Source organism: Mixophyes fleayi, chromosome 10 (assembly GCF_038048845.1).
Source record: "Mixophyes fleayi isolate aMixFle1 chromosome 10, aMixFle1.hap1, whole genome shotgun sequence".
Taxonomy (NCBI): Eukaryota; Metazoa; Chordata; class Amphibia; order Anura; family Limnodynastidae; genus Mixophyes; species Mixophyes fleayi.
The window spans coordinates 33,849,256-33,921,344 of NC_134411.1; the positions used below are offsets into that span (position 1 = coordinate 33,849,256).

General features: G+C 41.7%; 1 protein-coding gene and 1 long non-coding RNA gene across 4 annotated transcripts; one reads left to right on the plus strand and one right to left on the minus strand.

Moving 5' to 3' along the window:
* Positions 1 to 18,917: 18,917 nt before the first annotated feature.
* On the minus strand, positions 18,918 to 20,528 carry LOC142103444 (uncharacterized). Its single transcript, XR_012679355.1, has 3 exons — positions 20,382 to 20,528; positions 19,964 to 20,038; positions 18,918 to 19,098 (listed from the first exon to the last, which is right to left on the minus strand). It is a non-coding gene; the product is annotated as an uncharacterized LOC142103444 (long non-coding RNA).
* An 8,353-nt stretch (positions 20,529 to 28,881) lies between these two features.
* Positions 28,882 to 54,500, plus strand: PRDM11 (PR/SET domain 11). 3 transcript variants are annotated; one of them, XM_075188359.1, is made up of 8 exons: positions 28,882 to 29,077; positions 39,796 to 39,917; positions 40,987 to 41,090; positions 41,587 to 41,849; positions 42,849 to 42,916; positions 49,848 to 50,035; positions 51,165 to 51,803; positions 52,203 to 54,500. In XM_075188359.1, the coding sequence occupies exons 2-8, from the start codon at positions 39,802 to 39,804 to the stop codon at positions 54,365 to 54,367; spliced, it is 3,543 nt and encodes a 1,180-aa protein (XP_075044460.1). In that variant the 5' UTR covers positions 28,882 to 29,077; positions 39,796 to 39,801; the 3' UTR covers positions 54,368 to 54,500. The 3 variants fall into 3 exon arrangements, with proteins under 3 accessions (XP_075044460.1, XP_075044462.1, XP_075044461.1); XM_075188360.1 differs by lacking the exon at positions 28,882 to 29,077 and adding an exon at positions 36,087 to 36,384; XM_075188361.1 differs by lacking the exon at positions 51,165 to 51,803 and having other exon boundaries at positions 28,883 to 29,077.
* Positions 54,501 to 72,089: the final 17,589 nt, after the last annotated feature.

A 72,089-nucleotide genomic window follows, 5' to 3' on the forward strand; every position in this document is an offset into this window, starting at 1 on the left:
AAAAACAAGAGGAACCAACAGAACAGCAGAATACTTATACGTTACAACAGAAAATGAATCCGAAAAGCATATTTACTTGTTTTGAAGGCCAGCAATCAAGTTGTCTCTATAGTAGTGACCGGCTGGTGAATAATAGTGGTGTTTTTAAGTTTTAACCAATCTCATTGATCTGATACTTCAGCTTCCACATCCAACTCTCTTAGAAAAGCTTGTGCATCTCCTGCAGTAGCAAAGTCCTTGTATTCTTGACCATCGAAGATCCTCAGGCGTGCCGGGTATAGAAGAGCAAATTTTTTCCCCTTCTTTACTAGTGTAGAGCAAACTGTAGAGAATTCTTTCCGTGCTCTAGTAACTTCTGCTGAGTAATCTTGAAATAACAGCAGGCGATTACCTTCCCAGCTCATCGGTCTTACTGACTTTGAAGCTGACCACAGAGCATTTTTGTGCGTATAATTGAGGCATTTAAATATGACCGTGCGGGGTCGCTCCTTCATGTTTTCTCTTGGTGGTCCCAATCTATGTACACGCTCAATTTCTATATTGGCAAATTCTTCATTTATCCCCAGGATCTGGGGTAGCTCTTTTGAGAATGCCAGTAAAGCTGGGCCTTTGACTGCTTCAGGCAGGCCCACGAGGCTTAAGTTACTTCTCCTAGATCTATTCTCCAGGTCATCTAGCTTGTTCAGCATTTGCTTTTGTGTTTTATATAGTGAAGCTGTGAAAGATTTCTGTTCTTTAATTTCGTGCATGTTTTCTCCAATTCGCAATTCGTTCAACTGGACTTGCTTTGCGGTTTGTGATACTTGATCTTTAAGTTCTTGTATAGCCGCTGTGAGAGTGCTCATCTGTTGTTGCATTAACGGTTCCATAGTCTCTCTTATGGCTCGCACAACGGCTTCATAAGAAAGGGCTGGTGTATCTGTCGCCTTTTGGGTCGATTGTAATGGAGATGGAGGGCTGTTCGCTGCATTAGATGGATTGTCATTGCCATCTTTTTCATTCACCTTGCTGCCCTGACCAGTGTTCCTCGCACCTCCTCTTTTGCGCTCTGACTCTTTGCCACTTGCGTTTGGGTTAACATATCTATCCATTGTTAGTGGTAAAGATCGAATGTCAATGCTTTATGCTAGTGAATTCAGTGTGACCCCAATCGATATCAGACAGAGTGGGTGTTGGTCCCTCCCAATTACATATTAACTTTACATCTCAGGAGTTTACTTTGTGGTAAACGGGGAATTGTTATGTAATTTGTATATGAAATCTTTGTATAAAGGCAAGGGGGTCAAGACAAATCAGTTATCGGTGTTTTTTTTTGTTTTTTGTTTTTTTTTAAACTTTTAGAAGATTTCTTGTCAGTAAAGCACAAGTATAGAATGTGCTGTAGTGATTTCTTACCGCCACTAGATGGAGCACCACTTCTGCCAGTCTGTCTGCCGTTTTTAACAGAACACAGGTTGAATAGCAGACTTTTCAGCAGATTTTTCAGTGTGGGCATGCAACAAGTAATGAACCCCAAACTTTGGGTATGTCACCTTTGCTTCCCTTCTTGTATTGTGCACTTTAATTTTTCTTTACTTTCCCCTTTGCCTTGTTCTCCCCTTTTTTCTTAACTTCCTTTCCCCTATTTCTATTGTGGTGCAGTGTGCTTTTCTTACACAAGTGCCTTTCGCGCCAAATTGGTTTTAACCCTTAGGTTCCCGTTGATGGCAGGCGCTGATTTATTTATTGATCTTATTTTTTCCCACTGTACTGCACCTTCACGGCAGCGCTGGGGATAGGGATAAGCAGTCCTGTTATGCTAGCGTTGTCAGCGCTTATAGATTTAAACGTTTACACACCTGCCGATATGCTGGCTTGAGTTTTTGCAGGCCCCTCAATGGCGCCCTAGCGTGCTCCGGGGGAGAGAGCTGACCGCCGACAGCGAGGAGGCTGATTCTTTCACTTTCGGGTCCTCACGTAAAGCGGACTCGCCGGTGGGTGTTGGGATTCCCCAGTCTTTGCTCAGACCTCTCGGTTTGGGTATTTTTTACTGGTCACCGAACGGAGCTTCTCTCAGATGCGTCCGTCCATGTTGGCTCGTTAGCCACGCCCCCCTACTCTATAACTTTTTAATAGTTTGTTCTTCACCTTTTTTCTCTTCAATAAAGACACATTTATTTTTCAAGTATTTGTTTTTCCTCCAAACACCACAAAATTATTTCATGTAGAACATTATCAAACTATTCCATTGTCACATAGTTTACTCCAGTTAGACCCAACACCACACTTTTGCACTGACCTCAACTTTTTATATTTATTTTCCTTTTGTACTTTAAATGTCTCTTTCTTTAAAATATATGTTCTATATGTATAAGTCAAATTTTTTGTTTTACATTACTGATTTTATATGTATTTAAAATTATTTAAAACCACATATAGCCACTAAAACCCTGAATGAAACTATCAGTACAAAACATATCACTTAAGCCTTAGAAACATCATGACAAGCCAGAATCTAATATCTGTTAGTCTGTAGAGCAGGCCTGGCCAACCTGTGGCTCTCCAGGTGTTGTGAAACTACAAGTCCCAGCATGCTTTGCCAGTTATCGTCTGGTTATGTCCTGGCAAAGCATGCTGGGGCTTGTAGTTTCACTGGAGAGCCACAGGTTTACCAGGCCTGCTGCAGATGTTGAATTATGGATTAAAGACAATCCCACCCAAAGAAGAAAGGGAACGATGGTGGCTTCAATAATGCAAAAAACACCTGATGGTATAAACCAGCAACCAAATCAATATATTATAGTTCTTTAGAAGCATGTAGGTTGTCCATAATCAAAGTCGTCAGTTGTACGTAAAAAAAAACAACTAATTTTAAAACTTTCAATAGTAATGTAATCCCCAGAGAAATTGTTACTCATTTGGTCACCCTTTGTATTTTCATGGCTTTCCTTTCTCTCTTCACTCAGATGTCGCCTTGGCCGAAACAAATAGCTCAGAGGAATCTGCTGCGGAATCTCCGATATCTGAGGAGATGCTGGCTCTTGTGGATGAGTTTGAAAAATCCTGGCCACTTGAAGCCTTCGAGGTTTCTCTGGAACTGAAAGGTCAACATATGAACCTCCAGGGAAACAGAGTGCTAAAGAAGGCAGCTGATCGGTGTATAGCGTGTAGCATGATATATCACTGCACAGATGTGATCTTACACAGCATCAGTAGGCCATAGTCAAAGAATTAACAAAGCATATATTACTCTTGACAACCAAGATGTTTTATTTCTACACATATGCTTCCATTCTTCTTGTCCGTGGATTATCTCTATATATCGTTATATTTATACAAGCCTTTCAAAGGCAGCTGGCTAAATTCTGGATGTAGAGTGCTTTAAAATCAATATGAGACATTACCATTCACATATACTGACTTACCTTTGTCCCATTTATCCTATTTCTTATCTATTTTACTCCCAACACTCGCTCTCCGTGTCCAGGCAAGTTCTCTTACACAGATATATTTCCAGCCTATATTCTTGGTCCATTCGTTAACACTCACAGCATTTATGCTACGCCTAGATAAACATATTCTCTATAATGGACTCACTGGTCCTAACGCTGAGGTGAGTAAGTCGAGGGGAAAGATGATGAAAAAAGGGGGATGGGATGTGGGTGGACACCACCCAGTTGTATATAGGTGAAGAGCAGCATAGTGGGAAGCTCCTCATGACCAGGACCTATTGTCAACGTATTCCACAAGAAGGCCCAGGAAGTCCTGCATGGTAACCAGCTCAGGATGGATGCCATCCAGATATGCCCGTGCTATCTCCTTTCTGCATGAACCACAGATTTCCTCATGTGCTCTGTATGTGGATGAGAAAAGAAAGGGAATATATCAATGTATCAATAATATTTTATTTTCACTAATGAAACATGCCCTAAATAAAGAGTATATCCATCACTGTCAATTATTTGGGTTTGTATATACTTTTGGGTTTTAATTTTGTAATCTATATATATATATATATATATATATATATATATATATATATATATATATATTTTAATATACAGAAGTTTATTAGAGTATAAAATCTTACAGCCTTCTGCAAGAAAGCTCTGGTTTATGGAGCAGGAGGCTCACTGGTCAGTAGTTGCTTGCCTCTTCCTTGCTTCCACTTTTGTGTCTTGTTTATTGCATTACTTTTTACTTTAATTTTGTTACTTACTGTAGTTTTGTGTAACCATACAGCTGACACGTATTCACAATGCTGCTGCCCAATTATTTTCCTACCCCACTATCTCGCTGCCTTCGAACAATCACGCCACAGTGGGTTGCAAACTAGCTTGTGTCTCACTTAATATTGTGCCTAGCTGGTGTTGGGTACAGGGGTTCCTGGATTGATCCCTTGTGAATGGCGGCCGGCTACAGCCTTTAAGCAGCATGCGAGATCTGGGAGGACGTATTGCCACAGAAGAGGTGAGAGACACTCATAGATTCTTTTTTTCATCCCATAAAATCTTTTGTGCCTTGGAAATAAAATATTCCAGAGTTCCTACAAGTACTATTTTTGCTCCTTCATCCTATAGGGGATACTAGAGACATGACCTGAACCATGTGTCCATCATGGATTTAGAGAAAAGGATTTAACGCAAGTACAAAAATACCATTCTAAGTTTATTTAACATTTATATTTTTATCCATTCTGACTTACTTAATATTAATGTTATAAATCACAATACTTTTCGATCCCTTTTTCTTACATATAGAATATTCTTGGTCCAATGGCATCTTTCTATATTATACTGCTTAGACGCTGCCTCCGCAGCCAGCAGCAACAGCAACAAGGAACGCACAGGGAGCGCATATATAGGACACGTGTAAGCCTCTTTGGGATGCCTGACACAGAGGTGAGAAGCCGCTTCAGGCTCCAACCATATATCATCCTGGAAACTCTGAAGATTGTGACCTTGAGCCTATGATCAACATCTGCACAGCAATACCACCACTGACTAAATTGTTTTTTGTGTTACATTTCTATCTGTCTGTCTTATTTCAGACCACAGTAGCTGTGGCAGCAGGAATGTCCCACACTGTCTCTACTAAAGATCATATGGGCATTCCTGTCGCACATCAGACAGTTTATTAAATTGCCATGTAATGGGGAATTCTTTTTGTCTGGTTTATTCCAGACCACAGTAGCTGTGGCAGCAGGAATGTCCCACACTGTCTCTACTAAAGCTAATATGGGCAATTCTGTCGCACATCAGACAGTTTATTAGATTGCCATGTAATGGGGAATTCTTTTTGTCAAAGGAGCAATAGATGATACTCATGTAGCCCTGGTATCAACGGGAAGAAATTAATTTTTCAGAATCGGAAACATTTTCATTCCATCAATATCCAGGCTACATGTGATGCATCTCACTTCATCCACATTGCTGCCAATTTTCCAGGATGTGTTCATGACTCTTTTGTTACAAGGCAATCAGAAATATGACATAGGGTATCTGAGAGACAACATGCCTGTAAGTATTAATGTACATAGAATCAGAATGCAGCTGACAATTTTCTAATCATATTCCTTTTGCAAAATAATGTAGATTATTTTTTACCCTCTAAATCTACACATTTCAGAGACTTTAAAGTGTAAGATACCATTGAATAACCACATAGATTATTACTTCTAAAATGTGTTTGTTCTACTTGCAGGAGACAGCATCTATCCTTTCCGACCATGCCTCATTCGTCTTGTACATCCAGCCACAGAGTAACAAGCTACACAATTCCACACATACCTCCACCAGGTCAGCAACTGGATGAAAATGATCCTTCTCAACTTCATTGTTCATTGCCCTGACTGGTCTGTATGCACCAGATGTTGTGTGTGATATTGTTGGTTTGTGTGCTATATTTCATAACATCACCATTAAGAGAGGTGGAAATTGTATTGGAGGAATCGGGAGATCATGATCTGGAACTTTTGCACAGTGAGGGCAAAAAGACGTTTCAAAATTGTGTTCTTCAACAATACTACAGTTGTAAGTACAAACTAAAAATACATATTGGGACAGATTTTGCTAAATTCTGCAACTGATAATATTTACACTGAGTCACATACTCTTCAAACAAATAAGAAGAAAATGTCATCTATTACTGAAACATATCTAAATACAGATGCCTGCAATAATATTTTGGGAATTTGAACAAACACCTTGGAACACATCCACTACAGCACAACATCTCCGTTATTAATACAAAGAGGACCATGTTTACCTTACTGGCACCTTTCAAAAGGCCCACTTGTTTCCCTGCTCAGACGCAGGCAGTGGTGGGTAGTGAGAGACATATCTGATACACTGCAGGATCATCTATTAGAGTTTTGTTGCTATAGGGTGGTAAAACCTTTTTTTACTTTGCTGCACTATCCCATGTGTAATCCTTCGGTTCTGCTAGATTGGGATTCAATACTATAACTGTACAGCTAAAAAGTCTTTATTTAGGAAAAAAATGAGTGGGAAGAATCGGAGGACGAGTAGCAATGTATGTGGGAAAAAAAGCATTTCATACAAACTATTGAAAAAAAACCAGGCCCTTTGGGTGACCATAGAAATAGGGGACAAGGCTATTCTTCTTACTGGGGTGATCTATAGTCCACCAGGTCAATAAGAGGAACTGTACAGGAACCTATTGCAGGACATCACTAAAATGGCATTAAAGGATAATAATCATGGGAGACTTTAATTTACCGAATGTGAACTGGGAGGGGTCTTTTGCGAGTTCCACTAGAAGTAGGCAGGGCCGGATTAAGGGAATGGAGGCCCCTGGGCTAAGGGGGCCTCCATTCCCACTGTGAGGTCCCCCCTGTTAGCCGCCCAACACCACCCCCCCCCCCTTCCCAAGCGATTACCTTCTCCTGTCACTGTAGTCCTTCCGCAGCGTGCTGTGAGCTCCTTACTGAGGAGATCCAGGGCCGCCGAGAGGGGGGGGAGCGGGTACTAATTACCCGGGCCCGGGCATGTCAGGGGGCCCGGGCATGTCAGGGGGCCCGGGCCCTCGCGCCGACGATTTTTTTTTCATTTACATTTTTTTTTTTCAAAACAATTTTTTTTTCCTTTTTTCTTTTTTTCGGCGGGGGGGGGGCTCAGTCGTTGGTGGGGGGAGCAGGGTAGTAAAAAAACCAAAACCATACTCACGTGATTGTGGCGCCGGCGTCCCTCCTCTATGCTGCTCTGTGCTCTATTGCTCCAGGCTGACTGAATGCCGGGTGTGGCATCATCATGTCATGCCCAGCATTCAGTCAGTCTGGAGCAATGGAACACAGAGCAGCAGAGAAGACAAGAAGGAAGAGAGTAGTAAAGGTAAGTGAAGGGAGGAAAACGGGGGGGTTAAAAAACGGGGGGGGGGGCAGCATGACACAAAGGGGTTAAAGAAAGGAGGGACAATAGCAGTATGACACAGGGGTTAAAAAAAGAGGGACAATAGCAGCATGACACAAAGGGGTTAAAGAAAGGAGGGACAATAGCAGTATGACACAGAGGGGTTAAAAAAAGAGGGACAATAGCAGCATGACACAGAGGAGTTAAAAAAGAGGGACAAAAGCCGCATGGCACAGGGGGTTAAAGAAAAGAGGGACAAGCAGCATGGCACAGGGGGTTAAAGAAAAGGACAAGCAGCATGGCACAGGGGGTTAAAGAAAGGGGCAAAGGCAGCATGGAGGGCGCAGTGTGATCATAAGGGGGCATAGCGTGGTGATGATAACGGGGCACAGTAATGTGTGTGTGATGGCACGGAGCTATTGGCAATGTAGTGTGTGTGAGGTAGATGGTGGCTAATTAATGTCTGCTATTTTGTTTGCGGGGTAATGGGAATACTATTTTAATGTTGGGACTGGAGGAAGGCCTAATTATTAATAATGGATGTTATTGATTTAACGGTGGGGCTGGCTGTAATTTTCTAAATGTAGCCATTTTTTTTCCAAATAGGTCCTCCAACATTCCAGGATCCAGACAAGCCGCAACGAAAGAAATCTGCAGCCACATGTGGTAAAAGTGAGAAGAACAGGTAGGACAGAGCAGCATAGTGTGTGAAATGTTGTGATTCTAGTAGGGACAATGGCAATGTTTGGTGAGTCCAGTGGGCGCAGGCCAAGACTGAACTCTTTGTGTGCACATTGCATTCTTCCTATACTACACAAGGGTGCTAGATGTCCTGAAAGTCAGGAATGCTTGGACAAATGTCATGCCTCGCGGAATTCAGGACCTATTGATTTTATTGTGCTAGCCACTCCCCAACGGCGCATTGCCACGCCCCCAATTGTGCGACCATACACATGAAAAATTTTTTTGCTTGCTCAACTATAAGGGGGGGCCCCATGAATTTGTTGTACCGGGGCCCTGAATTCCTCTTGGCAGCCCTGAGGAGATCTCACGAGATCTTCTCAGTAAGGAGATTACTGAGCGCCGCTGAAGGACTACAGTGACAGGCTCAGCAGCATTGATCAGGCTGGGGGTGCCCCCGCCCCTGCACCAATCAATAATGCTGCTGAGCACTTTCAAGGGCCCCCTGGATGCCCGAGGCCCCTGGGCTGTAGCTCAGTTAGGCCTCGGGCTAATCCAGCCCTGGAAGTAGGGTGTGGCGATTATGTAGTTTATCTAATGACTGATTGTTATTTTCTGTTGAATTTATGTATAACACTGTGAATATTTTATGTAACCTTTCAAAGCGTATTTTGTTAACTGACCTGAGTCTGACCTAGGCCATTGTCAATGGTGTTTTGAAACTAGCCAGGCCCAGAGACAGATCTCTGAGTAGTTTGTGTGTGCAGAGGAGTTAGGCTTAGCCAGACAGAAAGATCAGAGGTGAGTGATTCTCTGAGGTGCCCAAACATATATCTCAGTGATAAATAATTTATTTCAGGGAAAACTCTGTGTCATTTTGGGCATCCATCTAACTTAGGTGAAAAATAAAATCCATAAAGTGGGGGGTGAAGAGCCCAACAAATGGTTTAAAAATCCCTTTTTCAGACATCAAATTGTCCATTCTTTGAGGTAGGTCTACCACGACTGAAATGTGCCATTCTTCTCAATATGTACTCTTCACACGCCAATTCCTGAACTTGTAAGTAAGGATTCTGGTTTTATTTCCTATTTTATTTTCTGAAACTCATTTGTGTAAACCTATTGTATGTCTGTTTATTACCTTTTTGAAAATAAGCCTTGGAAACATTTTTCAGATTAAACATATTTTATCAAGCGTACTCTCCGTGATTCTTTGTGAACTTACCAAGTCCAGGGAGGATCATGCTACATGTGTATGTGATTTAAGTGTTAAACATTATTAAGTGGTTCTGGTGAACGTAAGGACACCATACTAAATATTTTGTAGTGCTAAGTGACTAAGGTGACACCAGTCACGATCAGCTGTTCAGACTGCTGTATGTGGGACAGGCTGGGCATTCGTGACATAAGGACATTCTGAATTCCTTGCAGGGAGCATCCCTCAAGCAAATGGTGAGGGGGCCCACTCACAAAGATGGAATATTAGACTTAATTCTTACAAATAGTGACAAAATATCTGATGTAAATGTGGGTGAGAACCTAGGATCTAGTGATCATCAAGCAGTATGGTTTAGTATATAGACAGAGACCAACTCATACCACACAAAAATAAAAATGCTAGATTTTAAGAAGGCTGATTTTGTAAAGATGGGAAAATTTGCAAGTGACTCTTTGGCAGAGTGGAGGAACTTGAAAGAAGCGCAGGAGAGGTGGGAACAATCAAAGAGTGCAATATTAAAAGAAACTGACCTTTGTAACAAAAGGGTTAGGAAAAGCATAAGGAAAGGGAAGCCAGTGTGCAATGTGTTTGCAAAAGAAGAAGCAAGACGTATTGTGAATGCAAAAATTATGTCCTTTAGGAAATATAAGCAGACTCAGAATAATGAAGACACAGAGATGTATCTTGTTAGACAGAAGGAGACTAAGAATGTAATCAGATGTGCAAAGGCACAAGCTGAAAAGAAAATGGCCCAGTCGGTAGGTAAAGGGGGCAGAACTTTTTTTTAGGTATATAAGTGAAAAACAAAAGGAAGAATAATAAGACTAAAACAGAGAGTGTGAGTCTTGTTGAGGGAGACAAGGTATTAGCAGATCATCTTAATAATTATTTTTTGCTCAGTGTTCACTACAGAAAGAGCAGGGAAGAGGCCACAGTTAAGCTGCAAGTATACTCATAAAAATTAGGTAGATACAAGTACATTTACAGAGGAGAAGGTCCTAACAGAGCTCTCAAAACTGACAGTGGACAGATCAATGGGGTCAGATGGGATACATCCAGGGATACTTAAAGAACTTAAAGGGGTGCTGGTAACACCATTAACAGAAACAGTCGCTAGCTACAGGAGTAATTCCAGAGGACTCTAAATGAGTTGTATTTAGAGGTAATGGGTGAGTTGGAAAGCCAGAGGTTTTAGGCAAAATGTAGTGTGATTGGAACACATGAAATAATGAGGTTACAATGGTAAGTCCAGTTGCTGTGTGCTGTGGTAGGGAAAGGACTGGTGAGTAAGGGTCAGAATGACACCATTGTTAAATCATGTCTCCACAACAGAGTCTGTGCATTGTTCTGTTGCGGAGACAGTCATTGTTATTTTTCATGTGTCACCCTAACCTGCTGTAAGACCCGGCGAGGACATCACATGTTCTGGGGACATGGCAAAACTTTCATATTTTAAATCCAAGTGAATTCTGAGATATTTATTTCCAGCTGCACATTAGTATGTCTTAAAGCTGAAGAGTCTAATTTTTGTTTTATTATTTCTGTCAATGCAGAATTCTTGCATTTTCTTCGGAAGTCGTTAGGTCCTGACACCAGGATCTCAAGCCCAAGAATCATGCTCCAAGCCCAAGGTAATTTATTTTATTCTGAGAAACATATTTGAAGTTTATTTGTTAAACTTCTGAAGTAACCCCTCCCTCCCCCATAACGGGCCTGATTCACTAGGGAACTTAATTGGTTGAGTATAATGCAGACAATTACTCTGCGTATGCTCAGAATGGACCACACGCCTCAGAATGCAGCCACAATAAATTAATCTGCGAGCGCAAAGGACACTTGCTACAGCCTACGATTTCAGGGGCAGAACGTGGGGGGGACCTGGGTGTATGCATGTAGTCAATGAGGTCAGTGAGGGCGTGGCAAGCTACAGCGTGCGCAGCAGCGCCCGATTCAAGCTTTGGGCATCTCTCAGGTACGTGTTTTTCAGTTGTACACCAACTACAGGTCTGGTGTAAGTGCCGATTACTAGTGATGACGGCTGTGTATACATGCTAGAACATGTGTTTGCAATCAGGAGTAACTGTTGCAATTTATTTTATGTACACTAGACATTAATTACACCATAATAAATGTATTTCATGGGGGGCGGGGGTGAAAAACAAAACGTTTTTTTTATTTTTTAATGTTTTGTCTTTAATGATTACATTATTCACAGGTAACATTCTTTAAATAGTTTTTATTTTTTTCTGCGCTCTGTTGTGACTTTATGCTACACATATGTATTAGACTTAGCCTGCAGTGTCCTGTCTATTAAATCAGAGCAACCCTAGACCCGCATTCATCACCAGACGTATCTTCACATCCGCTCCTTGTAGAATTCGGCCGTGCGTATACCCGATTTCCATGCATTTCTTTTTAAAACGCACGCACATTAATCTTGCTTGGTGCTCCTTAATGAATCAGGCCTAACATCTCCTTAATACATCATTACTTGTGTCCAAAGCTGGATTGTGCTGTGTGTATGACAGCAGCTGCTGTGAGGAGGCAATCTATATAATAGCTGAATAGAGGAATGCCAGATTATCAGCAAGCCAACACAGGTGCCAACCTCGGGCCTGAGTTGCCAAATCCTAACTTTATGTTGGGCCCAATTACTATTACCCACTACACAGCTGAAACACAAGACCCGCCAGGAATATGTGCTCCCACCTTTTCTCTCATTTCAATAAATGAACCACAAAATTAAACCTTTTTTCCTCCATTGCACAAATCTAGGAGCAGCGATTTGCTTACTCCGTGCTTAGCTCTGTATTTAGACCTTACTCCACCCATCTCCTCTCAATGTCCTGTGCAAAATTCTGTTCCTCTGCAAACGCTGCCGGTGTCCTCTGGTGGAAATCTAGGCACACCTAAGTAAATAGTTTTGTCTACCTTTTCCCCAGCATTATACACACGCCTGCTTTCATCAAGCGTGTCATCCTTCATTTACCCAGGTGTTTCCATTTGTTTAGCCCATTAATTATATTTGAACTCACTTCATTGACTCAAGCTCAATTACCAAACACACAGCAGTTCCTCAAATGCAGCTAATTCTTTATCAAGCTATGGAGTGTGATCTTATACTATTCACTGAATAATGTATGGAATAGTAGGAGATGTACACCATTATTCCAAGGACTTTCAGGTACAGCTTCAGAGAGAGAGAGATGCAGCAGACGGTGACACAGCTAAGTACATAGACAGTTAAGGTCATAGTCTCCACGGTTAGTGATTCTCTTGTTAAGAACCTTGTACTGATGGCCACCACGTCAGCTGCTACAACCAGTGAACAAGATCCACATCATCTTTGCAGGTCTAAATCAGACAACAGGTGAGTCTTTGAAATCCCAGCATGCTTTGCTGACAGGTGGAAGCAGTCAAGTGTACAACCTGTAGCCAATCAGATTATTAGAATGCTCATCCCAGCACAGTATGGGATATTCTGACCTGGTGGGAAGCAGTGACCTGTGCAATAGTGTGATTATGATAGCAAGGACAAGGCTGCATGTGCCAGGGGCAGTGACATAATATGAGGAGGGGAACGGAGGCAGCAGGAAGTCACAGACTGAGAGTTATATAGTGGAAGGAGCAGGGTCCCCAGCAGCACAGAGTATATCAGGAGATTAGTGATGTGTTAGTGAGGACAGGGCTGAATATGACAGGGGCAGTGACATGATGTGAGGAGGGGAATGGAGGCAGCAGGAAGCCACAGACTGAGAGTTATATAGTGGAAGGAGCAGGGTCCCCAGCAGCACAGAGTATATCAGGAGATTAGTGATGTGTTAGTGAGGACAGGGCTGCGTGTGACAGGGGCAGTGACATGATGTGAGGAGGGGTATGGAGGCAGCAGGAAGCCACAGACTGAGAGTTATATATAGTGGAAGGAGCAGGGTCCCCAGCAGCACAGAGTATATCAGGAGATGAGTGATGTGTCAGTGAGGACAGGACTGCATGTGACAGGGGCAGTGACATGATGTGAGGAGGGGAATGGAGGCAGCACAGACTGAGAGTTATATAATGGAAGCAGCAGGGTCCCCCAACAGCAGAGTAGTAATGTGAGCCTCCTGTGACACTGATCCAGGCATATTGGGGTGTCAAATGTATCTCTATATGAAACAATGTTCATACATGCAACTTGCTTTGTTTTAACCTACTTTTGACTTTTAAGTGCATTAATATGTATCTTTCTGAATGCTAGAATGTGCTTTTGCTAACCTGCAGGTCATTTATAAAGGGTTTACTATTTGGACTGATACAAACTTACCTTAAGAATACTTGAAAATTGCATACTGCAGACAAAATGAGCTAAAATCTATGGGGTATATTTACTAAACTGCGGGTTTGAAAAAGTGGAGATGTTGCCTATAGCAACCAATCAGATTCTAGCTGTCATTTTGTAGAATGTACTAAATAAAGGAAAAATCGAATCTGATTGATTGCTATAGGCAACATCTCCTCTTTTCCAAACCCGCAGTTTAGTAAATATACCTCTAAGACTTCCTTGGACTGGTAGACCAACAGGAGCTTTAAATGTAACGTTATATATAAAGATGATGTGAATGAGTTCTCTGTACAGCGCTGAGGAATTAGTGCCGCTATATAAATAAATGATGATGATGATGATGATAATATCAGATTTATTTTTCATCCAGATGCTGGTATATGTGTGACACTTTCGTGTGAGATAAATTCCCTTATTTCCTGGAATATATTTTTTTAATGCTCTGCTGGTGTTGTAATCTCTCTCAGTGCTGTAAGAACTTACTTCTCTCTCTTCCCCATCATGTACTTCATACATGTACCAGACATGTAGTTTTCCACTGAAATGAGCATGTGTTGATGTCCGTGCTCCTAGTGCAATGAAGTGTTATAACAAGAGAGGAGTGATCAGTAGAAATGGGTGGGGACTCTATAAGCAACTTCTGCTGCTTGTAGTTCAATTTAAACAGATTTTCATGGGGAACAATATAATTTTTGTCTTGTTTTCTGAAAAACTCTATGAAAATTACATTGCAATTGGAGATAACAGATAAATTCACATTTGTGGAATTTTTAAGGGGTTAAATGTGCAGAACAGACCCAAATGGAAACTTGCCATCTCTGGAGGTGATTAAGAATAGCACGTAGGGCAGCGTGATGGCTCAGTGGTCAGCACTTCTGCCTTACAGCACTGGGGTAATGAGTTCAATTCCCGACCATGACCTTATCTGTGTGGAGTTTGTATGTTCTCCCCGTGTTTGCGTGGGTTTCCTCCGGGTGCTTCGGTGTCCTCCCACACTCCAAAAACATACTGGTAGGTTAATTGGCTGCTATCAAATTGACCTTAGTCTGTGTGTGTTTGTGTTAGGGAATTTAGACTGTAAGCTCCAATGGGGCAGGGACTGATGTGTACAGCGCTGCGGAATTAGTGGCGCTATATAAATAAATGATGATGATGATACTTGTGTCCTCCTTCCTGTAGAGCTGCAGTACTCTTAGGCACACCTTGACGCTAAATATGGAAGTAAGCAGTGCTACATATAAGCAGTCTAATGTGTTAGTGACCTATTCAGGCGAGTTATGCCCCCAAAGAGGCATCTATTTTGGCAAATAGCTGATATCACTGGCCCTCAGGAAAATTAATAAAAGGTGACATGAATCCCTAGTACACCACCTGAGCCTAACCAAAGAAATAAAATGTTTGCCGCGTTACAATAGCAAAAAGACCTAAAGAAAATCCACGGAACTTCTCTTACAAAAATTGATATGTTTCCCCTTTCGCTTCTTGATGTTGGTGGCTGGAAGGTCAATTGCTCCATTGTCTACATAACCCAATGGGTTCTGGGAAATCTCCAACCTTCTCAAGTCCTTTCACCTTCCACTTTCTCATCAAGACCCTTGCCCATAGAGATGACATTGGGGCTACGTCAATGGAAAACCTGAAAGCCCCTGAATTGGACTAAGAAAGGGTCAGGATATCCACTTTCTGGAATTTAATTGTGTAAATTCATCTTCTGGCTCTGTCACTTTATTACCAGTAAAATTAAGCTTCTCCAATGGTTGATCAGAGCTTGTTTCCAGAGGATCTGACGTTGATTCTCCTTATTGCGTCTGATGTTTATTGTATTACAGCCCCTGTTTGACCAGGACACTTTGATTTACTGAGTCATACTCCAGTAATTCTCGATAAACTGCCCTGTTCTGTCCAAGAGGAGCTATCCATTCGTTGCACACGGACCAAACCAATTGATAGGTTTATCCAATCGTTTCATAGTTTAATTGTTCCAAAATCTCAGAAACGCTGTTTACATTGCCTTCAATGTTTATCTGATATATTGTGTACACCAATGTAAATCATGTTGCCTTAGAACTGTGTACATGTTACGTGGTGACGCATCTTAAGATATACAAAGGGTTAATATGTATTTTAAAAAGCCCAACTAATTAGGAAATGTGTCTCACTCTTCCTCTAATCTCAAAAAGTCAAAGAATAAATTTAACATGGGAGAAATTTGCTCAGGAATCATCAGTTAGTAAATCCTGGAGAAGCCCCCAGGTCTGTCAGATTTGTACATATGTATATGCTAACTTAAAGTACATATATTTCCTTCACTTGTATAGGGCAGGTATAGCCATGCAGTAATTGTAAAATATATAATACTACCTCCTCCTAACAAATAATATGATTAGCAAAGTTATATTATTAGTATGCATACAAGGTGACCTTCTAGATTAATTTATTTTAGTTTACATTTTATATGTGATTTCTCTATATTCTACTGTTAATGCACTTTCAGAATGTTTTGCTCAGCGCAAGTTTTTACCATTGTTAGGTTCGGGCTTTGGGAGCTACTCTCATAATCAAATTTGTCCCACACCATCATGTCTTAAAACTAATTTTTGCCGGTGATTGTATATTTAGTCAATCCTAAAATTGAGCCCTTAACAAGTACCTTTTCATCCATCTCAGGCTCTACAGGTAGTCCTTACTCTCCCCTTTTTTTTTGATAGGAGGCCTCAACCATCTCAATCAACTTTTTTCCTACTTTTACCTCTACCGCACCTCATCCCCTCCCTGTACAGATATCAGGTTTCCCTGTCCCGTAACTTAAGGACCATACTTATACCATAATAATTTTAAAGCTGAGTGCCTTCTTCCAACATGTCAAAGGGCTGAAGTCACTGCAAGAGATCCAAGGTTCATCTGCAAATTAAAGGAGATCAGCAAGAAGTTCACTTATGCTAACAATCATCCTTCACTGGCCTCTAAAATATATGGTGTATTAGTCATCTAATCACAATGCTGTATGTATCATGTTTAAAGGATCAATTCCCAATGAGATTTCTACTTTTAAGCTGGAAAAGGAGGTACTAAAATAGCTTAACCGAGAGCTCCCTGGTGTCCTAATAACTCAAGTGTTCTCCAAATCAGTTGCTTGACTAAGCTGATTATGTTGACTTTTGGGTCATATGGAAAAAAAAAGCATAGGATCCTGAACCTCCACTGACTAGTCTTTATGTGAATACCTTACACAGCCCACACATTACCTCAAGTTCTAAAACTAACTATGTCTTATCCTAAAAACTAACCTAAGATCTAATTCTAACATCAACTAAAGTCCTAACCCAATCTGTTGTTTGACAAGTGATACAGTATGAAGACTCAATAATGTGGTCTTGGACCCACTACTGTCTTCAGGCAGGACATTAAAGTAGTGACTTCCTTTCTTACACTATTGTTCCGACTCTTTAAAATTGGGCAAAGTACTTTTACAAGGAGGCTTCTCCACTGACTTGCATGCTGAATTTTAAGAACATGGCTTGGAAAAAAGTGATTGGGTGATCCTATTTGTTTGGTTTATACAGTTCTGCTGTAATTTTCAGACAGTTGAGAAGCTGTTTTGTGGGTTTTTTTTATAATTATGTCACAACACAAATAATGACCGGAGAGACTGTCGCCACCCCTGAATTATGGCTGATTGTAAATACAAATTCATCACAGTTTGTTCGGCAAACACAAAAGGTCACAAAGAACCTGTAGACAGAGAATAACAATGTAAAATGACCTTTATTAATCACTGAATTGCACGTTTGGAAAAACATTAATATGTTTCTGTGCCCATGCTTATGTCTAGATTATAAAGTCTTAAAGCTGAAGAATACACTTAATATCAGCTACAATGTAGAAGAAGGGACCCATTATCTTGGGGCCATTAGGAGCGGACCGGTAAACAAGGGCTACAATGAAGAAGAGGTGTCCTAATGTCCTGGCGCACGTAATAGCAGACCAGTTATCATGGACTACAACGAAGATGAGGGGTCAATTATCCTTTTCAAAATAAGAACCGACAAGTTAGCATGGGCTAAAAAAAAGAAAAAAATGGGTCCAATTATCCTTGTCCAAGTAATAGTTAATATGGGCTACAAATAAAGAAGAAAGGTCCAAATATCTTGGTCCAACTAAAAGTGGGTCAGTTAGCAAAGGCTACAATGAAGAAGAGAGGTCCAGTAATTGTGGTCCAAATAAGAGTGGACCAGTAAGTGTAAAAACTATAGAACTTGAATGCACAACTCAAGGTGGCTTCAACTCAGTTTTAATAAGGATCCATATGAATTCTAATCCCACAGCAACAATATAGCTTTTTATACGATAAAAGCAAAATGCAGTACACAATATATATCCAGTTTGTGGAATTGTATTGTATTAAAGCATAAGGTTACAAAAAAGTTTGCAGAGAGAGATTGAGTGTAAATTTGGATTACAATTTGAGTGCAAGCGTGGGTTACAATCAATAAGAGAGGTTAAATTTATGCTTGTCTTAGAGTGGGGTACTGTGAAGAAGATGTAATACTCTAAAGATTTCTGAGCATGGTCGTAAAAAAAACAGGTGTGGTTGAGCAGCGCCGGGATACAGCTTGTGTGCATGGCCTGTTTTGTCCCCATTTTTTTTGCTTTTAGAATGCAGAATGGTGTAAGAGTTCTGCATTTGAAACTTAAAGTGTATTTTATGGATGCAGCAAAACGTCACCTTACAGGGTTGTGTCGAACTGTGTTCAAATAAAAAGTGCTAGTCCTAGTTATAGAGCGACTTGGTGGAGATAGCGTGGGTTATAATAAACGAGGGCAGGATATTGTAAAATTGGAATAATTAACTAATTAGTTAATTAGTTCCTCAAAAGGACTTCTGGTAGACATGGTGCACCATGTTTTTTGCAGCCCACACCATAGCGGTATCTTTTGGTATCTCTGTCATAGTGGAAACCAGGCTAGGCTGTCTAGTGCTGGAACTTGTTTGCTTTTGGACAGGGGGTACCTGCCTTTTAATTATTTATTTTTATTACAAAGTCAAAGTATAGCAAGTGTTTTGTCTCCTAAAAAGTAAAACATGACCCCCGATCTCTGCCAGACTTCAGTTGGTGCTCTTTGTCCTCCCCTAAATAAGACTCGTTCAATATTTTGTACAGTGGCATCAAAATAAATTGTTAAATTTATATAATAATTACACTAGTGTCATTTTATGCAGTACGTCTGATGGAGAAGACAGCATCTGATTCAGTGATCCAAGAAGAATTCACTTACAATATCAAGTGGATATAAACTTCATCAATACACTTTCAAAAAAATTCATGATTTCTAAGTCAATTGATACATAGCTACTCATATTTATACATGCTCCGGTATTCCAAAACCTCATCCACCCAAAGCGTTCCTTTCGAGGTCTGAGAACTTGGATTGTCCCGCAGAACTCAGGACAGTTGTGAGGTATGATATATCCGCATTTATTTCTGTCGTTTTTCATGATAATTTGACCACTAGGGGGCAGCGTTGCTCTGAAATTTACAGGAAAAGTACTTTGCTGGATAAATGACAACAGCAAAACATGCCAATAAGTAAAAATATGCAAGTAAATAAAATTATATGTATTAAATAAAATATGCCCATATAGGTTTCTGAACAACCATGAACAATACAGCGAGATAAACTGTACACGCGGCCTGTGATAGTTTGAGAAATGTTGTTGCTTAGCAACATCTTCTCCATAAAGCGCACACAAAACAGGATTTTTTTACGTCTGGGAACAATTTATTTTTAGACCGCTGGATGTGATCATCTGTTACATATTTTATGGAAAGAGTCTTGAGAACTGTGTTTCTTTTTAGGTGCTCGAGTTGTTTCAAATGTAAAACACACAAGAAGACTTTACATTTACATGTTTTATCTAATCTTAAGAAGGATTCTAAAAATATTATTTTATTTGTCTTTGTACTTTGAGTTTTACTGCTTTGGGGAACTGTCCTGTGTTTAAGTAGGTCAGGTTGAATATAACCCAGTCTAATGTTTGTCGAATGCCATACATGTAATATTTATAATGATCTTACAGCAATTCAAATAAACACTGGCAAAAGAAATACACAAGAGTGGGACTGCATTGGGAGTTGGGTTAGAAACTAGTGCTGTTTCCTATGCCAAGAGTAGGATTATAATTTTATTTTTTATATTTAAGTGCAGTATTTATTTCAGTGCTGTTTTCGCTTGTCATTTAACAGATGCTAATCATCTTAAGGGATAATTCGGCCTTTGTAAGGGTTAAATGAGCACAACAGCGCCAAATGGACTATTTTTCTAATATAAATCCTATCCTGCATCTAACCATTGGTTAGATACACTTTCTAGTGGATTGCATCTAACACCTACCTTACGGATTAGAGTCTTCATATCTGTGGGGGTCTGGGCGAAGGTTCCAAATCTGGCCGATATCAGCAATTTGAACTAAGTAGCGAGAAATTAAAATGTAAGTTGCAGTTTTAACTTATAAATCAGAATTCAGAGGGCTCACTCATAGGGGGTTAATTCTGCAGATTGTAGCTTAAAATGATATCCATGAGTAAATTATAGAAAAATGTAAACATTAAGTGAACATATTTAGATTATAAATAACTGTTTTTTTTTTTGTTTAAGACGAATAATAAACTGTGAGATTGCAAAAAGTCTACAAATTGAACCACATATCTGTAAACAGCTAATGTTTATATATTTGCCTATAAAGTTAATCAGAAAGTTTACATACAATTTCTGTTTTAAACTTGGTACTAGAATGCTAAATGCTACATACTGTATGTTGTGTCTTCCAGCTGGAGATACGACACAGTAATATAGGAAAGGACTCTGAGGACAATATACTTGAACATGACCAGTAGTACTGTGCAACAACAGCAGATCCTGAGATTTACTGTATACCTGTCATACAAAATGAGAGAAGTGGGACAAAAAGAGAATGAGAACAGAAAGTCGATATTGACAACAAAAGAAGTTGTACTTCTTGAACACACTTCAAGTGCATGTAAGTAGTTATAAAAATAAGTCATTGTACCAAACAGACAGTACATATGTGTTTTTATGCCACTTTAAGTTGCAATACAGTGAATTTAAAAAAAAAAAAAAAAAAAAAAAAAAACAGCTTCTATCCCATTTCAGTACATCTGATGTGTCACCACAGTTGGAATCTTACATTCATCGGAGTGGGGGCACATTGTAAATTAAATGAGATGATAACAATAAAAATAACAACAATTAGGTGTTACCATATGTGTCTCCATGTGTCTAACTTGAACTAAATAACAACCTCCTGTTTTGTCAAAGATGTACATTTAAAAAACCGTGCAAGGAGCACACTTGTAAATGCTTATTTAACACATACATACATGTTATGTAGATTAAAAAAACACTTTACATGTGTCAGAGTGTACTTAGCCTTAGGGCAGGAAGCTTTCAAATACACAACTATTTGTACCCCAAAATCAGATTCTAGCTGTCATTTTGTAGAATGTACTAAAGAAATGATAACTAGAATCTGATTGGTTGCTATAGGCAACATCTCCACTCTTTTAAACCTGCAGTTTAGTAAATGTACCTCTAAGGGGCATATTCCATTACAATTCGCGGCCGCGATTACGCGCGGCCGCACGGGTCCCGGTACCGCAAGATCTGTGCGCAACCCAATAGGGGTGCGCACAGAAATCAGCAATATTGCACTACCGTAATGGCGCTTTATATGCGCAGCCACGCGGAATCACGGCCGCGAATCGTAATTTAATATGCCCCTAAGAATTTATTGGCATATAAATCTTTCTAATCCCTTGACCAGCTGTGCATGTATAGAGTGAAATACTCCAAAGTACCACTAGGTGGCAGCCAGCATTGAGTCTAATAATTACCAAGTAAATCTCTGCTATGTAGCGGATACAATGTAAAATATTTATCTTGTTTTAATTTTGTCTAATGGCATTTTTCCTTATCTAAGGTTACACTCTTACTTTTGCTTATTAAGCTGTGATCATTTACTAAATTGATTTGAGGTGTGAAACTTGAAATTCAATTATGTTGGATCTATTGGACATTTTGTAAAAATAGGTCATACACCAAATTCTCCCAAACTACCCCCTTTTTTGTGAGGTCACCTTTTCAGGAGATTTTGACCACCAATACTGTTTGCGGGTGTAAGATCTAAAGTAATATATAAACATTGCAAGATCGCTATTTTATCAGTCTGTAAGTTTTCACAGCCAGAAATGTATCTGGGAGGCCATAAAATAGTGAATTAGCAACTAGAAACAAATGAACCTTTGCCCCCACAAGCCTCTTGGCAGCCAAGAGAGCTGCCTACAATTACTCCTGGCCCTCATCAAACATCTTAGCAAGTCAAATATGGATTAGATTCAGTATTCATGTCTTTTTTCTCTACAAATGTCAGATTAAGAGTTTTATTGGCAGGACCTTAAATGAATTGCTTTGTGCGATTAGCCATTGGACTGACCAGCTTTTTTTTTTTTGTTACTGATAACAGATAAAAATGTCTCACAACATTATACAATTACATACTTGATTTAATCAGACCCATGCCTCCTTCTCCACTCATTTTTCCCTCACATCTCTATGGTAAATGAGGAAAAATGAGAAGAGATTTCCGTCCCAACATCGGCACAAGATTTCTCTGTGGACTGTACTGGAGAAACATTGTGCGAAATTGAATTTCCCCCTAAAAGTCAGTTTTCCATTTGAGTTCTTGATTTATCTGCTTATCACAAATCTTACGATCTCTGGGCCGTCAAGATAAGATTGTACCTTGTACCTCTTCCTATCTGTCCAGGCAATCATTCTGTCACTGAGCACACTGCCCTTCTATTCTTGTGTGTGATGATAGCTCAAGCTACCATCCTTTACTCGTCTCCTGTAGCACTCGGATGTACCTCCAAACATTCCAACTATTGGAATCAGACACTGCAAGAAGATGGCCACCCACCCAGTGATGGGGGCATGTTGTGGTCTTGCCTAACATTTCTCAAGCCTTAAGCTGGGTACACACTACTGAATTTTCCACCAACTTTTTATGCCGATCGATTTTACATGCGATCGATGGTCCGATCGCTCGGTCCATGGACTGCATACACACTAGCTTTGTTTTAGACGATAAAGGGAAGAGCGGACGTCCCTTTAGTGACTTTTTACAGCCATGTTGTCGTGAGCAATGATTGCAATTTAGTACACACTCGCCCCCCAGGTCGAGGAAGTATCGGAGGATTGTCGTGGATTGGTCGAAAGTTTATACACACTACACAACAGAAAGGAGATTGGAACGAAAATATTGAACGGTGCGACCAACCAAATGAGGCGACAATTGTCCATTTGGGCAGACTTTCGACCATCGTGTCACTGCACACAATGACCTGACTTTCAAACTTTCATATGTCGGCTGGTTGAGCCGATTATTGGACAAAAACCCTGTAGTGTGTACCCAGCTTTAGGCTTCCCCAGCCCGTCTTCTCTGAAAACACCTTTGCATTTCCGCATGCACTTATCTCACCCCACATCCCAAAATTCCTGGCAATCTATAGTTCTATCTGTCGGTATAGAATCAGGACTGTATCAATTAAATTGGGAGTTTTTAGAAGTATGCTCTGTAAATGTTAATTCCAACTAGATTATCATCTGTAAGTAGGCGACACCTTACACCAAACATCACTGGACGAGTTCAATATTTCCGACCAGCATTTCAAAATAAATGTACAAACTGAACTTGATAAAATCCAACCTGTGCCATTTGCTTCTAAGTGTGGCTACACACACAGTGATTTTGAATAAGTATTAGAAATTTCATCTATTTTCAGTAATGCTTCTTCTTTAAATGGAAAGTAAAGAACGTGTGTGAGATGAGCAGCACATTGTAGTATATACGTTGTATATACACAGTATACTGTAGTGAACAGATAAGGACACAGCAGGAAAAGAAAAGGGTCTGTATTGGGTAAAACTATAGAGGAAGCAACTAGCAGAAGAGTTCTCATCATCAATTTATATAACGCCACTGATTCCACAGCGCTGTACAGAGAACTCACTCACATCAGTCCCTGCCCCACTGGAGCATACAGTCTAAATTCCCTAACACACACACACACAGACAGCTAAATTTGTTAGCAGACAATTAACCTACTAGTATGTTTTTGGATTGTGGGAGGAAACCCACGCAAACATGGGGAGAACATACAAACTCCACACAGATAAGGCCATGATCGGAAATCGAACTCATGACCCCAGTGCTGGAGCTAAACTAGGATAGTGTCCACTTTGTTGACACTCAGCTTGTTTCATTAGCCGTATAACCAGCTGTTGCCTTAAGGCAAGCTTGGATGTATAGATGGGTTTGGTAACATCACTAAAGTGGCTCTCTTGTGGGTAACCAGGATTTCCTTAAGCATAACGGCACACTCTGTGACTGAGGGCACTGCACTACAGGCAGTAAATGCCCTTAGTCCTGTCCCAATTTTGTTTCCTGAATTTCTCATATTCCTGCACTCTGCACACCTGGAGTCCTACTGGTCTCTGGAGTCTTAGGCTGGGTACATACCACAATAAACGGCCGTTCGACCAATATCGTATTAGAGCGCTCCAACGATGAACGATTATCATTCCACAGCACATTGTATAGTTTTATTTGATTTTTAAACTGGACTAAAAATGACGTTCAACGATGGAACAATGTCATTCCAATTCTGCAGTGTGTATACACTTACTATCGGCAGTGTCCATAGATCTCTATGGAGTGTGTAGAGTCACCATCTTTTCAGCTGATGGTTATGACAGCTGAAGAGCACAGATCCGACGGTAAATCTTGTAAAACGTGTATAGTGTGTACACATGAATCGGCTGCTGAATGGGCCTTATTTTTTTCACCCCGTCATTGGTAAAATAATTAATATCTGATCGGGAGAAAGTTTCTGTAGTGTGTACCCAGCTTCTCTGGAATGTTGTGTGTTCTGTAGAATTCTACGTTCCACTCTAGTTTCAGTTCTCCCTCTGTGTCTGGAATTGTTTATCCCTCTAGGCTCTGGAGTTCTGATTTTACCTCTGCGACTGCTATTATGTGCATCTCTCTAATCTCTGCATTTTGCTTGCACCTCTGGTTTCTAGAATTATGCCTGTCCTTCGATGTCGGAAATACTGCTTGTACATCTAGTCTCTGAAATTGTTTGTTCCTGTCTAGCATTCTGCTTGTGTCTCTGTCTCGTATTCTGTGTGTCCTTCTACTATTTGGGATTCTATTTGCCCTTCTGACTTCTGAAATTCTGCTTGACCTATGTCTGGAATCAGGTGGTTCATCTAGTCTCTGAAATTCTGTTGTCCCTCTAATCTCTGAATTATATTTGTCCTTCTGGGAAACTGCTTGACCCCAAAGCTTCTTATCCCTCTGGTCTATACGTTGGCAGAGCCCTCTGTGTTTGGCAGTCAGTGAGACTCGCTGGTGTGTGGAATTTGGTGCCTTCTTTAGGTCATGCTAGGCTCCAAAATGATGTGATAATCTGGAATTATGTATCCTGCTCGTCTCCGGAATCCTGTGCCTGTTGGGGTTGTCTATAATTCCATTTGATCCTTATCCTAACCTAAGCATCTTTTAATCACTTCATATCTTATTTAACAATTGTTATTAAAACATCTAAGGATTTGGTTAATAATATGGTGTAATATGCATTAACAAGCTGTTACCCATGTCAGCCAATCAGATTGTAGCATTTTACTAACAGATTTGACAGGTAGAATTGTGTGCTGTGGGTTACAGTATGTGTCTGGAATACAGCACTATGATATTAAATAAGATCCATAGTGGCGCTGTCCAAAGATCTTATGTTTTTGGAGTGAGGTCCAAACCTTGAATGAGCAGATTTAGGACACCAGGTTTTCGACTAAAACCTGGTTAATTATTTCCATGGAACAAATCGCTTATCAACTTCAGGAAAAAGTAGATACACATGATCCTATCTGGGAACCTTGGTTCACGTTTTCCTCCCACCCAGTAACTACCAATCTTTATCCCTCAGCTTGACCTGTCACATGACAATCACATGGCGATAACCTTAGCAATACTCTTTATGCTCTTACTAATCCCAGCAATCAATACTCCAAGCGGACCTATATAGGGGTCTATTTATCAAGGATTTTTCCTGTGTTAAACACCCGAAAACAACAGTTTTCAGGTGTTTACCGTGAAATTGCTATGTATTATTGAAGCATCGCAGCAGATATCTGCTGCTTTGCATTTGCTATCGTTTTTCTGAGCACTCCTCATAACAGTCTATGGGAAGTGCTCAGAACCGCTATGTATTAAAGTCTAACTAGAGAAAATTTTCTCTTTTTCTACATGTTAATGTACACCATCTGAAGCTGGCGCCATCTGAAGCTGGCGTACATTAACGTATCTGAAAACTTTCGCGCTGTCCAGCTGTTCTGAAGAGCAGAGCTGGACAGCGCATGTGTGGAGGGATCATGTGATCCCTCCCTGTCACTCATCCTACAGTTTGCCGTACAGTATGCTAGTGCGCATGCACCAACTTTTCAGTCGGTACATGCGCACTAACAAAAAAGGAAAAAAAAAAGAAGAAAAAAAAAAAAGAGAAGATCACCGCAGCCTTTAAACTTGAGAAAAGACTGCGATGATCAGGTGAGTCACTTCTCAGGGACAGCAGTCTATCGGCACTGCTATCCCTGAAGTTTTTTAATACATAGCCGTTACTTTTCAATCCTTAGGAGATAAGGATTGAAAAGTATCAAGTGAAAAAAACGAAGGGTCATAAATAGACCCCCATAGTGACACACCTAAATGACTCGTAGTTCTACATGTGGTTTTTCCTCACACCTGGAAAACAGCTCTGCTTCCATTCAAAGTAATTTGTAGTAGAGCGTCTTTAAACTTAAGGCTTGTTCACACCCAATTTTTGCAATATGCTTTAAATTTGCTATTTAATACTTGAAATCTGCATGACATTTAACATACATGATTCTTTAATGAGTTCGCACACACATCTGCATTGGAGCACAAGACCACTACATGCTGCAGTTTTCATTTTTAAATGTGTGCAATCCCATTGGTACAATTAAAATGTATCCACCTAAATGCATCAAAAATGCTCTTTAGATGACTTTTATTGAAAACCCCAAATGCATTGATGTGTGTAAGCCCTTACACAGCATACAGTAAGAACAGACAGTAAGGGGTATATTTACTAAACTGCGGGTTTGAAAAAGTGGAGATGTTGCCTGTAGCAACCAATCAGATTCTAGCTATCATTTACTTAGTACATTCTACAAAATGACAGCTAGAATCTGATTGGTTGCTATAGGCAACATCTCCACTTTTTCAAACCCGCAGTTTAGTAAATATACCCCCAAGAATGGTGTCTAGAAAAAACAATCGTGGCCATTGAACAATGCACCACACAGAGAATGGTGTCTAGAAAAAACAATCGTGGCCATTGAACAATGCACCACACAGAGATAAAGCGGGGTATGGTCATACATGAGCTAATATGAAGTTCTTCCCTGCTCTGTTCGTGGCAGCTTATAGTGTAATGCTGTCCACACATACACAGAAATCCAAATGGTCATGAAGCGTTTATAAAGATGTAATGCACATTATAAAACCATGTAGCATTTTCTCCATCCAGCACTGCGAAGGTTAATGATCACAGGCTATGCATATATACAATAATCTCCATGTTATTTATAATTTAAAAAAAGTTTTAAAACTCGCACCCAAGTCCATGTAAAATGAATTCCAACTTTAAAAGGTTTTTTCTACTAGAACACAACCAATTTCCTTTTAATACAGCAAGAGTTAATGACCTGACAACCCCGCTGGTTAACATTTGGGCACATTGACCTACTATCTAGCATGGCAAAAGATTATTGGTTAATAATCTAATTTATGTGTCATCTCAGGTCACACTCGCCCTCCTTTGGCAGTACTGAAGTTAATATTAGAATGTTATCCAAAATGAAAAAAAATGACATTAACTATTAGGTTACAGCAGCGCTCACTCCCAATCTAAATGGTCAATGTGGGTAGCATCATTTTAAACAACGTTCTCTGTCCTGCAGCAGTAATGTTACAACCTCTAACTAGCCTTCAGGATTACTGGGGTAACAGTATAACACTCTCCACTTCTAGTCTGGATTTCAGACCTCCTCGTTCCCCACTACCTGGCATTTTGAGAAGACCTTTCAGATTGTGCAGCATTACCGAGGTTAATCGGGTGACAGTCCTTATTAGCTAACATTTTGAGAGGTGCTCTCAGACTATTCAGAACTGCAGGAGTTAATGAGGTGACTGTCCCTTCCAGCTGACATTATGGACAGAGCTTTCAGACAATTCAGCAAAACAGGGGTAACAAAACGACAGTCCCTAGTTGTTAACATTTTGGGTAGAGTTCTCAAAACTGTCCAGTTGTGTATGGCTTAATGAGGTAGTAAGCCTTATTAGTTGGATCACTGGTCAGACCATTCAGCATTGCACAGGTTAATGAGGTGACAAGCCCCCCTTCCTGTACTGGAGTTTCTGTGTAGAGTGCTCTGACCATTCAGCATTGAAGGGGTTACATAGACCATATACATAAATTGACATGTTGGCCACATATTTGAACACACCAGGAGTTAATAATGCCAAAGCCCCTTCTTAGCTGACATTTCCAATAGAACTTTTTGACAGTTCAGCTTCACATGGGTTAATGAGGCTACAAATTCCTTTAACTAAGACTTTAGACCAAGCACTGGCCGTCCAGCATTGCAGAGATTTACATGTAAAACACTTTTAAAACATAGATCTCAGACTTATAGGGGTTAATAAAACCATACCCCCCTCATTAATTGATGCTAAAGCTCAGCACCCTAACCACTCAATATTAAGATTAATAAGTCAGTCCACATTAGCTGACGATTGAGAGCTCTTCAGCCCATTCAGCACTGCAGGGGTTAATAAAGTGACAGCTCTCCCTCCCCATTCATTGTCACCCTGTGAAGCAGAGACCGGAGATTTGGACATTTAAATGACTCTGTGACTACCTGTCCTGCAGGGTACGAGGGGGCTAGTAGCCACCCAGCAGCACTTAGTGCCCAGCAGGGGTTAACAGCGAGCTGTCCTGGCAGCAGGTAATGCCCCAGCAGGGGGTTAATAGGCAGGAGGCTCTGGGGTACTACAACTCCCAGCGGCCGGGGGCGGAGGCTGGGTGTTGTGGGCCGGGAGCAGCACGCTGGGGGTTAAGCAGCCGGTGCTCGGGGGTCCGGCTCTGCCCCGCACGCCGGTTCTTCCGTCCCCCGTCATTTCCTGTGGAAGAAGATGGTGGTCACAGCTGGCAGCAGCAGCAGCAGCGGCGGCAGCAGCGGAGGGGAGAGGAGGAGGAGCCGGCAGCGCTAAGAGCAGTGTCCCCGCTGACCACCTGGAGGGACCCCCGCGGTCAGCAGCGCCCCCTCCCCCCGCCCGGAGAGGTGAGTCACACATACTAGCCAATGTGGCGAGTGACCCGGCGGGCGGCTGGGCGGCGGAGACCGGGGCTCAGCGGTGTTGGAGGGCGCAGTGTGGGTGTTGGGCAGTGTCCGGGGGGTGTCGGGGGGGTCTCCCGGGTCTGGGGGGGGACATGGGTGCAGGTATAGGCGGGAGCGCGCGTCGCCTCTGAGAATTGCGCGCTCCCGTCACTGTTTCTCGCTTGTTACACTCGCTACATTGTAGCCCTCGCCGGGCCCGCCTACTTCTGGTGAGTGACGGGCGAGACGGCCAATGGGGCGCACAGGGGCGAGGCCGTGTCTGTAGTACTATCAGCGGGGATGGGAGGGGCTGCAGGGGGCAGGCGGAAGGAAAGGGCGGGGCCAGAGACCAGGTGGGCTCAGGGTGCAGCTGGAGAGAGGCCCTGTGAGGTCAGGGTGTCATATTCCTGCTGTGTGTGCAACATCCGGCCCAGGCAACACACACCCTATGTAGTGTTACATGTACCAGAGACACTTATGTGTATTACTGTATATACCACACACCCAATGTAGTGTTACATGTACCAGACACACTGACATGTGTATTACTGTATATACCACACACCCTATGTAGTGTTACATGTACCAGACACACTGACATGTGTATTACTGTATATACCACACACCCTATGTAGTGTTACATGTACCAGACACACTGACATGTGTATTACTGTATATACCAGACACCCTATGTAGTAGTACATGTACCAGACACTGACGTGTGTATTACTGTATATACCAGAGACACTTACATGTGTGTATTACTGTATATACCAGAGACACTGGCTTATATGTATTACTTTATATACCAGACACAGACATGTGTATTGCTGTATATACCAGAGGCACTAACATGTGTGTGTTATTCCATATACCAGAGATACTGACATACCGTATATATATATATATATATATATATATATATATATATATATATATATTACTGTATATACCGGAGACACTGACATATGGGTATTACTGTATATACCAGAGGCACTGACATATGTGTATTACTGTATATACCAGAGGCACTGACATATGTGTATTACTGTATATACCAGAGACACTGACATGTGTATTACTGTATATACCAGAGACACTCACATATGTGTTTTACTGTGTATACCAAAGACACTCATGTGTATTATGCTATATGCCAGAGACACACACATATGTGCTCCATATACCAGAGACACTTACATATGTGCACTACTGTATTTTCCAGAGATACTGACACGGGTACTATATATACCAGAGATACTCGCATACATGCACTATCCTATAAACCAGTGATACTGATGTGCACTACTGTATATATCTGAGAAGTGAATAACATTGATTATCTTGTTACAGTGGCACCTGTCAAGGGGTGGGATATATTAGGCAGCAAGTGAATAGTCAGTTCTTAAAGTTAATGTTTTGGAAGCAGGAAAAATGGGCAAGTGTAAGGATCTGAGCGACTTTTTTACAAGGGCCAATATGTGATGAACAGACGGCTGGGTCAGAGGATCTCCAATACAGCAGGTGTGGGGTGTTCCCGGTAATCAGTGGTTAGTACCTAACCAAAGTGGTCCAAGGAAGGACAACTGGTGACAGGGTAATGGGCGCCCAAGGCTCATTGAGGTGTGTGGGGAGAGAAGGCTAGAGTTTCTGGTCCAGTACCACAGAAGAGCTACTGTAGCACAAATTGCTGAAAAGTTAATACTGGCTATAATATAAAGGTGTCAGAACACACAGTGCATCACATCTTTCTGCATAGCAGCAGATCGGTCAGAGTCCCCAGGCTGACTCCTGTCCACCGTGAAAGTGACTACAATGGGCACGTGACCACCAAAACTGGACTATAGAGCATCATGTGAACGTCGGTGCGTGTGCGTCATTTACCTGGGGAACAGATGGCACCAGGATGCACTATGGAAAGAAGGCAATACGGCAGAGGCAGTGAGATGCTCAGGAAAATCTTGGGTCCTGACATTCATGTGGATGTTACTATGACACATACCATCTACCTAAACATTGTTGCAGACCAAGTACACCTCTTCATGGCAACGGTATTCCCTGATGTCAGTGGCCCCTTTCAGCAGGATAATGCTTCCTGCCACACTGCAAAAATTATTCAGGAATGGTTCGAGGAACATGACAAAGAGTTCAAGGTGTTGACTTGACCTCCAAATTCCCCAGATCTCAATCCGATCGAACGTCTGTGGGATGTGCTGGATAAACAAGTCCAAGTCATGGAGGCCTCACCTCACATCTTACAGAGGATCTGCTGCTAACGTCTTGGTGCCAGATACCACAGGACACCTTCACAGGTCTTGTGGAGTCCATGCCTCAACGGGTCAGAGCTGTGTTTTGCAGCATGAGGGGGACCTACACAATATAAGGCAGGTTGTTGTCATGATGGTTGATTGGTGCGAGTACAGGTGTGTGTGTGTGTGTGTATGTATATATATATATATATATATATATATATATATATATATATATATATATATATATAAAATTCACATTCATTACAGTCATACACAATAACTCACACTCCATTTCTCATACACACTCACACTCTGCAACTCACCCCTCCCTGTGCTGTCTCCAGCCTCCTCCATGGCTCAGGCAGTGTAGTTAGGGGGTGTGTCTGTGCTCAGTTATTGGCTGAGCAACAGTGTGATATCACTCGGCCAATCGGAGCACAGCAGCGGCTGCTGACGAGTGATAGCTTGTGGAGCCCCTTGTTGTGTGTCTGCCCTGGGGTAATCATCCCGCTGACTCTCCCATAATCTGCTATTAACTCTATATACCACATATGTGCCCTACTGTGCCTCAGAGACACCCACATTCTGTGTACTACTCTATGTCTCAGAGATACATGTGTTCCCTACTATACATAAGAGATATCTAATATATAAATGTCTAGTGGCGTGTGTTAGTCTGTCTGTCTGTGTGTGTGTGGAAAAAATAAAACCAAGCTGCTGCGCCACCTGCTGGGCGGAGTTATACACTGACCTACTAAATTCTTAGTGTGTGTGGGGAAAAAAAATCAGAAAGGGCTGAAGTTTGGTATACTAAGATGTTTTTAATTTGTTAATTTAATTTGTTAATTGTTAAAAGTGTTTATAAAGATTTTTAAAAAAAATATATATTTCTTGAAGGAGAAGTGACAGTTGGGAGTGGTTGTTGGTTGCCGGGGGTGACAGTGGGGAGTGGTTGGTGGTTGCCGGGGGTGACAGTGGGGAGTGGTTGGTGGTTGAGGCCTGGGCTATGGCCCAAATGCATGACAAGAATCTTTTTAACACCTTAAGTAGCTTGATTTGACTAGAATGCATGAGTATCATGCACGGGTTAACTTGTATTCACATATGTGCCTTACTGGAGATAATAGAGAGGTTTACATATGTGCCCTGCTGTATATGCCACAGACACTCGCATTCTCTGTATTGTGTACATATGGGAGATACTAAACTATGTGCACTACGATATATAGATACTGACAATCTATGCCTGGTCGTATATACACACTTTATATAGTAATGTATATCTAGATGCTCACATCCTGTCTGTACTACATATACAGACACCTCCTGCAGTGCACGTATCTTACATATTTTTTCCTGGAAACTTGCAATCCCTGTTTACAACAGAGAATAAGATTTTTAAGTCAATGTTGACAGAATTATTGTAGACGACCAGTAATCATTGACGACTGGCTAAGGTGGAATCTTTTTGTGCACACAACAAAATAGTGAGAGTATAATTACAGTTATGTTTTGTCCAATGCTTCACCCAAATAATTCTTATTGGGGTGCCGTTCTTTGATTTATTTATTTTTTTTGTTTTTTTTATGGCACTTGTGGGGCTTGGGACATCGGCAGGTAAATCTAGGCTTTCCTTGGCTTTGAATGCCTTTGTACAGGGGAAATCACTTTGTTAGAGGCTGGAGATTATATTCTCATCATTACTAAGTGCATGTGCCCAGCCTCGCCCTCTTTTCCCTCTCAGCGTGGTTATCTTACACACGGCCGTCTCTACTTTTTACCTCACAAAAAACCTGCCGCACAGTCTCGTACCTTTTTATATCCCAAACTATAAAAAAAAATACATAATATGCCAACACACAACAACCTTGCCCACTTCCAGCTAACATCCCTAAGAGTTCACACAAGCCAGACAGTATGCAGACTTGAGTTATGTTATATTCATGTTTTTCTATTGTTTTCGTTGACCAACAGCATTCACTGTTTATAGAGCACTATGTTGCCTATTTTCTAACTATATTTATCTGCTTTTCTTCATCAGTGTATTATTATTCTTGCCCTTCTGATAGTGGTGAGAAAGCAAACTTTGAATGTCGGACTTCTGCTGTATTTTTCAATTAAGTTATCTATATGTTCTTGCTATGTGTTGCAAAATAATTGCATTAGAGGATTGTTGTCAGTCAGTACACTAGGGGAGAGGGGTGTAGCTGTGTGTTCTCGTCAAAATTAAATTTAGATGCTGTTGACCCGACGAGGCATGGACTCCACAAGATCTCTGAAGGTGTCCTGTGGTATCTGGCACCAAGGCATTAGGCAAACCGTGGAAGTCCTGTGAGTTGTGGGGCCTCCGTGGCTCGGATTTGTTTTTCCAGCACTGGTCCCGTTCTGGCGCTCACATGCTCATTGGCGGTGGACAATGAGCATGTGAGCTTTCGGCAGTGGACGGGGTCAACGTGGGCACTCTGACCAGTCTGTGGCTACACAGCCCCATTCACAGCAAGTTGTGATGCACTGTGTGTTCTGACACCTTTCTATCATAGCCCGTATTAACTTTTTTTCAATTTGTGCTACAGTAGCTCTTCTGTGGGATTGGACAAGATAGACTAATCTTCGCTCCCCACGTGCATCAGTGAGCCTTGGGCAACCATGACCCAGTTAACAGTTCACCGGTTGCCCTTCCTTGGACCACTTTTGGTAGGTACTAACCACTGCATGCCGGGAACACCTCACAAGACCTGCCGGTTTGGAGACCCAGTCATCTAGCCATCACAATTTGGCCCTTGTCAGAGTCGCTCAGATCCTTACACTTGTCCATTTTCCTGCTTCCAACACATCAACTTCAAGAACTGACTGTTCACTTGCTGCCTAATATATCCCACCCCTTGACAGGCGCCATTGTAACAAGATAATCAATGTTACCTCCTCACAAATCTCTGAATAAGGGGTCACAATCCCCACCAGGTCATCCTGAAATGGGGAGAGCTGGGTGTTTGCAGCGGAGGTGTGCAGCCTGGAATGGGAGTAGATATATATTACAAGCGGTCATCTTTTTTTGGGCGTGCGCTCTGCCAGGGCAATTAATGGTTTTTCCACTTCCAGCTTAATTTCTCGAGCTTTGAAATATTCCTGTGAGAATTTGCTTCTCATAATTTTTCCCTTCCCACTATTTTCATGGAAAGTGGACATGTCCCTTAACTGTTATGCACAATAATGGTAATATAATCTTATATACTTCAGTATCAACAGATACTGAGCAGCGGGGTGGCTTAATGGTTAGCACTTCTACCTAACAGAGCTGGGGTTGTGAGTTCAATTCACGACTCAATGGGGCATGGACTGTGAGTGATAAATAGTCTCTGTACAGCGCTGCACAATTGGCGGCGCTATATAAATAAATGATGATGATACGTGTAGCATACACAGAGCCCTAATCACCCAGCTGTTCCTCTTACATTAAACTGTTTAATAAGACAGAAATGCCAAGGGTAGTGTGAAGGAGAGGGGTATTTTGTTTTGACTAGCTGTGATTTTTAACCATGTATCTATATTATCAGGCGGAATGTTTTTGGTTGTGTATTACGACCTCAGGTACATTATGACAACAGCACAGAAGGAATCCAGAATAATAAAGGGATGTATTAGGTGAAGGAAGCAGGAGTACATACACAAGTTATCTGAAGGTGAAAACTTGTTTAAAGGGCAACTATCATGAACTTCACATAATATGAGCAAATAGAAGTTACCGCAGTAAAAGCGAATGTCTGGTATTGTCCGTTATCCTAGAATATTCAATGTGCAGAATAGTAGCACATAGATCAGGGCAGTTACCAGGCAGTAAAATTAGGGAGCGCAGATGAATTATTTAAAAAAAAAGTTTTAATTTACATACAAACTACACACAGATAGTGTCTTGGACATCATCATCATCACCATTTAATTATATAGCGCCACTAATTCCGCAGCGCTGTACAGAGAACTCGCTCACATCACTCACTCACTCACTTGGTCGTAATTCCATATATCCTTTTGAGCAGGATGCCCATGTTGTGTAAATGTTAATTTTGCAATTGGTATAACTGGCTGTATGTATGTGCTATTTACTTGCATTGTGCTTCTGATGTTGGAGCTTTGTATAAGGGATTTTGCATCCCCTACTGTAAATTATAAAGCTATAAGAGGTCACTCAGGCGTTCCATAATCCTATCACAGTTTGTTGTTTCTACATATATTAGTAGCCCTTGTGAATACTAAATCTGTAATAGGACCACAGAATCCTATTCTAAATTCCTCTTTTTATCAGGCAATACAATATGCCTGGGCTCTCTAAGTGTCCGTGCACTCGGGCATCTATCACGCGTTCTTTCTCTCTGAGCTGCATTCCGTTGAACCGCTTTAGAAGAGAGCACAAAGCCGCTTGCACGGAACCTTAAAAAGGGATCGTTCATCCCTATGCCGACCACGAGAGCTATTTACACTTTTATTTGTTCAATACTTTGTGAATGGTCAACAGAACATAGACAAAAGAAGCAATGTACACTACATCGATGCCTGGCCGGGCATCCGCTCTGCGTTGCCCCGGAGTGGCTGTGTAAATGGCCCTACCCATCCTCATAGGCATTAATGATTTGTTTTTTGGTCCAGTTTGAGCTGGAAATATAAAATATTGTGCTAAGGATAGGACGAAGATAAGCGCTGCGTGCGGCGTTGGTCCATGGTGAGCCTTAAACTAATTATTTTTAACCTTTTAGGCTGGTATTGTGACTTTTTGTTTTTCTATGTAACCTCCCGGATAGGTAAAGTGGGTTTAAATGAAAGTTTATGTAGTGAAGCAATATAGAGGAAGGGAAGGGGTATTTGCTAACATGTTATCACAGGAAGATCAGCGCACAAGCCTCGAACAAGCTTCTTGTGGTAAACCCTGCACCAGTGAGAGGCGGAAGCAGGTTACAGAGTGCTAGAACAGGAAAACCTGTGTGGAGGGTTTCAGATGTCAACCAACAAAGCCATATGAAGTAGAAGGTTTGTCTTTTTAACTCTTTCCTCACTGCTAGCCGCCTCTTCACCTTCTGTCAGATTCCATGTCGTCTTACAGAACGTAGCTGGGTGCTTTGCAGAAATGGCGGCTGAGTATCCTGTTAATACGCCGGTGTGGGAACTAGGCCGCCAGTGACACTCTGGTGTCTCCGCGGTGCCCGGGAACCTTTTGGATTGGGTTCTTCGTACTCAGGCGATAAAACGCATCGCTGTGTTTTCCAATATGGAAGTACTGATCCTGCTTTGGGTTGAATGTAAATTAGATGATGGCACAAGACCTCCTCTCTGAGAAGTTGGCTAAATTAGACAATTTATATATATTTTTTTTATTTCTCCAGCGGTAGATCACCGTTGATAATGATCTAACTTGCATAGCGCGCCTGCGTTCATACAGCAATGCGTAAATGTAATGCAGAATATCTTGTGGGCAGCATAGTGGCTCAGTGGTTAGCACTTCTGCCTCTCAGCACTGGGGTCATGAGTTCAATTCTTGACTATGGCCTTATCTGTGAGGAGTTTGTATGTTCTCCCCATGTTTGCGTGGGTTTCCTCCGGGTGCTCCAGTTTCCTCCCACACTCCAAAAACATACTGGTAGGTTAATTGGCTGCTATCAAAATTAACCCTAGTCTATGTCTGTCTGTGTGTGTATGTTAGGGAATTTAGACTGTAAGCCCCAATGGGGCAGGGACTGATGTGAGTGAGTTTTCTGTACAGCGCTGCGGAATTAGTGGCGCTATATAAATAAATAATGATGAAATTGTGCTGGTATCTTAACCCACAATTAAATCTGAAATGATCACTTTTGATATCAGGCTCTAGAACTAAAACAGACCTTGAATAAAGTATACATAGTAAGTCTTACCTGTTCCAACCATCTAAAACCCATTTGGGTAGACCAAGAAATTTGTAGTCATTCAGATCAGTTTCTGCCTTATTGGTGCTTACAGTCTAATTTCCCTGTATGATTAGGGAAGATCCTTATATTGAGGGACTTCTAGTGGAGACGTAGTTGATAAACTTGCATTATACACAGACGATGTGTATAATGTGGATTTCAGGGAGTATGAGAGATTATGGACCTCTTCACCTGACCTCAGGAATGGAATCCTTTAAAAACAAGATTCACACCGGGGAACGACTACCTCTCTTGATGACTGGCCAAACTTCTCTGTCCTTCAAACATGTTTTAATATACATCCCAGGGAATGTCTGAAATTTGCCAATAGCTGGGAGAGCTAGGGTCAAATTGAGAAGCCAATACGGAACTAAAGATTCCAAATCGCAAGTCATGTGGTGCGTCCCTATTCCGTACTCTGTTTTACGAACGACTATTTGGTTAGACAGACAGTAAAGCCCCTGGCAGCTCTGTGGACTCATGTCATGGGACCAGCTTACCACACCTTAGCCAGTCCAAAAGAATAGTGTATAGCATTTCGGGGGACAAGGTTATTGACCCAGTCACTCTTGTAGGATAGTTTCGGCTTCTTAGAGCAGATTAATCTACAGCGGGTGAGTAGCTGGACACTCGGGTGTTACAACACCCTGGCAGATATATGAGAATGAACATATGAGACCATTTTAACGACTTAGAAATTAATTAGGAATACCCTGGTGTCTGCTTTTCTGGGTACTGCAGCTTTGGGTATGTCCTAGTGAGGAATCCATTAATACTCGCGCCCCTGTAAAGAATCTCCTACAGAAAGTTGGGTAATATAATTGAATATCCTCCTTATATGTGTGCTTGTTGGGAGGGAGGTTAATGCTTTGCCTAATATGGGGTAAAATTATGGATAATGAATTGTCCTTTATTATGGACTAAGCACGAGAGGCTACAACATGCACTAAGCACAATTACATATTGTAGGGTGTCTATTACTCCCCTTTGGTTAGCAAAATTTGATAATGAAATGTCCAAGTGCAGAATGGGAACAGATTCTCTCTATGGCTTTGAGTACTTACGTTCTGACTGAATGTAATATACTTTGTACAAAATACAGGTGTCTTTATCCCTCTTTTCCGCCCTAGGGTTTGGCCGAAATAAAGATTTAGAGCTGTTATATTATTAATCTGCTCGCTTTGTCCAAGGGAATCATTGTAAGGTTCTGAAGGACCTGGTACAGCCCCAAGCTTAGTGCATGGAAGGCTTTGAGAATGACGCAATAACACGTGAGCCACATGGGTATATAAACCAGTAGGGTATTTGAGCAAATAAGGTCCAGATCGCCAAATTCAGAAAACGTCTTTTAGGGTTAATTAACAAAGAAAACTTCAGGCTCAGAGAAACAATACTTTCCATTATTTTCTATCCTGATTTGTCCTGTCTACAATGGTCTAGCAAACCAGTAAGCAGGTATCATGTAATATGCTTTGGATATGATTCAAATGATTATATACTACTGTTTCCTGTTTTTACTCAATACATTGTTGCAACAGGATGTGTTCTATGAAGTACCTCAATGTTAGAATGTAAATTACCTGTGCAACTGCGGAAATTCGAACAAACAAGCTTGGTTTAAAAACAAAATAAATCTGTGATTTAGGCATGTGTGACATGTATAGGGAAATATGGCAGTGTTAATTGAGCAACATCAGAATGACATTCTGATTTTAAAAGAACGTAATGGCAGTGACAGAGGAGGGGGCAGGGAACCTAAACTCATAAACACAATGGCTGCCTCCTTTGTGATCAATTTGGAGTAACTTGCTAGCATCACGTGTCATGGTCTTGTTCAAAGATATGGCCTTGAGCAGCCCCTACTTATTATGTTCTATGTGCAGTATGTGTCATTTCATTCCAATCTTGCATTCATGTTTCTTGAATATGCCGAATTTTTGCTCTTATAGTGGTTGCCTCTGAATAACTGTTGATAATATTTTTATGTTCATATAATTAATACCTGCAGGTTCTTCTGCTTATCTTTCATAAGTCTTGGGAGATTCCCCTGTAATAATCTAAACAAGAGTTAACTCCTTCAAGCAGAGGGGGGTCACTCAGTGCCAATGTGGAGAAGGAAGGGGGGGGGGTGCAGTTAGAGCTCCAGCGAGGCAAGTTCAGAACTGTCTTGAAGGTAGAGTTCATGTAAGAAGCCGCATTCCTGGGCTTTGTGGAAAGCGAGTAAGACTGCGCTGCTACTTGTCAAATACCAAACTATAGCGGTAACCTCTCTCCATGTCTGTCTCCATGACCATATACAAAGTCTGTGCTTCAAAACCAATCCATGCCGCTGCCTTAAGATGTTGTGTCAAAGTAATGTTGTGACCAGTGAAAATAATACCTGGTTTTATTATTATGTTTATATGACCTGCGCCCTCTGAGCTTACACTCTAATACTTTTAAAGGTGCTCACAAAATGAGCAGGATTAGTGTTGACTTCCTTGTGTCTCTTTTCTTCCAGGGCATCATGAGTGAAAGTGGCAAGGAGTGCCGGGTAGCGTACAGCCCCAGTCTTGGCGACATCGTCAGGGTGAAGGCAGAAGTGGGGTCCCCAGTCGACAAGCGGACTTACAGCCAGCAATGGTGAGTCTGCCCGCTTAAACTTGCCGTTTAGTGGGGAAATGCACCATAATGTATTTTTAAATGTTTTGAAGAATGCAGCAAAATAATGTTCCTGAAAGCACGTCATCAAGGCCTCAATATGTAACGTATTCTCTACTAGATGGAGGTCTGTTTGCATGTAAGCTACTGACATCTCTCTACAATGATATCCATAGTCTGCAGTGGAACAGTGCCACCTATGGGTCACATCATAAAATGCCAGCAATGCATTTACCAGACCATCATTATAATAGAGGCAGGCTTCTGCATAGCTACAAGTCTAAGCTTGCCGTGCTAGTTTTTCTAGTTCCACAGCCGGTTGCCGGCTTAGATTCTGTAGTACCAGGTCATAAATAGAAATTGTGCTGATGTGTCCAGGGGTGTATTCTTGTATGCGGTGGAAGCCTCATTCGGCTCCCCTGAGTCTTCTAGCGCCTTGTTACACCCTTCTAATGTCCTCTCAGTGTTACATCGTAACTTTAATTTGTTTGCAGTTGTTGAATTGAATTGTTATTGACTCAAACTTGAAATCCGGTCTAGTTATTATAATATAAAATGCTCCAGTTATTAAGGAGTTAAACAGCAAACAAAGAATAGGAACATTTTAAAGAAAAAAAACCTGCAGGTGACCCAGCCCAAGGGAGTCCACTATGGGACCGACACTGGGAGCAGATACCCCCTGCTCCCCCAGTTCAGCTCGCCCCTGATTGGCATACAGACCAGTTTTAAAAGTCTTGACTTACGTCAAACTGAGATGAACTATTTAATCTGTAAGGTACAGTGATTGCTGAGTAGGAATTTCTTTTATAACATGCAATGAATGATGCAAAGAGAGGATGGGAAGGGGGGGAGGTTTATAGTAGATGTTCCCTCTGTTCTGTTAACCTCAGACCTCCTGGGTGGAGCTCAGTCTCTGCTTATCTTGTCACCAAACAGAAGAGGGGAAGAGGAGCGTTGTAGAGTGAATAACAAGACCATACAGTGTGATGGTACCAGGCCGTCCACGTGTAATGACATGACGCTAGCCTCTAATGTTTCATGGTGTGTTCAGCTCTGCAGGCTCCAACTTGCGCTGCATGGACCTGGAACCCAAAAGGCTGAAAGAGAAGAGGGAGGTTGCAATGTCTAAGAGTCTCCAGCAGGTGGACTTTTGGTGTAAGTTGAACTTTGGCTAAGGAACAATGCAATTATTACTATTATTATTATTATTTATTTATATACACCACAAAGGGTACACTGCACTCTACAATGGGGAGGGGGAGAAAACAACATCAAATTACACAAGTGGCGTACATAGTATATATGTAGTAAAAGGCATCTATCTTGTTTCTGTAAGCAATTGGCACAATAAAAATCTAGGGAAAAGTTATAAAGCAAATCCTGAAATGAATCTGTGGAGTGTATATAGCCGGAAGCCCCTTCCTGACTGGGACACACTGTAGTAAAGAAGGGGGTGGAGTCGACAACTGAGCCTCGGAGACTGTTGTCAGTGGGTCACTGAGCTGGAAGAGAACTTTGCAGGGATTTTTAGGATGCTCCTATTTGTTAAGACGTTCTATGTAACAATGTTCTGGCTGGGTGGAAACTGCGATTTTACGCCGGGTGGATATAACTTTATTGTACTGATTCCTACCTCTCTCTGTCCCTTCAGTCTGTGAGACGTGCCAGGAATACTTTGTAGATGAATGTCCGAGCCATGGCCCCCCCATCCTGGTGCCAGATACGCAAGTTCCCGTCGGCATGCACGATCGGGCGGCACTGACAGCACCATGCGGGATCGAGGTGGTGAAGGACAGCAGCGGAGAGAGCGAAGTGCGCTGCGTCAATGAGGTCGTACCGAAAGGTCACATCTTTGGACCGTACGAGGGGCAGATCTCTACACAGGACAAATCATCCGGCTTCTTCTCCTGGCTGGTGCGTTCTTGCTGACGTCTTTGAAGTTGGCCTCTTTCTTGTAGACAACGGACTGCCAAATTCACAAAAACATATTGACGTCTTCTATGTCTGCCGAATGCTGCAGTTATTGTTGAAGTGTGATTAGGAATGACATTTGCTGTATTTTACATGGTTGGGAGGATTTCATAAGGGAGTTTCTAAAAGATAAAGAAAATACTTGTCAGTGGGCGCTACCGTTTATACCCTGGGTGCTCTTTGTTAAGGTGATCCTGGGTGTATGGATGGAGGGGGAAACTAAAAATAAACATACAATTCTTGTGACCGGTGCAATTACATGCATAATTTGTCATTGTACCAATGTCTTCATCATTGGGTATATTTTTATTTGAATAATATGTTTACAAAATTAGGTTTACAGCACCTAAATTCCAGTTGGCCTATCTAGTCTGATCACTTTGTCTTAACCCATCAATGGTTAACGCCCAGCATTTGCTCTAAAGCGATTGTCATTCCTGATTTAAAATATGATTTGATCCTGTAAAATTGTCAGGCAGAATCCCGGACAACCATATCTGTGCAATCTCGCGTGTACAGCCAAGTTACTCCCTAATCCTTCTAGTGGCGATGCTGAATGGTCAAATCACAGTTAGAACTTTGGTGATGGCTGCAACAGAGGGAGATTGAAGAAGTTTGGCGTTGTATGCATGGTTATTAACGAGCTGACTGAAAGCCAAGGAGGGGCGTTATCGGCTGTGTAAGCCTCTGAAGGTCTTAACAATAGACTAAAGGACAGGAAGTGTTGTGTACATAGGACCCCCTGCCCTCCACATGACCAATCCCTAGTCAGAATCATCTTTATTTATCCTGAAACTGAGCTGTTTTCTTTACTGCTGTTCAAAACTGAAGCTCTAAAGTGTATTCCCGCGGCTGCCCCTCCTATAACGCCCCAAACTTTTTGGCCACCACGTTCCAGTAACTAAAAAACATATTTATATTTTGTTTTGGTTCTGTTTGCAGATAGTGGATAATGACAACCGGTATAAATCCATTGATGGAACTGATGAAACAAACGCCAACTGGATGAGGTGAGTGTTTATTGCTGCACTGTATCACCAACATCTAACACAGGACAATGCTCCTTACTCACATATATGCTTCTTTGTGTTAATATGTATTTACATAGCAGCACGGTGGCTCAGTGGTTAGCACTTCTGCCTCACAGCACCGGGGTCATGAGTTTGATTCCTGACCATGGCCTTATCTGTGTGCCTGATTGCAATGAAATAGTTCTTAGTGATCCAGTCACATAGCAAGGTTGGTTTGGAGGGGGGAAACATTTATAATGTATTATGCAGATGACCTGTCTTTTTATAACTTTGCTTATGGTTTGCGTTATCAAGAACTTATGTATGAAAATGTGTACCAGATAATTTGTATAAAAATTTGTATAATATTTTTTTTTAACACATACATTTAAGGAAACTAAATTGATGTTTTTTGTTTTTTTTTGTACTTTTCCTGTTTGTGTGTAAATTGTTGCTGACTAGATCGTCCACATTGTAGCTTATTGCTGCTATAAAGCCTCCTCTAGATCTGCATTTGTTATGTTCATAGTCTGTGTCACCGTGTGATGCGCTGCCACATGTGACATGAACTTATAGCCCAGTGGTTCCCAAACTTTTGCAGTTCGCGGCACCCTTAGAGTCTCCAAATTTTTTCAAGGCACCCCTCCAAAATAATTATTGAGCAGTCCTGTTTTAGAAGTAGTTCGGTCAAAAAATTGTAATAAGTATTTAGGTCAGGACAGAAATACTTATTTAGTTGTATGCCAAAATGCCCCCTCTGCATCCAGACACTCTGCCCTCAAGCACTCTACCCCCTCTGCATCCAGACACACTGCCCCCTCTGCATCCAGACACACTGCCCTCTCTCACACTGCCCCCTCTGCCCTCTGTCCCCCTCCTCTGCTCTGTCACGTTGTCCCCCCTCCTTTGCCCTCTCTCACAATGTCCCCCCTCCTTTGCCCTCTCTCACAATGTCCCCCCCTCCTTTGCCCTCTATCACAATGTCCCCCTCCTTTGCCCTCTCTCACAATGTCCCCCTCCACTGCCCCCTCTCACGCTGTGTCCCCCTCCACTGCCCCCTCTCACGCTGTGTCCCCCTCCACTGCCCCCTCTCACGCTGTGTCCCCCTCCACTGCCCCTCTCACGCTGTGTCCCCCTCCTCTGCCCCGCTGTGTCCCCCTCCTCTGCCCCGCTGTGTCCCCCTCCTCTGCCCCGCTGTGTCCCCCTCCTCTGCCCCGCTGTGTCCCCCTCCTCTGCCCCGCTGTGTCCCCCTCCTCTGCCCCGCTGTGTCCCCCTCCTCTGCCCCGCTGTGTCCCCCTCCTCTGCCCCGCTGTGTCCCCCTCCTCTGCCCCGCTGTGTCCCCCTCCTCTGCCCCGCTGTGTCCCCCTCCTCTGCCCCGCTGTGTCCCCCTCCTCTGCCCCGCTGTGTCCCCCTCCTCTGCCCCGCTGTGCCCCTCATCTGCTCTCTGTCCCCCTTCTCTGCCCCGCTGTCCCCATCCTCTGCTCTCTGTCCCCATCCTCTGCCCCTCTGTCCCCATCCTCTGCCCCTCTGTCCCCATCCTCTGCCCCTCTGTCCCCATCCTCTGCCCCTCTGTCCCCATCCTCTGCCCCTCTGTCCCCCTCCTCTGCCCTGCTGTCACCATCCTCTGCTCTCTGTCCCCCTCCTCTGCCCCGCTGTCACCATCCTCTGTCCCCCTCCTCTGCCCCGCTGTCACCATCCTCTGCTCTCCTCCTCTGTCCCGCTGTCACCATCCTCTGTCCCCCTCCTCTGTCCCGCTGTCACCATCCTGTCCCCCTCCTCTGTCCCGCTGTCACCATCCTCTGCTCTCCTCCTCTGTCCCGCTGTCACCATCCTCTGTCCCCCTCCTCTGTCCCGCTGTCACCATCCTCTGTCCCCCTCCTCTGGCACGATCCCTCTCACTCTGCCCCGTGCCAGGCGCCAGCCATAAAAAAAAAAAAAACACAGAATCTTACCAATCCATCGGGCGCCAGGACCCAGCAGCCTCCTCTCTCCTGCAGCTTGTTACTGACGTCGATATTCAGTGACAGCTGCAGGAGAGAGGAGGCTGCTGGGTCCCGGCGCCCGACAGATTAGTAAGTTTCTGTGGTTTTTTTGGGGTTTTTTTATGTCTGGCCCGCGGCACCCCAGTGACAGCGCCGCGGCCCCCCCTGGGAGCCGCGGCGCACAGTTTGGGAACCGCCGTAATATAGACAATAACCTGTAAGACCTATACTGGGGGAGAGTGACGGACTCACTTATATTTGTAGTAATGTCACATCGTCAAAATAGAGCTTAGAATTGGAGAGTAATAATGTGATATGGAACCTTTTATATTGTTCTGTGATGAGCTGTATAACTGAAGGTAAATTGAGGATCACCGTATACCTGCCACTCGCTTTGTTTCCAATTGAACCTTGTGTATTATATGTATTGCTATGCCCCTCCGCCCCTACTCTAAAATCTAAAAGAAAAATAGAAAGTAGACTTGTTATCTGTATAAATGATTTAATATCCCCACTGAGCTGCTCAGTCTTTTATTATTGTTATATTTTACAGTAGGGGATACATAATTCCAACAATTTTTAGCACTAATTAGCTGTTTTCATTAGTTCAGAGCGCCCACGTCATCATCAGTGGATAGAGGGTTCCTGATAAATCTGTCATTTATATAACTGTACTATAGTGTTTAATGTGCTGTGGTTTGCGGTTACTGTTCATCGCAGTTCTTGTACAATTTGTATGACCACATTCTGGACCCGCTCAACCAATAGAAGACTAGGGGATTGGCCACATAACAATGTAATTCATGCAGCGCAGTATTAATGGCGCCCTTAAAGGATTATGGGGGGTTCCTGTTCTTGTGATGTTACAGTTCAGACCACCGGGGTCAACTGATAACTATTTTTTTATTCTGTTTCAAATAGTAAATTTTTAAACGTTGATGTGTAAATGCAGGAATAAAGATGGTTATAAAATAGTGCATTGCATTCTATTGGGTTCAAATTAAGAAAAATAATTAATACATATTTTTGTGGTTTGTCTGTGTCGGTGTATAGTACAGAGCCAGCACAAAATATCAGTATAAAACACTGACACAACACAGTACATCATTCCCCATACACACAAATATCACAATAGAACACTGAGTCAGCATTTAGAACACAGAGGCACAGTAAAGACTATAGGGGGTATATTTACTAAACTACTTTGAAAAGTAGAGATGTTGCCTATAGCAACCAATCAGATTCTACCTGTAATTTTGTAGCATGTACTAAATAAGCTATAACTAGAATCTCATTGGTTGCTACAGGCAACTTCTCCACTTTTTCAACTCCGCAGTTTGGTAAATATACCGTTGGGTTCTACATCGAAGACTAGAACAACAAGCTACAGAAAGTATCAACATCCAGAACCCTTAGTTCACACTATTTATGGGAAAAGGATCTACCTTCAGTTGTGCTAGGTATTAAGACTCCCTTTTACTAATGATAATAGAACGGCAACAAACCATTTTGGAGGGCACATGCTTCTTTTCCCAATTAGGAAAATATATGGGGGTTATCACAAAGAACATGGCACAGACAGTCAGTGCTCTCCGAAGAGTATGGAATATTTATTTTTGCTGAGTTGAGTAGCAAGGAGGCCATGCTTGTGGGGAAAGAAACTGTCAGAACTTATCTTGTAGTCTTGATCGAAATCTAGAAGGACGTAGATGCACATCTCATGTTATCAGAGCCCTGCACTAGACCACTCACACTGCACATCTTCCTCCACTGACTAGTCTGAAGTCAACCAGATGAGGTCAGAGCGTCACTATCTGTAAAAAGTAAAGGCTTAAAACTGAGGTCCTTATATCTCTGACTTGAATTTCTTCCAACACGATGAGCAGAATAACCAACCATACGGTTTCCTTGTGTCACTCTATGCTGAGATTGCAGTAAGCCTACAGGGCAGCACAGTGGCCTAGTGGTTAGCACTTCTGCCTCACAGCACTGGGGTCATGAGTTCGATTCCCAACCATGGCCTTATCTGTGTGGAGTTTGTATGTTCTCCCTGTGTTTGAGTGGGTTTCCTCCGGGTGCTCCGGTTTCCTCCCACACTCCAAAAAACATACTGTTTGGTTAATTGGCTGCTATCAAAATTGACCCTAGTCTCTCTGTGTGTGTGTGTGTCTATGTGTGAGTGTGTGTCTATATTAGGGAATTTAGACTGTAAGCTCCAATGGGGCAGGGACTGATGTGAGTGAGTTCTCTGTACAGCGCTGCGGAATTAGTGGCGCTATATAAATAAATGGTGATGATGATGACTAAGCCGACTAGCCCAATGACCCAGATACGCCAGCGGTTCAATTATTTACGTGATCAACTCAACATTTTATTGAAACTACTCACAGCCAAAGGCCAAGGTTACTGTGATAAGTGATACAGATACACAATCCTGTACTCAAAACATAATAATTGAGTGGGCGCTGAGACCGTAGAGCACCCCGCTAACTAATCCTCCCGCCACTGCCAGTCTCTCCCTAGCCGCTAACTTACCGACCGGTGCTCAAGCGTCCCGTAGGGCGCGTCTACTGTCGCCGCCGCAATGGCTTCTGAAGTGTGGAGGCTGGTTGCACGCTGCGGAAAACAGGATGTCACCCACCCGACCCAATAAGTTTCTGTCTTAGAAACTGGCCAAATAAAATCCCAGGGAGGTAACTGATAACTTGGCCTACTAGATGCAGGACTTACAACAGGAGCTGCAAGATTTACAAGACTCCCATGAAGATCTGAAAAAAAAATTGATCCCTTAGGAATAAACTACATTACTGGGACACCTGATGAGTTTTTGTGGTGCTTTTGTTCTTTCTTACAATACACCAATTTTTGTCTAAGGATATCAAGAAAAAAATATCTCTAACTCCCTCGTATGTTGAGTCACTTCCTCAGACATCTCCCCAAACACGAGTTATTTCAAGACTATCAGTCAACGTCCAACACTTCACGTCATCTTAACAAACCTAGATATTTACATCCATACAGAAATGGAAGTTGTATTTTCTCCATGTCTAAGTGAGAGGAGGACTTACAGGTAACCGAACAAAATGCATAGCCAATTACGGTAGCCTTGGTGTCCTCCATTTGTTCTTCTACAGAGCAGCAACCCAACAAAATTCACATTTGTTGGTAGCATAACTCTGAACGCGTTAATAAGTGGGTCTCAGATTGCTGAGAAATTGGATCTTTTTTCACATGTAATAGAACTGTCCAGAAGCCAACTGGATCGCGGTCGCTGGATTATTATCATCACTATTCAATTCAGAGTCCTAAACATCCCTCCTTGGCCTCCGCATTAGAGACTTGCTGTTAAACAGAGGACCCCGGCTCCGCACGTTCTAGTAGCTGTCAGATTGAACTTTTTGGGAGCATGGAAATCGTTCTCTTTTAATAGAAATATTTAATATTTTCAAGTGATGGAGAAGATTACATTGTTTGAGATAAGTAAACAATATGATTTTGCTCTTGACCTTAGGATGACCACAACTCTCCTCCCTGAATTGTCCTCATATTGTCCAGAGTGACAGTCTTGTTTTGACTGATTTATAAAATGTTTTTTACCGGGTTTTTTTTTGTTTTTTTAAATTATTTTTGTTCTTTTCACTGTTTGAAAATTGACAGCGCGTTCCGTCTACTGCAGTACTTCCAAAGCTTCAAATGCATTCACATTGGTAATGTAATCATTTTAATAAAAAATTTACTATTTATCCAAAGTGCCAGACAACACCGATAAATGATTCTATGCTATTAACCTGGAGAGAAACGGCTCATCTCATTAGAAGTGTCTACTACTGTGAAGTCCTAATGAGAGAACATGTACGTTATCTATTTTGCTGTTAACCTACAGGAGCTCGGGGGTATTATAACACTTGTAGTTGCTTTAGTATTAGGGTTATTTATGAAGCGGCTTATTGCAATTGCTTAGTGATGTACTATCTGCTTTTTCGTGTACCACAGATGAGGTTTAATGGACCGAATGTGGATAAATGAGGCCATTCAACCTTATACTCTCTTTAAACAGTACAGATTACTCTACCTCCCCCAGCTTTTTATATACTGTGCATGCAGAGACTACACCAAATTATTTAGTTTTGTTTGTAGTGCTACATCTGTTGCAGTGGTGATATTCAGGAGGGGTCGTGCAGGGGAAATAACGTCACCATTCTAGGGAGTCTCTTCAGAGTGAGATTATTAATGTTTAAACTCTGTACCTTATTTTTATTATTGGAATTTCAACACAAACATTTGCAGATTATTCATAATGCATATAAGCTCAGCCTAGTGGCCTTTACCAGCAAACATGGCTTTCATCCTGCTGCAAAGACCAGCACATCGGAATAAAAGCAGTCACCTGTAAGAAGGAATAAATGGTTTCTGCACTTTTCAGCGCTGCAGAGCAAGTTATTAAATGACCGTCGTTATTTCTTTATCCTTACACGTCAGCTATCACGGCTTATTCTCTCGTGGGTGCATTATTAGCATATAGATTATTTCCATATTTTTTGTTTGTGTTTTTTTGCCATTCCTTGGTCGTCCTTTCCAGATTTAACATGAAGCCGAATAATTGCCCCTTGCAACCAAAATTATCAGACATAGCCAAGTAAAAACGGTAAAGGAATGATAGACGGGTGTATAATTTACATGTGGATATTTATAGCCGATCGAGTGACTGCACAAACCGCTTCTAATAGGTAGTCTTGGTACCGTGTGACTAGATTTGTTGACCGGAAGTCTGATGTGCCTTGGAAAAAATATCTTCCCCATGAGCTTAGCCTTAATTGAATATTTAAAGTTCTAATAAGCTCCTGATACTTCTACATATAAATTTATGAATGTTATTTATTTATAGTTATTTATTATATAATCCAATGTGTATTTGTGCTTCAAATAATGAGCGCTCCTCTGATTCTCAGGTACGTGGTGATATCGCGGGAGGAACAGGAGCAGAATCTGATGGCTTTTCAGCACAGTGAGAAGATCTATTTCCGTGCATGTCGGGATATCAAGCCCGGAGAGAAGCTGCGAGTGTGGTACAGCGACGACTACATGAAGAGGCTCCATAGCATGTCTCAGGAGACCATCATCCGTAACCTCACCAGAGGTAGGAGCCGCGGCTTAGTACATTTTCCTCCTGTTGTGTCTTTCTCTGCACATCTCTTTTCTTTCATTCTTTCTTCTTTTTTTTTTCCCCCCTTTTTCTCTCTTCTGTTTTATCTTAACCTGCGTTATTTGCAGGAGTTGTAATGACATACAAGCGATGGGGCAACTGCTTACCCCATTGTAAAACAAATCTAACAAAGATGTGTTTCAATCAGTTGTAACATAAGATGCGAACATTAAGAAACGATTAAATACGGGACAGTCCGTGGCTGTTTTTATTGTGATAGGACTGTGGCAGATTTTAGATGTTCTTTAGATGTTCCTCTGAGACAATTGGATGAAATGCAAAATGTCCTTCCTGTCGGCTTTATTTAATAACGTGGGCAGTCCGAAGGCCCTGTAATATAATACTAACGGTCAGAATAAGGACGGGTTACGATTGGGGCTCTGCGTAAATGGACAAAAGGAAATCTTTTTTTTTTTAATCTTTAAAGTGTGTGTGTATTTTACCAAGCTAAACAATAGCACAGGTGGTAAAGGAAATAGATAAAGATTGCCTTAAGTTTGATCGTTTTGATACAATTTACTGTGTTTTTGCTTTTCTTTCTTTTTTTTTTTAACTTTTGCTCCATTACTAATTTAAGGTTTATGCACCATGTGTCCCTAGCACTCTTAATTTTTACATACTGGGATTTGTATTCATTAGGGAGATTCTTTGTTTTCCATTTTCTCAATATCAGGATGTTCTGGGGGGCAAAGGGCTTCTAATAAATTGTCTGAAATGTCTATATACCCTTTTTAAATGAGAACTCGCAGCGATTTGTGTTTATACATTTTTGAAAGCTAAACCAGAGACGTTTATTATAACCTTATTATTGAGCAAGTATTTAATCTTGCGGAATGTGATGACCCCTCTTGGGCAGCGGCTCATGCCTCCGTGAGGTCACTAATTCCTAGAGCATTGATAGGCTGCATTCTCCTGAATATTGGTCCGGCCATTACAATGGCCGCCTCCAGCTTATGGAGGTGGCAGGTGCACTTTAAAGAAGCCTTCAAAATGTGATTTGTTCCTAATGTTTTGATTAAGGAACATTTGCCAAACTGGTAACACACCTAATTTTCCTTTCTAGGAGAAAGAGGTTTGTTAAGGGAAAACAATGACAGACTTTTGGAAAACCAAGAAGATGGGAAAGGTCCATTTCCGCTCACAGCTTTTAAGCAAGGGAAGAGCCTCTACAAGCGAAGCTGTGAGGAGGGGGACTTCAATTCTCATACCAAAAAGAAAAAAATAGATTTAATCTTCAAAGATGTCCTAGAGGCTTCTCTGGAGTCCGCCAAAATGGAAGAGCGTCCCCTGGTGACAAGTAGCCCTATAGTGGGGAAAAAGGTTCCCAAATATCTATTTGAGGACCACGGAGATAGATGCAAAGCCAACCAAAAGTCCTCTCCTGCCCCAAACCAAACAAGAACCCTGAAGGAGTGGAAGGTCCCCCATGCCTCCACTCAAGGTCTAGACAGAGAGACCAATCTGCCCGAGGACGAGAGGGAAGATCACTCGTCTATAAAAGTAGAGAGCCCCGATGAGTTCTCCACCCTTGGTGACACGGATGAGATTCCCACCACTTCTTTCTGTCCCAACTGTATCAGGCTAAAGAAGAAGATCCGAGAACTTCAGGCAGAGGTGGAAATGCTAAGATCGGCAAAGGTCCTTGAAGTACCCCACTTACTTCCTCAGAAAACTGAGGTGCCAGAGTTTTCGGATACTTCAGGTAAGAGAGCAACAATGAAAATGGCACTTGTCTACAAGATGCTTTCTGTACAGCTTAGTGGTCCTCAGGGTAGCCAGTAGGTCTTCGTTAGCCAGTAGACCTCCACAATAGGTAGACCTGTAAAATTTACAGAACTGATATTATTTAATAACAGATTGTGTATATATCTGGGTCGGGTTGATTTAGTTTGAGTTGCAGTATATGTTTTTGTAGTTACCATTTATTTTCTTAATATTTCACCCAATATAAAGAGTTTGTTTTACTTCTCTAGGGTCACATGGTGCATAATAAAAAGGATTCTTCTTCATCCCTTCACTCTCTTTCCCTTGACTGTTTGATGACTTTGTTGTGACATTAAGGACGGCCTTTTGATTTGACATGTCCTTTTTCATTCTTCAGCCCCAGAAAGCATGTCCATTGCTCCCACCATGATGGAAGATGATGACCAGGAAGTGGACTCTGCTGATGAATCTGTCTCCAACGAGATGTTGGCCGCCATCGATGAGCCGTCAAAGATTTCCGCCGCCTCTGGTAGAAGGATACGCCGTTTCAAGCAGGAATGGCTGAAAAAGTTCTGGTTCTTGAGGTACTCCTCTACGTTAAATGAAATGTGGTGTCACGTTTGCAGGCAGTATACTGTGCAGTCCTCCAGAACTTCTGCTTTTATTATTGGTTCCAAACAGTTCAAGATTCATACTATAAAGCTCCACAGCCAAAGTAACCTCCATAAGAAGTGCTTGCAGCTCTATAAGCTCAGGATGCACCCGGAGAAGACAGAGGAGATGTGCAGGAACATGACTCTGCTTTTCAACACAGCATACCACTTGGCTATGGAAGGCAGGCCATACTATGACTTCCGACCTCTAGCAGAACTACTGAGAAAGTGTGAACTCCGAGTAGTTGACCAGTACATGAATGAAGGAGATTGTCAGATTTTGATCCACCACATTTCCAGAGCACTTCGAGAAGACTTGGTAGAGCGTATACGACAATCTCCTTTCCTAAGCATTATTTTGGATGGGCAAAGTGAAGACCTTCTCGCTGATACAGTGGCTGTCTATGTACAATATACTAGTAATGATGGGCCACCTGCAACAGAGTTTCTCTCTCTTCAAGAGCTGGGCTTACCTACGACTGAGAGTTATCTCCAAGGAATCGACAGGGCTTTCTCAGCTCTTGGGATCCGTCTGCAGGACGAGAGGCCAACTGTAGGGTTGGGTATCGATGGAGCCAACATAACTGCTGGACTAAGAGCAAATATGTATATGACAATCAGAAAAACCTTGCCTTGGCTACTGTGTTTACCCTTTATGGTACACAGGCCCCACTTAGAAATTTTGGATGCAATTAGTGGGAAAGAACTTCCATGTCTGGAAGAATTAGAAAACAACCTAAAGCAGTTACTTAGCTTCTACCGGTATTCTCCCCGTCTGATGTGCGAGCTTCGACTTACTGCTGCCACTCTTTGTGAGGAAACCGAATTCCTGGGTGACATTCGGGGAGTGAAGTGGATTATCGGCGAGCAGAACGTGCTAAATGCTCTGATTAAGGACTACCTAGAAGTGGTTGCCCATTTGAAAGATGTCAGCGGTCAGACTCAAAGGGCTGATGCCTCCGCTATAGCATTGGCCCTCCTTCAATTTCTCATGGATTATCAGTCGATTAAGCTCATCTACTTCCTGTTGGATGTGATTGCAGTGTTGTCGCGCCTAGCCTACGTCTTCCAGGGCGAGTATCTCTTAGTGTGCCAGGTGGACGAGAAAGTAGAAGAAGCAATTCAAGAAATTAGCCGGTTGATAGATTCTCCTGGCGAATACCTTCAGGAATTCGAGGAAAACTTCCGGGAAAGCTTTAACGGGATTTCCTTGAAAAACTTGCGTGTGGCGGAGGCAAAGTTCCAGTCAATCCGTGAGAAAATTTGCCAGAAGACCCAACTCACCTTGGCCCAACGGTTCGATTCCCGTAGCCGGATATTCGTGAAAGCTTGCCAGGTTTTCGATTTGTCCACGTGGCCCAGGAGCACAGAGGAGCTCATAAGCTATGGCGAGGAGGAAATGCTGCAAATCTACGAACATCTGAATGGCATTCCTTCCTTCCTTTCTGATATATGCAGGGAGGGCTCTGACACTAGGGGCAGTTTGCTGATGGAATGGAGAGAGCTCAAGGCAGACTACTGTACCAAAAACGGTTTCAAGGATTTGATCGGCCACATCTGTAAGTACAAGCAAAGGTTTCTCCTCTTAAACAAGCTAGTGCAGATCCTAAAAGTCCTTCCTACTTCAACGGCCTGTTGCGAGAAGGGACGCAATGCTCTTCAAAGGCTACGGAAAAACAACCGCTCTCGACTGACGTTAGACCAGCTGAGCGACCTCTTGACCATAGCGGTGAATGGTCCGCCCATCACCAATTTTGATGCCAAGAGAGCTTTGGACAGCTGGTTTGAGGAGAAATCGGGGAATAGCTATTCATTGTCTGCTGAAATGCTCAGCAAGATGTCCTCTCTTGACCAGAAACCCATGCTCCACTCTATGGAACTCGGCTCAGAGTATTACCAAGACATTTAGGAGGATGCTACAACCCTGGAACTGTCAGAAATGTTTTTTCTATCTATACTCTTAAGTTTTGGTATATTATGAAAAAATTATAACAAAAATAAATATATATATTATATATATTAATAGAAAAAATCCCACTAAATATTTACAAATGGCAAAGCCTTTTTTTTTTGTTTTTTTGTTTTTGTTTTTGTTGGAAAACTCACAAAAGCTATCTAATGTATCTTACGGCAGCTGGAATTAAGGAGCATGGTTTTCTTTTGGCCCGAACAGGACAGAGCTCACGATCTCCAAACCCCCCCCCCCCCCCCCCCCCTTCCCAAACCCAAAGCACAGTATGACTCAAACAGGTACTTTTTTGTTTTGAACACACCCCTCGTCGCCTTTTTTTTTTCCTTCTGTGTTTATAACCCAGAGCAAAAGTATATTTTGGGACCCAGAAAAGTTCTTGGAATCCCAGCAACCTGTGAGAATTATTTTATTTTTTTTGTTTGTTTGGGTTTTTTTTTTTTTTATTTAATCTATATTTTAATCTAATTATACTATATAGCTTAAATTGTTTTACTATGTTCAGGAAAAAAAATGTATCTGCAATATAATTTTAAAGATAAACATCACTGAATGGGTTAACTTTTTTTTTTTTTCACTGCCTCTACCTAGGGTACAAATGGGTGTCCTTTTGGGTCCAACGCAGGCTAGTGGCACCTGGCGGGCAAGTTCGGTTTTACTTGCGGAAACCCAGGACATACACTGTAGAGTTGTCCCATGTTTGTAGCTAAATCACATCCAACACCTGTCTATAGTAATCACACGTAATGTATATTTTATTGTTTTAGAGGGATTTGTCTTAATAGATTTTATGTTACAGAAAATTGCTAGTTATATAGGGTCTTGGTTTTTTTTGGGGGGGGGGGGGGGGGTTTGTTTGTTTCACTGAGATGGAAAAAAGCAACTTTTTTTCCTGTATTTTAATGCAAAAGATAATTATTTTTCTGAAAATAATAAGCTAGTAAATAATGTGTTCTTAGTGGTGCCACTTGGCCAAACAGCATATTGGCATTTTCTCATCCCAGAATGTTTATCGTTGCATAGTACCAAAGCAGCTAATTCACGTTCTGTATTGTAAGAATGCAGCTTCACTCTATATCTACTGATACTGGGTCATGCAGACAATCTATTTTTATTTTTTTATTTTTTTTATTTAATCTGAAAAATATTAATTGCAAAATTAGTAACCTAGGGACAGATTCCTTTATTCTGGTACTTCATCCCCAGGCAGGGGTATAAAGAAAGTGTGCATATTGGAATATAAAGCACACTCACATGCCTTTGATTGTTTGATAATCTTGCTACTTCAATCAGATTTTCAATAGATACCTGCGCCCAGTGCATCTTGGCGCCTCCTACTGACTGGTGCAAGTAGTACATCAATCTAGAAACTGCTCCCCCTAGGGGATGGATTTCAAATTTATGTTTTCTTATCAGGGCTCCCTAGAATACTCCCAGCGTTTAGATCATATTTTGGTTTGTTCTTCGTTCTATTGAGTAGTTAAAGCTCTCAATGTAAGCTATAATTTACGAGTCTATGTCTTAAAGTGACCCATAGCTGGGGGAAGACCCTGTGTGAGTTGAAGTAATACTGAAATGATAATGGCATCTAGTACACAGTGACATCCCTGAGCCACAGGCCACTGCTTATGGTCCCTCGTGGGCGGGATTCACTGCAAGCTCATGACTGCCTCTACTGGGCATATGCAGCAGTGCCTCAGCCTCTGCCTAGTTCCTAGTGAACTAGCTGCATTCTCATGACTATTGATTCAGCTCATTAAATGCCTCCACGATGCGTAGGTGACGGGTCTAGTTTAATGCATTCATTATAAGTGTTTATGCAGTTTCTGATGAAATTTAAAGCCCTGTGATTTAAAAACAAATGCACATAAAATTTGGGAAATTAAAATTATGTTGAGATGATGAAAATGAAAGGAGATCCCTTTTTAATAGACCGGTTTAAAATCATAGTTTTTATTTATATTACCGCCACTCTATGATTCGGGTTAGGCACCATATGAGCGTTCTGGAATTAAAAGGGCTTCACTGGCAACACCGGGGCCACCCATAACCGTCACCCCAGCTATATGTCCTCCCTGATTACACTAAAATTCAGCGTTGAACCTTCTTTCCTGCAGGAAGGCTTTATTCCCTCTGGCGTCATTTTTTTTTTTATTTTTTTTTTTACTTTCTAGCGCTAGTACAACTCGACAAAAAATTGTCTGAAAATGGAAACCATTGTGTAAAGTTACCACATACCCACTCGCGATGTTACTCACGTTTTAGAACTTTAGTGTTATCCGGAATGCAAGTGGAACGCCGGTGTTTATATGGCCCTTAGGCTAAATATAAAGTTATTTCTTCAGTGTGCAGTACAATCAGTTATTCGCAAATCATCCTAAATAAAATGTGGGCGTTTTCTAAAGTATATATTTTTATTAGCTAAGTCCCACTGCGAGTAATTATTATTAAGTAAGCCCTACCATCATAAAAATATAGAATTTAATGGCAGGAACAAACGTATCTTGTTTGTTGTATTCTCACTTTTTCCCATAATAATTTTTATTTTGCCATATGCTTGTCCCATGCGTTCTTGAATTATTTTACTGTTTGAGTCCCTACAACAACTTATCCATGGATCCTTCACCCTTCTGTGTCCAACGTCTGCCTTATGACACCGATCAGTCTTCCTCCAGTTTTAGGATCTACACTGATTACCGGCCCTTCGTCTGAGCTTACAGCATTGACTACAATACTTTATCTCCTTTCCTTCACTATCTATAAGTGAAATTCAAGGATTTCCCATTTCTTAATTAATGTATTATGGGAGACTTTCTAAAGTGCAGTGTAAGTTTACACTCGGCACACCCAATAGCATTTATCTGTATGCGAATGTCTGTAGTTATATTATCTGTACTTGGTTCTCATCTACACCTAGAATGCTTTGGGTGAAATTAAGTAAGATAAAATAAAATAATGAATCTTACCTGCTCTCCGGTCACACTCTGGTTTGGTGACTTCCTGATGTCTGTAACGGTTCAGTTAGAACCTACTACTACTACTTGGATAGCCTTTTTCAAATTAATGGTTGGGTTATTTTTTTTTTAGGGTTGTGGAGAGTGTGGGAATAGACAGGAAGGATTGGGGATTTTCCCAAACACAATAGCAGAGAGCCACAACCTAAAAGCACGATTTTAGTAAATAAGAAACATTTTTAATTTATATTTAGAAATCAAATATATGTCACCTTCTCCTGAATCAAGAGAATGTTTGACCTTACACAGTTAGTTATCCCTGTCGTCTCTTAAAGTCGTACCAGGGCTGGCACACGACCCCTGAGGAACTTAGGTGCCACCCCCTTCCCGTTTAGTTCTAACCCCACCTCCTAGGTTCACCTAGGAGTAGCACCAGCACCGAGACTTTCAGAGTCCTCTTATTGTATCAGATATGTATATTTCTTTATACAGGGACATTCGTCAGACCCAGTCATAATGGATTCCATTAACCCTTCCTCACTTATTTTTTTGGGCCCTTGTTTTGGAGATAGGATATCTTATTGCTTTTTAACCTGGCCCTGAGGTCAGTATTCTTTATCGCTCCTGGGCCCTGGTGCTACGAATACAATCATTTAATGCTGCTAGACAATAGCTTTGATTAAAATAAATCTATATATATATATAAATCTACATATATTATTATTATTATTATTATTATTTTTATTATTGTATATTCTTTGTTTCACTGCTATTTTGTGTGTATTGATGTTTATGGGTACAAGTCCACGTCTCAAATACTTTGAAGCAGCCATATTGTCATAGACACAGATAAATCTTAGCTAAGAAGAAATCTGTCTCCTTTACTGCTATCTTAATAAGTGCACATAATTATGTGCTTATAGTCCTGGAAGATACAGGTTTTGTGAAGTACTGGTTGACGGGTTGGTGATTTGTGTTTTGGTTTGGGTGCGATTTGGAATCTTGAGATCACTCGTAGCCACTTAATAATTCCGCCAGAGACCTCCATTATTTAAATGAAGTGCCTTTTAGCAATGTGAGTTTATGCAATCTGTTTACCCAGGCTGTTAAAATAATGAATCTAATTTCTTTCGGCACAAACTCTTTATGAACCTCCACACTAGGAGAATAAGCAGCGGTCTATGTACACAAATCTCATATTTGGCCTTTCTAAAGTCAAATCTTGTGTAGCTTTTTTTTTTTTTTTGTAAACCAATATTATTGAGATGCTTAATTACCCCTTGTCCCATTTTAAGATGGGCAAATTTGTGTTTGAGTGGTCTTCACATCTATACTGTTGTTAAAAGCGCAGTGGCCAGAGAGAATGGATCAGGATTGGTTATTGATGATCATGTGATCTGCTCGCAGCCTTGCAGACAATCTCGATAAATATTGCGTTACAGCCAAAGGTTTGACAAGCGCACAGGTGTCCTCCATAGTTAGTATGAGCGTAGGGACTAGCCACCTAACTGAGACCAGAGACTCTTTATCCTTGTGCAGACTGATCTTAAATATAACAGGCAAAACTTAAACTTTGTATTGAGGTTTTTTTTTTTAAATTGAAACTGGAGAAAATAAAGTTAACTAGCAACAAACAATTGGATCTGGTTATATTTGTTTAAAAAACATCCAGCCTACATGACAGAACATACATTTTAAATACCACAGCATAGAGCTTATCTACCAGTATCAAATCTCCATTTGGATCAGTCAAGGACAAAACAGGCAAATGAACAGAGGACACCCAATTGGTTTCTATTCATTATCAATAAAAGAAATGTTGATTCTTGTTACCCACATTTTCAGAAGCCTTTATGTTCGTACATAGAGGTCTTGGTCCATTCATATCAGTGTAAGATATTTTGTTCTGCAATCTGTAATGTACTGATTGGTAATAGATTTTGTCTTGCAAAAAATCAGAAGTGTAACACTATTTATTAACCACTAGATGGTGCACTTACTTTTTAAACATGATACCTCGAATGCAACCATTTAATGGCATTGTGATTGTCATGTATTCACCCTCTGTATCTGTAGTGAACCCCTCCCAACAGGTAATTTTCTGCATAGAAGCGATTCAGATTAGAGTTTTACATCACAGCTAAACAAAATGTGCAAGTGGTAACATTTATATACTGTTTTCAAGAAAGCGGCACATTTCTGATAAGCGCGTTAGACAACCTTTTCTTCCAATGTGTGCAAATGTTTATATTGCTAAAGGGCTGTACACATGTGTGCGTTTCGCAGCGCAGTTTCTCTCCTGTCCCTCGGATTAATAATGCTCGTTTGTTTGTTTTTCTTCATCCTGTTACGAGCAAAGTAAATAGGATGTAATTATCATCTGATCACTGGAGACATTAGCTTGGTTTATTTAATATAATCTCACAGACATCCTTCTGCATCATCCTTACCTCACCGCACCGTAACACCAGTCATTCATTTTCAGGTGTTTTAAGTCACGAGGGGGTGAATTGTGATCTGCGAGTGACAGAACAGTCTCTCTCTGGCTCAAGAAATCCAGCAGTACTTAATGACGGTAGTCGGTGCCACTTGCTTATCTTGTTAAAAAAAAACAGTCTACCGACATCTTGTTTTTTGTTCATAGCGCTGGCGTGAGAGGGGCACAGCACTTATCGATATGCTGCATGCATTATAAAAGCACTTTCTATCTTTCACCAGCGGGCGAGAGGTGATTTTAATTTTCCTTTGCTACAAGGTTTAATTTGAACATGCTGACTCAGGAATGTCCGCAGTTCTGAATGGTGGGAGAATTGTGCTGGGACGAGGGAACAATGACATGTCTCAAATCATCATGCCTACCTGCCGATGGGCATCCATGGGGGTTCGGCCACCTCCCAGAAGACAGGGCTACAAAGACAAGTATGCTCTCTATATATATATACTTAAAAAATAACATGTCACAGAGGCAACCCCGCACACTTCAATATAAAATGTACCTAAATTAAATAAAGTTGATTGGTGATGATCAATTCAGGGGCAAACGCAGGATTTTTAAGGCCCACCCCCCCCCCCAAAAAAAAAAAAAAATAGAGAGAGAGAGAACTGATGCGGATGCGCATGCGCAGCAGCTCCATTTTGGCAAAGCTGTACTGTACAGCAGCCGCAGCGCTGTCAAAGAAGCCTCCGCGGCAGTGTTGTATTGTAGTACAATACAGAACCGCCGCGGACGCTTCTGTGACAGCGCCGCTATACAGTAGAGTGCTGCTGTGTAGGGGCAATCTTTAGTGCCCGTTTGTTCGCGGAGGAGAGGGGTTTCTGGAGAACCAGAGACCCCCCCCTTCCTGCATGCACCCCTGCAATTGAAAGGCTGGGCCAACCTGTGGCTCTCCAGGTGTTGTTAAACTACTAGCCCCAGTATGCTGGTAATTGTAGATTAATTAAACTCTAGAGAGCCACTGCGATTTAGACCTTAAATAGCAGTAGAAAAATAAATGTCAGAAATATGAGGTACCAGTGACAATCATTGAGCTTTGTTTTGATTGGTCAACTGCAAGTTAGGCTAATGTAAGTTACAACTAGTCGGTTGCATTTATGCTAATTTCACGACTGTATTAATAAGCTTTCCTATGTATGATTATATTGCCAGCAAGCTAATTCCTACACTTAATTTTGACTGTGCCCCTTTCGCAGGCTTCGTGCCGGCTATTATATTTCAGCGACGGCTGTACAGGAAACTATCAATGTGTAAATGACACATATCGGGAGATCTTTTTGAAGACGGGTGCAAAGGAAACACACGGCGTTGACTTTATCAGACAACCGCGTTCTGGCGTTCAACCTGTAGCACTTAGAAAAGGAAAGTAAATATCTGATTTTGTTGTGATGAGGAGCGTCAAATTTTGCACCAACTTCAGTAAATGCAAAACCGTATCTCACGTGTCGGCAACCTGCACAAATTGTTTCGATAGCAACTCCTTGTTAATTTATGTTTTCCAATTAAGGCTGTGGCTGACATTTTTAATATAGTTCGCAGCATTGATTTATATCTAATTCCTTGTGTTATTCATACTTGTGGGCCATCTTATAGTGTTGTACAGCTATTATATGCTGGCTTATGCTTTTAGACCGTCCTAATGAACACCGTCTGTTATCTTACACTTTTATGCTTTTGTTATTGTCTTTTTTATTTCCTCTACATTTTAGTTGTGATTTAGCTATTCGTAGGATCCGTCTTTTGTGTTAAGGGATAACATGATTTGTCCCTGTAACTGTACAGGCTCCTGAATTCTGCTTTTGTCTGACTGGAAAAGTGCGTCACTCAAACTCTTTGTAGCAACAGTTCTTTCTGGTCTTAGATAGTGGCTACTGTCTGCATAATATACTTTAATTGATCATTGTGCACATATTGGCTTTTCTGACTCCTTTTTTTTCTTTTTGGTCTAAATGTTCCACTAGTCGTGAAATAATGACTTCTAGTATGGATTGCTGAGATTTCTTGGAGCAGTAATCTACCACAGATTTATAAGTTTTGCTCATTAAATAAAAACTAATTTACTATACTGTGCTCTCATGAAAGGAAATACTTTACAATATATCCCAAAAAGAAACCACTAAAATTGTTTCTATAAAATTGCAAACCTGCTATATTACCGCTATTTCTGTCCGTGGTCCTTAAGCTCTGCGGCAGGAGAGAGTGGTGGGAATTGCGCCTGGGTGCTCTTTCGGCACCGTTTGCAAAATTTATGTTTCTTTTTCTGTTCATCTTTAATTTAATTTAAACGCTGTAATTTGCATTGGAAATATTTACACTGAGCCAGAGTCTTACCTAAGGTAACAGTCAGGGCAGGTGAAATTTGTCCTCACAAGACTAGCTTGGTGAATGGATTGCGTTTTCATAAACATTGAACCACCCCAAAATGGCTGCCTCCACTGTATGGAGACGTCGGGAACACTTTGTACAGGGCATGTTAGCGGTATACTTATAATTTTGTGCCAAATGTAACCACTTCCCATTATGGGAGACTCAGGGGGGAAACATCAACCTTGTTTCCCCCCTAGAGACAAAGTTTACAATACGCGCATTGTTGCTTTAACTATAGCTGGGCGGGCAGGAATTGTTTGGCTTGCGAAAAGACTATGAAAAATGAATTTCATAACAATAAAAGACTGCAATATGTTTATTTAATTGTTTTACTGCATGAGCCTCTAAACCTGATGTATAAATTGTCTTATAAAACAAAGTGGGTAACAATTACAGACATAAGTACAGGTTACTGTGCACAATAGATTGCCTCCTAAAATGGCTGCCAGTCATCTTAAAGGAAAACTCGGCTCCATCAGTGTGTCTGATCTCTGCTGACCACAGCATTTGTAGGCAGTAACAGCAAATGTCTGGTTGGTGCAGTTTTAGTGCAGATTTGCGTCTTCGCTAACCAGACGCGTCAGGTCTCAGCTGATTGGTCAAGCTGTGGTCACATGACATTTCTTTACTTGGAATGTTCTCCAACTTTATTTAGACTACAGCTTATTCTATGGTACACAATTTCTTTTCATTATGTTTAGTGGCCAAGACGCAGGAAAACAGGAGATTCTGTACTGTATTGGCCGCAATGTGCGCAGTCCGGCAGGACCTCGCCGCTAATTGAATTCCTTTCTTAATATACATTAAGGGCATAATTGAACCTTGAAATGTATTTCTTTCCAAAAAAAAATTATAGCAACCAATCAGAATCTAGCTGTCATTTTGTAGAATGCACTAAATAAATGATAACTAGAATCTGATTGGTTGCTACAGGCAACATCTCCACTTTTCCAAACCCGCAGTTTAGTAAATATACCCCTTAGTCTTTGATTAAGGTTCTTTAAGGACCCAAACCTACTAAAGTACAGTAATTTCAGCAAATATAATCAACACTAGGTCAGTGTTTGTTAATTAAATTGCAGTGTACAACAGTAAATAATTTTTCACCTCATATTAAAATATCTTTGTAATTACTCTCATTTACAGTTTTTTTTATTTAATTCTTTATATACCGTGGACTTCAGTTCAATTTAGAATCTGGTGGCAAAATCCCTTTACAACCTGTAGGTGGTGCTGTTGCTGTCTATTGAGATGTCCTAAAAAGGTTTCAAACGAACAAACCTCTTACAATCATATTTACTATAGACTGTAATCAAGATGGAATTGTTTTAATATAGTGAAAAATAAATATTATTGAGCTTCGCTAAGTATGTTACTGGAAAGAGTAAACAGATTTTTTTTTATATATATATTTGGTGTTATTTTTTGATAACACAAATATTTGCTATACAAGGTTTTTTTGTTTTGTTGTTTCAGACCCTGCATGTGTCACTACTGTTACACATTGTATATGAGGAGGCTTCATCTAAACTAAGCTCTTCTACTAAAATACTAAGCAGCGCTCAGTTATATATTATAAGTTGATATATTATATCGACATTTTGTTTTTATTTCCGTGCGTACCTGCCAATGCAATACTCCAGTCGCTGACACGTAATATAGGCAGACATTTTGTGGGTTGAATCGCTGACCATTCACTAGGAACCATGGTCATCACTGAGGCACAAATGCATAGGCTGCATTTTCATAAATGGCTGTGTAAAGGGCTACGTCGTGCTCACAAGTCTTATTTTTTTTTATTTTAAATTAAAGCTAAAAATGTGTCGCACCTATACTATTCACCTGAATCCCCAGCAGCTGCTTGTAGAATTTACCCAATGCAACATATTGCTCCCACGTTCTGACCTTGGTTCAGCAAATCGGATGCTCAAGGTTTCCTCAGAATATTGGTGACATTTCCAACGCCAGAGCCCAGCCTGACCTATGAGCCTGTTACCCTGCCTGACACTGAGTACTATGACGTATGTATTATATCTCTCGCTCTGACACTTTTTGTACGGTTTATTGCCATTTTCATTGCAGACAATGCTTTTGTGTTCCTGTGTGATCTCACTAGTACACTGGGTACAAACAAAGCTGTTTTGGTATTATAGTATGTACACCAAAATCATCTTCCTTTTTCTTTTATTTTCTTTTATTTTTTTACCTCTTTTTTGTTATGATTTCCCTGTAATGGAAATAAAATCATTGTTAATAAAAACAAAAAGAAAGACATTTCAGTTTACTGAGCACGTCCGTGTGGATTTTTCACAATGCCGTCCTTTGTGTGCCCAAGCGACACATTGTGGGGTGATTTGGGGGGGGGGGGGGGGGTAGATGTACTAAAATTTCTAAGAAGGAAGAGTGGAGGTGTTGCCCATAGCAACCAATCAGTATCTAGCTACTATTTTGCAGAGCGTACTAGGTAAATGATGGCTAGAATCTGATTGGTTGCTATGGGCAACACCTCCAATTTTCCTTTTTTTAGAGGTTTCAGTAAATGTACCCCGCGTTGTCATAGGCTGTGGGGCTACTAGGCGGCAGGAGATGGTTGCCTTTGCAGCTCGTATAGAGTCGTCAACAGAAAATGGAGAAAGATGGACTTTTAGAGGAATCCGTGGTGGAGCCGGCTTTTTTTAAATATTAGTAATGGTGTTAATGTTCATACATTTGTGTTTAGTATTAAATTCCATTTGCTAATTTGCACAGAGTGCCTACTTCCCCTATAAAACTATTTTTGCAACTCCCTTCCATGCAGTTGAGACCTGCAAAAACCCCTCTATAATGTAAACAATGTAGTTTTATCCTTTCTGTTATTTAGCCTTCTGCAGTAATATTTAGGGGCTGCTTTGGGAGCCCCGACAAAGACTCCCCTCCTCTGCGAAGATTTCTTACTACTCCCCGGCACTCTAACCAATGCAGGAAGTGCTATGCGCGTTTCGCTGTCACCTGGATCCCATTGAAAAAGACCAGTAACGCCATCCTGCAAAGCTGTTCGCGGCTTAATAAATTTACTAATACTACTGCCCCATAGAGATCTAAGATTTCTTCCACGTTAACCGTACCCAGCACTTAGGCTTCACCTCTTCTTAATTAGACCCCTAAGATTGAATAATATTTACTAATTACTGGCCAGTGCATTACCTATGTTAGGCCCTTGAATTCAAAATGTCTGGGAATTTGCTACATGTCTGCTAGGATTGGAAAATACCTGTTGTACATATGTGGTGTCTTTTAAGAAGACAATAGAGATTGAAGTTCCTTTTTAACTTGGCAGGAAGTGAAGAGTACAAGAGACAATTCCCATCTCCGTTGTAAAGCTACCTACAAATGTTAGTATTTTTGTAAACCTATCTCTGCTTTCAATAGTCTCGTATGTCTTGCAATATCCACACCCAGTGTACAATGAATATTTTATGAGATCCGATCAGAAATTAAATGGATTACATTAAAAAAAAAAATAATAATAATTCAATAGGCCATAACACACAATTACAATTGCTGTTCGGACAACTATCGTCTTAAATTGTTTAGATTTTATTTCCCCAGCCCTATAGGTGGTATAAAGTACATCTGAGTAGGCGGTAAAATATCCTTACGTAACAAGCTGAAATGAGATTATTTTTAGTACACTGTAAAGAACATTACATTACTGCATTTCACGAAATTCAACAGAACCCAGCACTGTGCTTGAGTTATTCCTCTTTGCCAAAAGAAAAGTAGATTTAAGGGAAGAGCATTCTCCTAAAGGTTGGCACACAGGTGACATTTGTTCTGTTTATTTTGAATAAGTATGTGTGTTTGCTGCCGTAACTGAAAGCTGAAGATAGCTTAGGACAATTGAAATCCGTATGGACTTTAGTACATTTTTTATCATAAATAGAGTTGACCATTGGCTGCTGTTGGAGTGTGTGTGCCCTCATCACCTGCGTGTCCCCAAACTGGGTGGATATACAACCCCGTTTCCCGATCCAGTTCAACGGCCGGATTTTAATAGTTTTGCCCATTTAAATACGTATTTAAATTCCTGGTCTGGAGCTGTATTTTCAAATTACCCACAGCTAGAAATTCTGTATGAAAATGTAACTATTGCATGGGTGGCGATGGCTCGTGTGTGTTCATTTATTTTCATACATCCGTGTAATGCCTGCAGCAGACCTGCATTTATTGTCATCTAATTTGGTTGGTCAATGCACAGCGTGTGGCCTCATCTGGCTTTTGCAGCCTGGTCGGATCTACAAGCAATTTAGGGGCATATTTAACAAATCACGGTAGTGCACTATTGTGCACTTACCGTGGAATTAAAGTCCCGATGTGCCCTCCGCAAATTTATTAAAGGTGCATCGCAGCAGATATCATGGATATCTGCTGCTTTGCACTCCTGATCGTTTTTGCGAGCAGTCACCATTCAACAGAATGGTGACTGCTCTGGCCGCAATCTAACAAGTCCCGAAATTAATTTTTTTTCGGGAACTTGTCTTGATAATGTACGCCAGCACATCATCCAAATTGAAGACATCCACTGCTGTTAGCTCTTCTACGAAGAGCAGAGCTGGACAGCGCATGTGTGGAGGGATCACATGATCCCTCCCTGTCACTCAGCGCGCTCTCTCTGCAACGATAGTTGCAGAGACAGAGTGGGGACTTTGTGCGCATGTGCACTGCACATGCGCAATTGAAGGAAGAAGAGGAACGAAGAGGAGATCCCGAGACAGCGCATCCGAAGAGGGGGGTAAGTATGATTTTTTTCTATCACAGAAACAGCAGTTTTTCGGAACTGCTGTTTCTGTGTTCCCTTTTTAATAAATGTGAGAAATAGTTCAATCCTTATCCTTGCGATAAGGATTGATAACTATTTCTCACTTTTGCCGATTAATGATAAATGTGCCCCTTAGGTAGATGATTAAATCGCTCGCTGATACTCACTGCTACTGGATTCCACACATCAGAATGGATAGCGCTGATCCAGGCAGATCAGATTGCGATGGTGCATACATACATAAATGCTACCCTCCCACTTAAGGACGGGTCCTACATGTTAATTGGGGTCATCCTTCATACTGATGATTGATTTTAAAGAGACGGAGCCGATGTTGGGATGTCCACTTTGCCGCTTATCACGGTAAGAGGAATATCTCTCATTTTTCTCTGGGGCGCAAACAAAAAAATGAGCGGAGGTTTCAGCCTCAACATTGTCTCGATGTGTCTTTGCGGACATTGCGCTGAATTGACCCCCCCCCCTTGTCTTTGTACAATACCATGCTTATAGTTTCTAATAGACTACAGCATATCAAAGCACTTTATTCCCCCCCACATATGCTCTTTCTATAATGTCCCCTGATTGTCATATTTTTGTTGTGAGCTGAAAGTCGGTTGCCAGCAAACAAGCTCCACTGATTAGAATATTGTAGTTATCAGATGGGCATAAGAAGTGTCTTATTTCATACATATATTTTAGAAGTCAGCTGCCCTGCCTCTATAGCTATCATGGGACTACTATTCCCAACAAGCAGGCTGAGACCTGTAGTTCCGCAACAGCTGAAGTGTCCCTCTAGCTGGTAGCACCAGTAAGCAAAATTTGGTATTGCTTGCAAATAAATTGCTGCAGGTTCACTCATCTGTGTTCAAGCAGCGATACTTTAACCGTGGCCTGTTTTCAAGCAGGGTATGTGAGGCAGATCCGTATTCACCCGCAGTGTCATTGTAGTTTTTCAATTGTTGTCGAGTACGCAGACCCCATCACAAATACCAGATCTTACCCTGGAGCTTATAACATGAGGGTTAAATTATCCAGTCTCGGCGATGCGAATAGTGACAAGATGGAAAAAAAATAATTAACAGACTTCGCTTCACGACCCCAGTTTAATTGGCCCGGTTTTGAAAAACACGTATTTAAAATTCATGTCAGTGCGTCGCTGCTCGCGGTAGAAATGACTGCGCCAATCACAGCAGCAGCTCTAATGAATCCCCTCGCTCAGGGGGCACAGTCACATTGCTGTCGTCTCGTGTTGGGCCTGGATGCCTAATGACTTGCTGCTTCCATCATGGTTCCCAAGGCAACACATCCTAGTCCTAGCAAGCCATCATGTCTTCATTTCCAGCACAATTTGCCTCTCTGTAGGAGTAAATACCTCTGCACGGTGTTACAGGATAGAACGTAGGTACTCGGGTATAAATTACACCAGAAATAACCCACATCATCATCATCATCACCAGTTATTTATATAGCGCCACTAAGTCCGCAAGCGCTGTACAGAGAACTCACATCAGTCCCTGCCCCATTGGAGCTTACAGTCTAAACTCCCTAACATACACACACAGACACACAGACTAGGGTCAAATTGTTAGCAGCCAATTAACCTACTAGTATGTTTTTGGAGTGTAAGAGGAAACCGGAGCACCCGGAGGAAACCCACACAAACACGGGAGAACATACAAACTCCACACAGATAAGGCCACAGTCAGGAATTGAATTCATGACCCCAGTGCTGTAAGACAGTAGTGCTAACCACTGAGCCACCGAGCTGCCCACCAATGCTGCCCACCTGTCTTTGCAGGCATATTACGGGTTGAACCAGTTAATCTATGAGAATCCAGGATACATAACCACCAGGAAAATGAATATTAAGTATTATAATAAATACATTGTTAATTATTGAAATGTGCTGCATTGTCATTGACTATTGGATCGACCCACAAAATATCTGCTGTCTTTGAATGTAGGCAACAGATAATCTTTACACGTGGACTAAAACGCTGAGTGAGGGAGTTTTAAACCTAGATCTGTTCATATATGTGTAGGCTGTACAGTACATCACCCAATCTATGCTTTAACCAAGGGATGGCTGGCTAGGTTGACATCTTGCAGAATGGGTTTTAAGTTGATTTAGCCCAGATAGTGACATTGGACACATATCACAGGTGTGGGCTGAAAACATCCAGGATCAATAATAATAATAATATAGATACTCTTCAAATCGCACGGCAGGAAATAATAAAATCGGGAGATCTTAAAACTTACGTTGGAGATTGGCGCAAAGGCCTGAACGCTGGATTTTGTTAAATTTGGTTGCCCACATCTGTGGCTAAATTGACCCATGACCGTGGTTATTAGGCCATGGTTACTACAGAAACCAGTTGGGCCGACTCAGCAGCCATGGGGTGCCGTACCAGCTTCACACTCTGTTTATGGGCTTACTATCAGCAATTACGATAATACAAACTTTTTTATTTTTTGCTTGCACCAATGATGTGCGAGCCGAAATTAGCGTAGATCCCTACCTATAACATACAGAATCTTGATTCGGCCTCATAGTGTTTAAGGTAGAGCCTCCAGACACCTTTAGAGCAAATGTATGGAACTTTCTTGGAGAGATGGAAATCCTATTGTTTTACAATAAATTCCGTCCGTGCTTTATTGGTGGTGGCAGCAAACTGCTCTCTCTGCACCAGCAGGGCAATATTGTGTGTTAACACAGCCAGCAGAGAGAGGCAGTGTGATACTCTGGGAAACATTGGATCCAGGAGCGCACGCAGGTGGGGGTCTCTGGTTCTCCAGAAACCCCTCCCCTCGCAAACGAACGGGCGCTAAACACTGCCCCTACCAGCAGCACTGTACAGTACAGCAGTGTATTACAATACAGCACTGCCGCGGACGCTTTTTTGACAGCGCCGCGGCTGCTATACAGTACAGCATCGCCAAAATAGAGCTGCTATGCATGTGCGGCCGCATGCGCAGCAGCTCTCTATTTTTTTTGGGGGGGAGAGGAAACCCCCCCTTAAAAATCCTACGTTTGCCCCTGGGATCCTAGCATTCATGCGGATGTTACTTTGACACGTACCACCTACCTAAACATTGTCGCCGATCAAGTACACTCCTTCATGGCATCGGTATTCCCTGATGGCAGTGGCCTCTTTCAGCAGGATAATGCTCCCTGCTACACTGCAAAAAAATATTCAGGAATGGTTTGAGGAACATGACAAAGAGTTCAAGGTGTTGACTTGGCCTCCAAATTCCCCAGATCTCAATGCGATCGAGCTTTACTCGCTCTTTCAGACAAAGTAATCAATCAGAAAGGGTTTCTGCATTTAAATTGCCCAATAAGGCAAATCTCCTACCATTTAAAAAAAAAAAAAACAATCTGGATACAATAAGCTCTTCCCATGATCTACCCAAACCACACCTATATCCACCCAGCCACACCCACCTTCTCATGCGGTCATGTCCCTGAGTCTGACAATTGGGGCAGTCACACCAAAGTAGGGACTGTTGGAACGTGTACTCTAAAGGGGTGATTGGACCTAAGCCATGGTAAGTACATGAACCATCCACCATTAATTAGCCACAAGACCCTGGAAAGCAAATCCACACGCCCATAGGCTTCCTTTAGCATGTGCCCATCCATCTGTTGAGGGCAGGTTGAAGGATGACTCCGGTACACCACTGCCTGAGCTCTGTACATCATTTTACTCTCTACGTTTTTTTTATTGGTGCTTGTGCGCTGCCGTCTGACTCTAGTTCCCTCTTTGTAGAATTATGAATGTACTTTCTTTGAATGCTCACGTCCCTATTAGGCAATCAACTAATTCAGAGCTTCTTCTTGTGTGTTGACCCAACGCATGGACACCATACTCCAGGAGTATTTTCATCCACAGTTGTCCTAGTTAATGTCATACCCTCAGTGCCCATTTCACAATAATAGAACAATAACCGTGCAAGAGAACATGGACTTTAATTACAACTCACGTGTTTATTTTTGGAACATGCAGAACGCCACTTCCTTTTGCCCACTCGGAGCATAATGCAACATGGTTAAATACAGCCACAATTAGAACAGGTATGGTAGGTAAGAACATCTCTTCTCTGGTCATCTTACCGGCACTTAGCACCTCACGACCTTGTACAACTTTAGGATGAAGACGACTATATAACCCCAAACTCACGTCCCAACACAAATGTTCATGAATAGTCCTCACAGAAGTGCGGTGATGTGTGATTAACCTTTCACTCCATGAGAAGAGAGTTTTGGGGTGACGGGTAATTTTGCACAGGTGAGAAGTTCCGGCAGGTCTGTCTTCAAGTTCTCTTTTTGCTTTACCATTCCGCTCTGTATCTGTCAAGTTCCATGTTTTAGAATTTATGGTCCTTCAGTGCAGCTGGGAGGACAACGATCGATTCATAACAATGTATGGGGAGTGCTCAGTACCGCTATGTATTAAAGACTGGCAGGTGAAGTATTTCTCTTTTTTTATATGTTAATGTACGCCATCTGAAGCTGGCGTACATTAACATAAGTGAAACTTTACACTGAAAACAGCTCTGCTCTGACGAGCAGAGCTGCACAGCGCATGTGTGGAGGGATCACATGATCCCTCCATCACATGCCTCAGCTTCCTGCAGACAGGGATCTTTGTGCACATGCCCGAGTTTACCGGTCGGCGCATGCGCACAGGGATTGAAAGAGGGACGATCGGCACCGCAGAGGGAGGAAAAGAGAAGAATCCAGTGTTAGGTAAGTGTAAGACTTCACAGGAGCAGCCGTTTTTCGGAACGGCTGTTCCTGTGTTGATTTTTAATACATATGAGAAACTTTTCAATCCGCATCTATGCGATGAGGATTGAAAGGTTTCTACAGAAAAAAACGAAGGGTCATAAATAGACCCCTATTTCAGAGAATGCTAACACTGAAGATAATGGACAGAAGTCCAAGCGATATGTGAGTGCCTGACCCTGCTATATAGAGCGAAGATTCCAGTGGGAGGCACTATCATTGGAAAGGGATTTGGTACAGTGTATTTCAATTGGAAA

Coding starts and splice junctions, on each gene's coding strand:
- PRDM11 (XM_075188359.1), top strand. CDS start 39,802: ATGAGTGAAAGTGGCAAGGAGTGCCGGGTAGCGTACAGCCCCAGTCTT. Junction 39,918..40,986: donor CGGACTTACAGCCAGCAATG/GTGAGTCTGCCC, acceptor TGGTGTGTTCAG/CTCTGCAGGCTCCAACTTGC. Junction 42,917..49,847: donor ACAAACGCCAACTGGATGAG/GTGAGTGTTTAT, acceptor TCTGATTCTCAG/GTACGTGGTGATATCGCGGG.